Below are 72,089 nucleotides of genomic sequence, written 5' to 3' on the forward strand. Positions count from 1 at the left end.
CATGTCAACACAATCTCAACATGCATCTCCCCATCACATTGCAGAGGGACACACAACACCTTCAGCAGAGCACAGAAGACCACACATCAGTGATGCCGGAGAGGACCACCACACCTTCGACACCGACGCTCTACAACAGCCCATGGACATCCCATGCAACCCACCACCAGGACCAGGACAGCCAAGCTACTTAGAGGAGAACCCAGCCCCTGCAACGGACCACACAGCATGAAGCACCTGCAAGCACGTCTGGCTCACAACACTTCACCGACCCACACATGGCACCCCAATGCCAGGTGTCAGAAAGCCAACAGGAGGTGGCCAAACAGGGGCGGGTTTGGTCCGAACCCATGGAAGGCGAACTAGATCACATACGTGGGTGTCTATTACCCTTCAGGGACCACCTACACCCCACAAAGGAGACCCACACTGCCATAGAGACACATGCAGATGCACATTCCCAGTACAGAACCATGCCCAGGGGCACGCACATATCAGTCACACACCCACATTGGCTCTGTGTACAACGGCCCAGTCCACTCCCCTTACGAACTGAGTGGGTGATGACAAAGCTACATGTCCAAGCTCTAACCCGCTGCCTGCGGTGACATGTCTGCATCCGCTGTACACAGCACAATGTAATGTCGTAGGGCCCAGGGCCCTCATGCATACAACAAGACCACAGGGACACACGCAGATATTATGTTGAAGTGGCTATGGGCAAATGTGCCCAGCCCCTTTATTGGCAGGGCCACAAGTACACTGACGCATGTGCTGGTTATGTGTGGGGTGAGTATAAGCCAGCCCGCACAGAGTGCTTGGTGCTGGCAACAACTTGAATAGTGGACACCAGTGCAATGGAAACAGAAAACACCTGCATAACAGAGTCAACTGCTGAGAAACATGGAGGGAGACGGAGCAAGTACAGAGGTCACCCAACATACAAACAGAAGTGTCTGTGAGTTGAAGTGCACTGAGGTTGGAGCACTAGAGCTGAGCGCACTCATGTGATGAAAATGATAAGGAATGTGTCCATTCGGGATATTCCTGATGCAGATGCAGTGGGGGGTGTTAGACCTGCATCCACTTCCTCATCAACGTCCTAGTTCTCCCACACTGCCTGAGGTGACATTGCTGCGCAACCTCTCCACAGCACAAAACTCGTAACAGTAACGGTCCATGGGTTGCGGTGCACTGAGTCAGTGGCACCTAGCGTGCTGAGCAAGGGATCAGGCTGATGATGGCATCCACCATAGGTCTGAGCAACTCCGTTAGTCTGCCAGTATCACAGTTTGGACTCTGGCAGATGGTGGTTGGAGTTGGCCCTGGCGATGGTGGCATGTGCCTCCTGCGGTGATGCGACCTCTGGCGTGGTCAGGACTCAATTTGATGTGTGAGCCCTTCTGGTCCGCAGCTGAGGCCAGAGGCAGCGGACAGCACAGGGCCACATGAACATGGCGTCGATGACCCCAAGACCACCGTCACAGAGGTCATCCAATATTCATTCAGATAGGGTCCCTGACTTGAGCTGCACAGAGTAAGTGGCCCCGAATGCACAGCGGCCGGCACAAGCACACGGCCACGGGACGGTGACTTGCGATTCACTGAGGTAGGGCCACGCAGACTGAGCGGGTCCTCGTTGAAGGTGAATGTGGCAGAGGGTTGCGGGGGACAGTGGAAGGTGTTCTCCAGGGCATGATGCAGAGGGCAGAAGCTATCCGGAAGCAGCAAATGGAGGAGTGGAAAGCGACAGTCTTGTTGCCACCACCAATTCGGTATCAGCTGCATGAGAATGAAAACTACCCCCTAGTCCATAGACTCAGACGCCACCAATGTATGACCAGAGACTGTCCATGAATGTCGGGGAACAGACTTAGTGGAACCGGGGCTGAGAGGGGATGCAGTCTGCGATATGAACTCCGGCATTGCCAATTCAAGACTCTGTGATCTACTGGACTGCAGTGTAGGCCGGAGGCAGTGGTCAGCAATGGGCCACAACCACGTGTCGTAGGCTCGCGAAACACAGAGTTAGTGACATCAGGGCAGTTGTCGGTAGTGTTCGATCACCTCCGTAACGATGATCCTTTTTTCTTCCCAAATGCAACGTATCATCCTCTTACGCCTCTCCTTGCGTGCAATGATATGTACTCTGCCTTTGAATAATCGATGTTCAGTTGCAATTCTGTGACCTACTCAAGCGCAACGTGGCTGAGAGCAGTAGTACGCGTGGGTCCACAAAATCTTGCGGTTGTGATGCACTACTAAGACCTGTTGGCACCACATCAAAGGGTGTATAGTGACATACACTCAGCCATGATTAATGGGCTCTGCCATGGTGTAATCAAGACTCAGTTCCAAATGTGTGACCTACTTGTCTGCTGTGTATGCCAGTGGAGTACGTCAACGAGAAAGGAGTACTGTGGGTCTGTGTTGCGGAGGCCGTGATGGTCTGAGGAGGCTGCCAAGGTCGCAGGCCTCAGGCTTGGAGATTTTACCGGCACCTGGTGGGCCCTCTTCGACACACACTGGTGTCGGCAGGTGGGCATTGAGGTCTGGGTGTGCAGGGACTGGCAGGACTGGTTCAGGGACCAGCATCCCAGGGTGCAGCAGGCGCACAGGATCGCTGGCAACACCGCTCATGGCGTTGGCCTCGTGGCAGGGTGAGAGGCGCCGCCCTGGCAGAAACGTTGGGTATTCCGGAAGAGGACCACGCCCAGAGCTACGTGCCTTGTATTCACACCCCTACACTGACCTGGCGTACGCCAGGCCAGCCCACTCCACTCATGCTTACGGGGGGGACGTAACAAGCTACATTTCTGTGACCTTCCCTACTGACTGGGGTGACATGGTTGCATCCACTGTCCACTACATTCCAAACACCAGTGGTATGTGTCGACATGGATATGTGTGTGGTCTGCATACTGCAGTCTGGCCAGCACATCCACGCCACACTTGGCATTGTGCACATTCTTATTCATCAGGCCCTTGCCTCCTTCGCACATGCTTAGTCCCCACCTCTTCCGACATTCTGCTATTGTGTGGCCGAGGTGCCATGCCTTTGATGGCTAATGTACATGGCTGGCCCAGGTTCCCAAAGTGAGTTGTGCTGTCGTGTCTGGTGGGTGTGCATGTTGTATGTGAGCTTGTGACGTATGCATTTCCTGTGTTGTGTGTTGCATGATTGTGGAGTTGAGGTGTGTGCATTTGGTATTGGCCAACGAGCAGTGCATTTCGTGGGTGCCATCCTGGTGGCGCAGGTTGATGATGGACTGTTGGAGGGTGTAGGAACCATGCACACTGCCTGGGTGGTTGGCGGTGGCGTTGGCGTAGATTCCACGATGGTCCACTATTGCCTGCACATTGGTGGGATACGTGCGCTTTCTGTTGCGCTTATTGTGTGCAGTGTTGCCAGGGGCCACTAGTAGGACATGTGTGCAGTCAATTGCCCCCTGACATGTGCAGGAAGCCAGCTGTGGCATACACGCCTTGCTTGGTCTCTGGATGTTCCTGCGCAGTGTGTGGGAAGTATAGATAGTGGGGTACCAAACTGATGGTGTCATCCATGACCGTTGTGAGTGACTTGGATTGGCCTGGCTGTGTGACTCCTCCGTCTCAGGCGGATGTTGGTTGGAGGTTTCCAGAGGCCAACAGGTGCAGCACGGCCAGCAGCTTTGTCTGAGGTGGGATATTGGTTGTCCGCTGTGTTGGTACTGTCAGCCTGTGGGCAATGGTGGTCAGGATACGGAGGAGGGTTGTCCCTTTGAGCATGTAGTGGGCAATGACATTTTCTGGTGTTGGGTCTGTGAGGTTTGTGCATTTTCGGAGGGTCGCTGTCTTTGTCTGCGCTGCCTCATTGTTGGTCCGGGGGGGGCAGTGGGTGTCCGGGGGGGTGGTTCTGGGGGTGGTGGCATTGGGTGTTGGGGCCCACTTGGATGTCTGGCCCGCATGTTCAGTGGCTCCATGCCATCTGTTGTTCTTCAGGTGTGGGTCTGGGCTGGGCTCCCTTTTGTGGTGCAGGCTGCCACCCGACTTTACACCAGGTCAGAGCAGGTGTTAATTTCCTGCTGCTAACGCGCATTATCACATGTTTCGTGGTTTTTTCGCCGAGCTGGCTGGTCGTTGAGAATGTTGTGGAGTGGTGTTTTCCCGGCTTATTGCACGGGAACGCCTACTCTGCATCTCCTTAGCGATAGTTGCCGGGGTCACCTGTGGCGATGTTTTTTGCGGCTGCTATTGCTGGTAAACTGGTGTTATGGGCTGTTAACACCAGCTTGTGAATGGGGCGATACATTTATCGTGACTTTGGCTGCAATAAAGTGCTGGTCACTCTGCGATAGCTCCTTGAGAATATGCCCCTAGGAGTGCTGGGGTACACCTTGTTGTATACCCTACTTACATAGGCTTTTTAAACCTCCTGTTAAACAGCACTTTGCCTATCAGGCTGCATACTCCCATCACACGAAAAGGCAATTTTCTGGCCTCTTTTATTAATTAATTTGGTACCACTACTCGGTGACGCTAGAAACATGCTGCCCAAGTCTTAACTATTGGAAACTCCTAGCTCGACTGACTTGAATAGGAACTGCTCGCTTCCATGTTAAGATAAAAAATAAAACATAAACCGCTGGCATAAGATATATGGAAAAGCCGGGACTTTCCGTTTTACAGTTGAGCAGGCATCCGAGCTCCGGCAGCCTGGTAAATATATCCACTTGTTATGACGTAGCTGTTCTCTGTTGTGCCGCCTTTACAGCTGATGGGAGACTCTCACACACCTTCCGCTGGAAATCCATCCATCGGGCATTCACTAGACTCAATGCAAACCAACCTGAAAAGATTGCTGCTTTGCTCTGTAATGGCCCTTTCCTTTGAGAAAAAAACAAATTACATGGTTTAATAGCATTAACGAATTCCCAAGTTTGCGTTATATACCAAACCCCATAGTTTACTGAAAGCATCTGGCACACTAGAGTCGAAGGATATGTCCTCAAGATTCTGAAGGCAGTGGCTTTTGGAGTTGTGACATTTTGGGTTTGAGGAAGGGTTCTGAAAGAAAGGACTGAGACCCTCTTTTGCCAGGGCTACCAGGGGCAGACTGCAGAGGTCCTTGGCTTTTCCCGCCATTGCTCAAATACTGTAGCCAGGAATGTTGCACAGCTCGGATTCAACCAACATGAGCCAAGCATGTCTGAGAATGGTGTTGGAATGGCCCGGGGCACCAGAGGCAGAAACTTTCATGAGGAGGGGACAGGGATGCCATAATCAATTCTTGCAGATTGTGCCAGTTGCTAAGTTTCTATACCTATACCATGTTGTCCCGCACCTGTACCTATCCGTGCGTGAGCCAGGCATGGTGTGAGACTGGCTCAAGTTAAATATCTGGCTCGTGGTCTGCCCATGACAGTGGGGACTGCTCATCAAAAACAGAGCCACCTTCTTTACCAACCTAAAAATTGCTGTGCACAGAACAGATGAGCCCAAATATAAAGACCAAAAGGGTGCTTTTTTCTGCAGCCATAATACATGCACATGAAACTCTACAGCTAAGCTCTGCACTTCCATGTGTCTCATCGAACATATGTAGTAACCAGAGAGCCAACTCGGTGGGATCTTCGACACCTCTTTGATTTGCTGATATGTTTAGTTACTTAACTGAGGTATTGAAGCACTGCTGCATTCCTTCTTCTAATTAAACCAGAGGCATTTCACCACTATGGCATTTCCCAGATGGGCACCATGCTTGGGGATGCTTTCAGAGCAGGCTGGAGCCAGTGACTAACTCATGCCCCCATGCTAGTTGCAACCACCTGTATGGTGGGGCTGGCGGATTTTGGTTTTCTTTCTGGCCCTGGGGTTAGGAAGCCGGGGATATTAACATCAGAAAAAGTGTCCCACATTCTATTAACTTTATAACTTTTTAAAGAAAACCATCTTGCCTCAGATTAATCCAAGATGGGGTCGGTGTTTTAACTTAACAAAGCACACTATGTAGCTTCTGAAACAAAACTGACCAAAAATGCTGTCTTGTGACGCTAAATCAATAATTAATATCAATCAGCGGCTAAAATGCGCAATGTGTAACTTGGAAACCTGAGTTCGAATCCTGCCATCCCTACTTGCCCTATTTGCATGATTTTAGTCTAATTCATTTACTTCCCTGTTTCTCATTTCCCTTGACCGTCACGAGCACCTTCAAATAATTCAGCTCAGGGTAAACCCTACTTACATAGATCAAAGGATGGTAGTAGAGGATACAAGGGGCGCACATCAATGATTAAACAAATGGAGATGGGCTACCATTTACAAATAACAATTAGGTGATTCAAAAGGCAAGGAAAGATAAGACGGTGCCATTCAGGGTAGAAAACCTTGGGTGCAAAGAACACAGGTGACTACAAAGGTGACCTGTGAAATTAGTATACAACAAGGTGTACCCCGGCACTCCTAATGTTTAGAATTCAAATATATGGCATTATTTGGTCAAGACTAATGAGACTAAAGTCTGCTTTAACACAGGAAAACACCACAGATGTACTTATCCAAACATTCATAGTTTTATTCCGTAAATATTCAAAATGAGCTAAAAGCGTTTTTTGCAATATTTGTCAGGACTGAAAACACTAAAGGTTCAGACATATGGTTACAAAGTGAGGTTTCTTAGATTGTGATATCGGAATCCAGTCCTTGTAACAGAACACGAAAACAGCCAACACGTGTTTCGTCACATCCGTGACTTCCTCAAGGCTCTAAAGTGATTGTTATGATACGAGAAGATAGTGGTTCGCCAATAATTTCACATGGTAGATTTGAAAGTTCAGGTTCAAAGTAGATTTTGAAGGTTCAAAATTAAGTCTGGGAAATCTTGGGTAACCTGAACCAATTTGCGTATAATATAGTCAATAAGGTCTTCAAGACGGGAATTCACATCTTGGACCTGAATGGGTTTGATAACAGACGGTGGTGACCAAAACTCGGATTCGCAGGTGGCTTCTGGTGGACTATTATAAACCTGTGTCACAAGCGTTAGTGGCGAACAAATCAATGAGGAGCCATATTTGTAGTAAAGCACAGCTATCTATGACTACAGACGGTTTGTCCTAACAGTGAGGGGCTTATTACAGTTCTTCAAGATAGCTGTGTTTTAGTTAATTTTGTATATTTACGGAATAAATCTATGAATGTTGGGATAAGTAAATCTCAGGTGTTTTCCTGTGTTAAAGCTGACTTTAGTCTCATTAGTCTTCACAAAATAATGTTAAATATTTAAATTCTAAACATTGGGGGGCATATTCTCATGAACGTGTGATAACCATCGCCAAAGTAACTTAACGCAACTCTCAACATCGCAGTCTATCGCGTGAAAATTACGCTGTGTCAACTAGGTATTCAGAACACGGTGGTACCATGCTTTAGTCACCAGATAACGCATCAAATGGCTGTGTTAAAATCAACGCCACACAGCAAAAATGCGAAACACGAATGCAAAAAAGCTGCGATGAGGCCCATCGCATTACAAAAAGCTGCGAAAACCAGCGGCAGGCCTGCAAATCCCACACGTCTGGCGGGAAAATGCACTATAAAAACTACAAAAACTACACACCAGAAACAATCCAAAGTGCGTAGCAACATGGACGCTCCCTGACCGAGCGCAGAGGCCAACACAAACCCCACAGACCACCAGCAAGGTACAACGGGGTCGGGGAAGGCCAGGGAGAAGAGGGAGAGGAAGACGGGGTGCAGTCCACAGCAAAACCAGATCAGCGTCACAGAGGTGACAGAACACTACCATCAAGTGATCCACAATTAGACCATCGGGAATGCAGTCGGAGTGTCGAGGAGGCCAATGGAGGAGGCCAAGAGGTGCTAGTGTGATGTGAAAATCTAAACCAGGCACAAAGCCGCTGCCAACAGAAAGGCAGCAACGGTGACAGAAGGTGGGAGTCCTGCACCACAGGAGGAGCTGGAGGAAATGGAGGCCACAATCAACAGTGTGGAGACGGTGCAAGGAGTCGGGAGTGCGGACACTGCTCGGGAGGACCTGACACAACATCAACAGGGTGAGTAAAGACCAGGGACTGGGGGGACTGGGGGAGATGGGCACAATGGCACACATGCACAACAATGTGTAGCACACAGCACACCCACAATGACCCTGGATCATGTCCCTCATCCCCGTGGCACACTACAGCACACCTACATAGCAATAACAGTACATCTACATTGACGATAATGTGGTACAATGTGCAACCCCGACACTGCAGAACAGAAGACACAACTGGCTCCGCACACGTGCAGAAACTGGCCTACTGCATCTGACAGAGCTGAAAACTGTGTAATGGAAATGTACGTGTACAACCTCACATCCGTCATGTAGTCCAAATGTACACTGTCCCGCATCTAAATCCTGCACCTCCAAAACAGTCACAATGTACATTGTCATACAGTCTGCATGTAAACAAAAACAATGCGCAAAGATACATGTCAACACAATCTCAACATGCATCTCCCCATCACATTGCAGAGGGACACACAACACCTTCAGCAGAGCACAGAAGACCACACATCAGTGATGCCGGAGAGGACCACCACACCTTCGACACCGACGCTCTACAACAGCCCATGGACATCCCATGCAACCCACCACCAGGACCAGGACAGCCAAGCTACTTAGAGGAGAACCCAGCCCCTGCAACGGACCACACAGCATGAAGCACCTGCAAGCACGTCTGGCTCACAACACTTCACCGACCCACACATGGCACCCCAATGCCAGGTGTCAGAAAGCCAACAGGAGGTGGCCAAACAGGGGCGGGTTTGGTCCGAACCCATGGAAGGCGAACTAGATCACATACGTGGGTGTCTATTACCCTTCAGGGACCACCTACACCCCACAAAGGAGACCCACACTGCCATAGAGACACATGCAGATGCACATTCCCAGTACAGAACCATGCCCAGGGGCACGCACATATCAGTCACACACCCACATTGGCTCTGTGTACAACGGCCCAGTCCACTCCCCTTACGAACTGAGTGGGTGATGACAAAGCTACATGTCCAAGCTCTAACCCGCTGCCTGCGGTGACATGTCTGCATCCGCTGTACACAGCACAATGTAATGTCGTAGGGCCCAGGGCCCTCATGCATACAACAAGACCACAGGGACACACGCAGATATTATGTTGAAGTGGCTATGGGCAAATGTGCCCAGCCCCTTTATTGGCAGGGCCACAAGTACACTGACGCATGTGCTGGTTATGTGTGGGGTGAGTATAAGCCAGCCCGCACAGAGTGCTTGGTGCTGGCAACAACTTGAATAGTGGACACCAGTGCAATGGAAACAGAAAACACCTGCATAACAGAGTCAACTGCTGAGAAACATGGAGGGAGACGGAGCAAGTACAGAGGTCACCCAACATACAAACAGAAGTGTCTGTGAGTTGAAGTGCACTGAGGTTGGAGCACTAGAGCTGAGCGCACTCATGTGATGAAAATGATAAGGAATGTGTCCATTCGGGATATTCCTGATGCAGATGCAGTGGGGGGTGTTAGACCTGCATCCACTTCCTCATCAACGTCCTAGTTCTCCCACACTGCCTGAGGTGACATTGCTGCGCAACCTCTCCACAGCACAAAACTTGTAACAGTAACGGTCCATGGGTTGCGGTGCACTGAGTCAGTGGCACCTAGCGTGCTGAGCAAGGGATCAGGCTGATGATGGCATCCACCATAGGTCTGAGCAACTCCGTTAGTCTGCCAGTATCACAGTTTGGACTCTGGCAGATGGTGGTTGGAGTTGGCCCTGGCGATGGTGGCATGTGCCTCCTGCGGTGATGCGACCTCTGGCGTGGTCAGGACTCAATTTGATGTGTGAGCCCTTCTGGTCCGCAGCTGAGGCCAGAGGCAGCGGACAGCACAGGGCCACATGAACATGGCGTCGATGACCCCAAGACCACCGTCACAGAGGTCATCCAATATTCATTCAGATAGGGTCCCTGACTTGAGCTGCACAGAGTAAGTGGCCCCGAATGCACAGCGGCCGGCACAAGCACACGGCCACGGGACGGTGACTTGCGATTCACTGAGGTAGGGCCACGCAGACTGAGCGGGTCCTCGTTGAAGGTGAATGTGGCAGAGGGTTGCGGGGGACAGTGGAAGGTGTTCTCCAGGGCATGATGCAGAGGGCAGAAGCTATCCGGAAGCAGCAAATGGAGGAGTGGAAAGCGACAGTCTTGTTGCCACCACCAATTCGGTATCAGCTGCATGAGAATGAAAACTACCCCCTAGTCCATAGACTCAGACGCCACCAATGTATGACCAGAGACTGTCCACGGATGTCGGGGAACAGACTTAGTGGAACCGGGGCTGAGAGGGGATGCAGTCTGCGATATGAACTCCGGCATTGCCAATTCAAGACTCTGTGATCTACTGGACTGCAGTGTAGGCCGGAGGCAGTGGTCAGCAATGGGCCACAACCACGTGTCGTAGGCTCGCGAAACACAGAGTTAGTGACATCAGGGCAGTTGTCGGTAGTGTTCGATCACCTCCGTAACGATGATCCTTTTTTCTTCCCAAATGCAACGTATCATCCTCTTACGCCTCTCCTTGCGTGCAATGATATGTACTCTGCCTTTGAATAATCGATGTTCAGTTGCAATTCTGTGACCTACTCAAGCGCAACGTGGCTGAGAGCAGTAGTACGCGTGGGTCCACAAAATCTTGCGGTTGTGATGCACTACTAAGACCTGTTGGCACCACATCAAAGGGTGTATAGTGACATACACTCAGCCATGATTAATGGGCTCTGCCATGGTGTAATCAAGACTCAGTTCCAAATGTGTGACCTACTTGTCTGCTGTGTATGCCAGTGGAGTACGTCAACGAGAAAGGAGTACTGTGGGTCTGTGTTGCGGAGGCCGTGATGGTCTGAGGAGGCTGCCAAGGTCGCAGGCCTCAGGCTTGGAGATTTTACCGGCACCTGGTGGGCCCTCTTCGACACACACTGGTGTCGGCAGGTGGGTATTGAGGTCTGGGTGTGCAGGGACTGGCAGGACTGGTTCAGGGACCAGCATCCCAGGGTGCAGCAGGCGCACAGGATCGCTGGCAACACCGCTCATGGCGTTGGCCTCGTGGCAGGGTGAGAGGCGCCGCCCTGGCAGAAACGTTGGGTATTCCGGAAGAGGACCACGCCCAGAGCTACGTGCCTTGTATTCACACCCCTACACTGACCTGGCGTACGCCAGGCCAGCCCACTCCACTCATGCTTACGGGGGGGACGTAACAAGCTACATTTCTGTGACCTTCCCTACTGACTGGGGTGACATGGTTGCATCCACTGTCCACTACATTCCAAACACCAGTGGTATGTGTCGACATGGATATGTGTGTGGTCTGCATACTGCAGTCTGGCCAGCACATCCACGCCACACTTGGCATTGTGCACATTCTTATTCATCAGGCCCTTGCCTCCTTCGCACATGCTTAGTCCCCACCTCTTCCGACATTCTGCTATTGTGTGGCCGAGGTGCCATGCCTTTGATGGCTAATGTACATGGCTGGCCCAGGTTCCCAAAGTGAGTTGTGCTGTCGTGTCTGGTGGGTGTGCATGTTGTATGTGAGCTTGTGACGTATGCATTTCCTGTGTTGTGTGTTGCATGATTGTGGAGTTGAGGTGTGTGCATTTGGTATTGGCCAACGAGCAGTGCATTTCGTGGGTGCCATCCTGGTGGCGCAGGTTGATGATGGACTGTTGGAGGGTGTAGGAACCATGCACACTGCCTGGGTGGTTGGCGGTGGCGTTGGCGTAGATTCCACGATGGTCCACTATTGCCTGCACATTGGTGGGATACGTGCGCTTTCTGTTGCGCTTATTGTGTGCAGTGTTGCCAGGGGCCACTAGTAGGACATGTGTGCAGTCAATTGCCCCCTGACATGTGCAGGAAGCCAGCTGTGGCATACACGCCTTGCTTGGTCTCTGGATGTTCCTGCGCAGTGTGTGGGAAGTATAGCTAGTGGGGTACCAAACTGATGGTGTCATCCATGACCGTTGTGAGTGACTTGGATTGGCCTGGCTGTGTGACTCCTCCGTCTCAGGCGGATGTTGGTTGGAGGTTTCCAGAGGCCAACAGGTGCAGCACGGCCAGCAGCTTTGTCTGAGGTGGGATATTGGTTGTCCGCTGTGTTGGTACTGTCAGCCTGTGGGCAATGGTGGTCAGGATACGGAGGAGGGTTGTCCCTTTGAGCATGTAGTGGGCAATGACATTTTCTGGTGTTGGGTCTGTGAGGTTTGTGCATTTTCGGAGGGTCGCTGTCTTTGTCTGCGCTGCCTCATTGTTGGTCCGGGGGGGGCAGTGGGTGTCCGGGGGGGTGGTTCTGGGGGTGGTGGCATTGGGTGTTGGGGCCCACTTGGATGTCTGGCCCGCATGTTCAGTGGCTCCATGCCATCTGTTGTTCTTCAGGTGTGGGTCTGGGCTGGGCTCCCTTTTGTGGTGCAGGCTGCCACCCGACTTTACACCAGGTCAGAGCAGGTGTTAATTTCCTGCTGCTAACGCGCATTATCACATGTTTCGTGGTTTTTTCGCCGAGCTGGCTGGTCGTTGAGAATGTTGTGGAGTGGTGTTTTCCCGGCTTATTGCACGGGAACGCCTACTCTGCATCTCCTTAGCGATAGTTGCCGGGGTCACCTGTGGCGATGTTTTTTGCGGCTGCTATTGCTGGTAAACTGGTGTTATGGGCTGTTAACACCAGCTTGTGAATGGGGCGATACATTTATCGTGACTTTGGCTGCAATAAAGTGCTGGTCACTCTGCGATAGCTCCTTGAGAATATGCCCCTAGGAGTGCTGGGGTACACCTTGTTGTATACCCTACTTACATAGGCTTTTTAAACCTCCTGTTAAACAGCACTTTGCCTATCAGGCTGCATACTCCCATCACACGAAAAGGCAATTTTCTGGCCTCTTTTATTAATTAATTTGGTACCACTACTCGGTGACGCTCGAAACATGCTGCCCAAGTCTTAACTATTGGAAACTCCTAGCTCGACTGACTTGAATAGGAACTGCTCGCTTCCATGTTAAGATAAAAAATAAAACATAAACCGCTGGCATAAGATATATGGAAAAGCCGGGACTTTCCGTTTTACAGTTGAGCAGGCATCCGAGCTCCGGCAGCCTGGTAAATATATCCACTTGTTATGACGTAGCTGTTCTCCGCTGTGCCGCCTTTACAGCTGATGGGAGACTCTCACACACCTTCCGCTGGAAATCCATCCATCGGGCATTCACTAGACTCAATGCAAACCAACCTGAAAAGATTGCTGCTTTGCTTCATAATTCATAGAGTGACTCTCACTTCTTCCGTGGAACTCAGTGTGGCGTTTACAAAGACACCTGACAGGCCTGTGTCTTTGACAGCCAGATCCTCCCCACTTCCCAGGCCGCCAGCGCTCCCTTGGCTTCTACAGGACGATTGGAATAGGGCCTTTCCGGCGGGTAAGGTCTCCTTTCGTATTGGCAGTGTATCCTCTCCATAGGCGCTAGAAAAAGGACCAGTCTAAGGTTCAGAAGGTGAATGAGCAATAAAGATTAGTTTTTATCTTATTTGATTTCCTATATGTTGAAAGATAGAGGTCGAATATCACCCTATGTTTTCTGACAAGCGGAGTTTGTGTTTTTAACTTTTCTTTCTCTGGCTGCAATTTGAGAGGCTTTTGTAAACTGAACTATGTGACAATCCTGCTGGGGTGCAGGAAGGGTGAAATGATTGGCTGTAGGATGTCAATTTTTTTTTTACACACAGCAACATTTAAATATGTGTGAGCAGTGGACAAATATTTAAAACTATAACAGCAGTCAGGAAACCACAAATGAAGGACTTTTTGGGGGAATTTTGGACTGTGATGGAAACACAAATTTTAATAGGATCAAAATATACCAAAACACTTACTGGTTAATGCCAAGTGATACATTTTCGCTGCAGCACAATTTCTACAAACTGTCATATGTGTGCTGTGTAGTTTTAGCAGTATAATTGTATGTGTTAGCACATTTTTCGAGTATTTAAATGGAAAATGCGCTGTCTCTAAATGACGGTGTGCTATAACACCATTCTTTAGTAATATATTTGTGACAGTGTGCTCTAAAATGCACCACCGGCTACATAGCACACACCCTTACCACTCTCCTGATGAATGAGAGTGGCTCATTTTCTACACATGTTCTATGTATGCTGCTTGGATTGTTCCCAATCCCTATAGCTTCAGTCATGTCACGTTCATGTAAACAAATACCTTAAATTTCCTCTTATGCATTTCTAATAGTTATTGTGCTCTACTACAACAATAAACAATGGATCCACTTATCCTTCTAGGAACACACATAATGTAAAAAAAAAAACGGTTTATGAGAGATAAAAGCAAAAAAAATAAACAATCCAAGTAAAAATTGTTTTTCATTTATTAATGCAATATTAAATTTTTGCTGCCGAAAAATAAACAAGTATCATAATTAACAATGGGCTTACCTTGTATTCCTCAGCACCTGGGATACTTACATTAAAACGCACAAAAATAGTTCTTTCGGATTCATTGTATAGCATTCAATGATTTAAGACAAGAGGTTAGAAATTGCACTTACTTATGAGAAATGAATCATATCAAGAACACATGAGTAGAAAATCTTGATATTCAAACACGTATATTGATATGTTGAAGTGGTATTCAGCAGGGCCAGACTGGAGAACCAACAGCAGCCCTGGCTAAAATACTCAAACCAGCTTTCTCCTTTCATATTCTAGTGCCTTTGCTCTTTTTCCATCCATCCATCCATTTTTTCTCTCTCTCTTTCCCTTCTCTCTGAACGCTTTCTTTCTACTTTCCCCCTGCCGCGCTCTCTTTCTCTCTCTCTCTCTCTCTCACTCTCTGGAAGCGCCCATGTGCCTGCTGTAATTACCTTAGGGTCCAGGGGGGAAGTGACAGACACACCGGGAGTGACTCTGGGCTTTCAAGTCCATCCTCCAAGAGCCTCAGCCTAGTAGCCCGGTGGAATAAAAGGCCTGCCTAGCCCTGTTATTCAGCCTTTGCATTCAGCAATAACAGTAGCAAGGAGCTTCATGCTTAGTGAGAAATTGGTGACGCAGTGCAAATGTGCATGTGAATATATGTATAAAGGTTTTTGTCAACACACTGTCTTCTTTTATATGCCTGGCGACACAGTTTTTAATAGAATCTCTTAATCGGGTTGCCAGCTTAGCCCATATCAATCATAGACTCAACAAGATCATATGGTTAATAAATATTATTTGTAGTTTTTTTTTATGGATGATAGCTAGACCGCCTCCGATTTTGCCAATAAAATTTTTCTTAATGAGGTGAAAATCAGAAGGGATGGCATCATGGTACGTGGGTACAGAAACTTCGCCAAGCAATGTGTTTGTAATGAAGATGAGGTCCTGTGTTTGTTTCAGAGAGCAGGTCAAAGATGTTAAAGCAAATTTTATTGATGCAACTTGCATTGGTAATTAGGCATTTTAATTGTATTACTTTCGTCTTCATGCCAGTAAAAAGGGTGGAGGGCGATAGGATATTTTGATGTGGGTAGTTTTGGGGTGAATTGTGCTTGTAGCTTTTGGAAGTTAGGCAGTCAATCAGAACCCTCGCCCTATCAACCAATCAGAACCCAAACCTTAAGCCCTAGGTCGAATTGAAACCCTAGCCATGGAAGTCAAGCAGAAAGTAGTTGCAAAAACCAATAAAAACCTTATTCTAAGAGTGTGTGACCTTAAACTTAAGGCGCTGTGCAAGGTATGAGGAATGGAGGAAGGCACACCCAGGTGACTCTGGCCCACCCACCCTACCGAAGCTGCAGAGTGGAGTAACTCAGCCAGGCTTCAACCTGGAGCCTCAGACAGTGGGAGCCTCGGACAGTGAGAGCCTCGGACAGCAGCAGGAGCCTTGGACAGTGAGAGTCTTGGACAGGGAGAGCCTCAGACAGCGGCAGGAGCCTCGGACAGTGGGATCCTTGGACAGTGAGTGCCTCAGACACCCGTGGGAGCCTTGGACAATGAGAGCCTTGGACAGTGAGAGCCTCGGACAGCGGTGGGAGTCTCGGACAGTGGGAGCCCCGGACAGCGGTGGGAGCCTCGGACAGTGGTGGGAGCTTCGGACAGTGGGAGCCTCGGGCAGTGAGAGCCTTGGACAGTGGTGGGAGCCTCGGACAGTGAGCGCCTCGGGCAGTGAGAGCCTTGGACAGCGGTGGGAGCCCCGGACAGCGGTGGGAGCCTCGGACAGTGGTGGGAGCTTCGGACAGTGGGAGCCTCGGGCAGTGAGAGCCTTGGACAGTGGTGGGAGCTTCGGACAGTGGGAGCCTCGGGCAGTGAGAGCCTTGGACAGCGGTGGGAGCCTCGGACAGTGAGCGCCTCGGACAGCGTTGGGAGCCTCGGACAGTGGGAGCCTCGGACACTGATGAGAGCCTCGGACAGTAGCGGTTGGTGATTGAAACACAGAAAGAAAGTAAAAAAAGAACATTAAATCTTCTGGGCTGTTAGCGCCAAGACACCATTTGGTATTCGTGCCCTGTATAAATCTTAATAACATAACATAACACGAAATTGGTGTGCAGAAATTGGGAGGACTTGTTCTGGTCACAATCTCCCCAGGCACAGACTGGCCCAACACACATTCCTCAGCTCCTGTTGAATCCTGCAGGCAAGGCCCAGTGCAAAGCCACCAAACAATGGCCTCTGCACACTCAAAAACCCTGCTCCACCACTCCAAACTGAGCGCTACACACACTCTCAAACGCAATTCGATTAACAAAAAATAGACCAGGCAGTCTCCACACATCCAGGCCAAGGCTCAGTCTGCTTTCCCGCCACCACAATCGCATTGAGGGAGGTGGCCGGTTCCAGCCCCAGCAATCTCAGCACAGTGTAGGAAACAAGGAAGGTAACCTACGCAGTCTAGCATTGACTGTTTAAAAACGAAATCAACTTTTCCTTTCTGCACCCATCAACATCACCACCCAAAACGTCTTGCTGTAGAACCATAGGAACAAGGGGTCTATGCAATAGCTGAGCTTGTCACAAAGGAGTTGGAGGGTGGTTAGCTGACGGTATTAGCGCCACACCTCATACTTTTAAGTAACTTAAATAATATGTACGTAAGAAAAGAAGGCCTCGCTTGCTGTTGTGATATAGTCATGAAAGGGAAGTTAATGGCAGCCTTCACTAGTTACCTCCAAATGCTGGACCTGCCTTTAAATTGTTTCCGCTTTGAATGAGGTGTTTGTGCTGCTGTGAAACTAGCAAAGGGCTCCAGATACATTTTGTGTTCTGTCTCCACAAAAGCTGCTTCTGAAAGGCCTTTATAATAACTACTGGTTTCCATTTATCAACTGTGCAACTTCTATTCTCTGACAGTGTCCTCACTCCAGGCCTCAGCGTTAGGATACCTGGCCCAGCGAGCAGGTTTTCAGCCTGATGGTTTTGGGTGAGAACTGTGATCATGCTGTAAAATAAGGAAATTCAAGTCAGGAAACTAACGGGCCTCTCGTGATAATTGAAAAGACTTGGGGCCATACTATCAAGGACGGCGTTAAAATTATCGCCGCTTTAGCGGCAGGAAACTGAATTCCCATAGAAGCCCATGTTCACACCGGAACATGGGCTTCACAAGGGCATATCATCAATCCCATTATCGCCGCTTTGGCGGCAGTTTCCTGCCGCTAAAGCGGCGATAATTTTAACGCCGTCCTTGATAATATGGCCCTTGAGGCCTCATTTATGAGGCTGTTGTGCCATCCTAACATCACTTTTTGTGACCTCCCATGGTGCAGGAGCCTGCTCTATATTTACGAGGCAGCACTAAGCCACTTTTTTTTTGGCTTAATGCTGCCTCGTAAATATGGTCCCCTTTAACACAGTTATCTGCGTGAGGTGTTCCCAGCAACTTCCATGGCATTTCGACACTGCACCAGAAATTGTAAATCTGAGGCAGCGCCAAAAGCGTATCTTTATTTCTCCTTGTTTTTCCTTTTTCTATGCGGCTGCATTCCGCAGCACACATAGGAACAGGAAAAAGCCTTTTGTGATTGTTTTTGTGCAGGAAGGTTTTCCTTCCTGCACAAAAACAATCATGCCCTACACCGAGGCACCCTTGCACCATGTTGCAAAGGTGCCTGCTTTGGCGCACGGCAGCCCATTGTGCACCGGTACAGGGGAAAAGGACAGGAATGCCCCGTATCTCATAGATACTGCGCATTCCTACTCTTTCCTTTTACCGTAGGGCAGCGCAGCAGGGAGGCCCGCGGCGCTGCCGTACGGTAAAACCTCATAAAGGAGGGCCTTGGGTTTAAAATAGCTAATCCAAACGGCACTGTAGGACGGCAGCTTTCCTTTCTCCACCAGTGACACAGAGGAGGGAGAGGGGCAGTGTTAAACCCAAGAACGTTTTAGGAAAAATGGTGCCAAGCTGTGCATTTTCAAAAATTATTTCCAGCTCATTTTGCTAAGAGGCAGTTCTTAAAGGAACAAACATGTACTTTCAGGGTTAGCCAAGCTAGCTTGCTGTGGAGGATGTCAGTCCGAAAAAAAGGTTTTCAAAGAATTGACTCACAACAATGCCTTTCTATCATACAAATGTCCTAAAAAATGGTGAAAAGATGTAGATTATACAAGCAGCTCAATGTACCAGTGTAAGCAATCTGACATGAGCAATCACCATTCCGGAAGATGCATATAACATCAATATTCATGTTTACTTTCTGTGTGCTTTTAATATCCATCCTGTCCCTCCCAAGCAGATACTAAGTAAAATAATATTCCCTAGAGTTTCCATGCATGAGACCAGGTTGAAAAAAAATAGTTAAAAGTTCTCAAAAAAGCAAGCTCTATACATTAGGGCTATCCCTTAAATTAAACAGATGCAAAAGGCTCAGACAATGGGAGCTAGAGGATATCAATTTTTCCTCCAGAAGTAGCAATGATAAATTTTGTCTTAAAAAGCTACATAAATACAGTTTGTGAAATGCATCCATAAGCCCTAAAATGACGAGCATATCAGAAAGTGCCCTCTGACATATGGAATTTACGACAGTAATGTGTCTACAACTTAGCAACAATCCCCTCTCAAATATCAACTATAAACATACTATCAAAATGCAATAATTTCCCCTCAGACAGCAGTTTGCTGCTTTCGTAAAACACACACATTTGTATCCTTAATATGAGCTGTTTTTAATAGTGTAAATAAAATGTTCCACAAATACCAGCTTGTGTTTCTGAAAATACAAACAAGTCCTTCCCAAATATTTGCTCTTCTTTTTAGGTAAACCTTTTATGTAAAAAAACATAATTCCCCAAACAAAAGTGTGTCAATGTCTGTGACCTTTTGTTCTCAATTACCAGCACCTTGAACACCAGCTTGTCATTTTCATGATGCACTGACATGCACTATTGCCTCATATGACCATGTACCACCTTCACAAATCAAGACCGTTTGTCTTGGAAACCCTCAACCACACTGTTATGAGCCCCAATGTACCCCAATAAGGCCTAGGTACTTGCAAAAACGTTTACCTACATTTGTCCTACCCTGCTCTACATAACGGCTCTGGTGCTGACTTTTTATCTAGTTAGGTGCTGAATAAATGTTGTGTGGTTTTCTTCGAAAACTAGCCTAATTTATTATGCATGAGGATTCTTAGAATCACAGCAGGATTACCATCTTCTGCAAATTAACTCTGTACAAGGGTCACCGCTATCGTCATCCTTTGCCGACAGGCCCACAGAACCATGACACATCTATGTAGAACCCCTGAAGCTACCTTTTGTTTGGGTATATAAGTACCACATCTTCGCTGGACAAATCAGAGAAGAAAAACTTCCATGCTGACATGAGAAGCTGAAGTTCCTGCACACAGACACTCTAGCACGTAGTGGTCTGACATCCCTTGCTGGGTGTCCAGCTCGTGACCAAGACGGGGTCCTTCGTTCTCTCACATCAGGTAATGGGGTTGGCTCTTTCCTAAGGGAATTCTTGGCTATACACCTACATACATGCTAGGTACATCTAGTTAGGTTCCTGTATCGTAGGAGTACTCATGATTACTGCCCTGCATCTATATGCCTGTATATATTCACTGTTTTAGCACCATGGGTAGAATTCTACCTTTATTTACTCTGCTGGTGCTTATAACCGTATATATCTGTTTCTGTCTGATGGTTGTCGCAGCACACATATTTTATACTAGAATGACACTGGCTCAATAAATGCTTATTGAAAACATCACCACCGTTTGTTCTGTGCATCTCTCTGAGACAAAATGAGCACAAGTGACTGAGTGAAAAGTACTGTACTGTTTCCACGATCCCGGAGGGGTCAGGGTTGTCATGTTCAATAGTTGCCAGAAACTATTCATTCCGTGGTAACTATGGGGGGGTTTGTAGTGGCACTGTGAGCTAGCTGGTCTATAGACTAACATATCCTTTGTGGGTGTCTGGAATCAGTTTGTACAGCAACCACTTAGTTTATGTTGTCTAGATCCTATATAGATTTGTAGGAACTACTCAACATGGTGCAGACCAAAGTTGGTTGGGTACTTATTTATCAGTAAAATTTGAGTAGTTCAGTCGTGTTTTCTCAGAGACCCCTGCTCACATTTACCCAGAGACGTCTGGAGTGGGGAGGGAAAATTCTGCTTCAGCTGAGTAGGTATACCCTATGTATTGGCTGTAGGTTTATTTAAGCTTGAAGGATTATAGTTCCCCACTTTGTGCAAAACTTTATCTCTTTTTACAATAGAGCTTCCCCCCATAATTTCAGAGGAAAGGGGTACTAGTGGTAGTAGTGGCACTAGTAGGAAGGAAGCTGAGCAAGAAGGTGCAAAACACATTTCAGAAAAATGCAGAAATGCACTTGCTATAAAATTTGAAAATGTTGGTCTGCCAGCGTTAGGCGGAACTATTACCTTTGTGATTGAGGCGCACGAGGCATACAGAACAGAGGTGTTCTATTTGTGGTTCAAATTCCCACCTGCAGATGCACACACAAATACATTTCATTCATACATTCCGGATGAAATACAGGGATGAATACAATCCATACCGAGATATAGAAGTCCCGTTAACGAACCATGAACATATAAATTGGTTTAAAGGCGAACTCCCACATACCAAAGAAAAAGTGAGACTCGGTCCACTCAGCAGAGACAGAGAGACTTGGCCAGTTCTAGCTGCTTATACACCACACCCAGAAATTGAGACATTACCAGCGGCAGACTTACGCCCACTTCACAAAAAAGTAATACAACTTTGCAGAAATATTCCATAGTTTGTAATGCGAACACTCACACTTCAACCTACAAGGGTTACTCAAACAGGTCATAAACAAGGGACTGCAATAAAAACTCACCCCACAAACGCTGAATGCGATTATGGGAAGAATGCCCACAAAATGTGAGCAAATGCCATTCTGGATAGCACAGAAAATAGTGCAGCTCGAGGCAGTGTTTCCACACACAGGCCCGCAAGAGAAACACAGAATGCTGACAATCTGTTTGCCAATGGAGATAGCTCCCCTGATAGAGGATTGTACCACTTGAGGTACAGTTTTCGCTGCCATTTATACCGGAAATCATGGTACCCCCTCAATAGCAGTCATACCAGAGGTATTGAAACAAATACAGAACAAGTACAGGACAGAACCTGCCCTTGACGTAGGGATGAAATTAATAGGTAATTTCGCCCAGGTATTGACAATTATGTTAGCAGACATAAAAGAGGAGGCAGCAGCGGTGGCCATAAGCCAACGCCTGAGGGAATGCACTCCTGCACAACAGGAGTTGGAATTATCTAAAATTATCAAAGTGACCTATGCTTCGCTGGGTAGAGATAATTTGGGGGCTAGACCTGTGAAACCACAATTAATGGGTAATCCTGAAAAGGATAGCTCAAAGCAAGCACCCGATTCTTCTAAAAATAAATGGGATAGTAAACAATAAAAAAAACAAGCAGAATACATCACAATCACGGGGTGGGTCTCCTCAACAGGATCTCTCTGACAGGAAATATAACCTTAGAAACCGTGCCAATTTTAAGAAACCTGACAGGTTTCAGGGCACTGATACATTCTCCTCTCGTTCCTCTCAGGGTTCATCCAAAAACTCGGAGAGGGAAGGATGGTTAATAGGTAGATAAGAAGAGAGAGCCAAGCCAAGAGACACACATCGCACTTCCGACTATATTAGCAAACAAGAAGATAAACCAAAATCAAAACCTCACTTTAAAAAGAAGGTAGCTGGCCTTAAAATGAGAAATGCCCAGGCTACTGAGGATTCAACTTCTGAATGGGGAATGGGCTCTGACAATGCTAGACAGCGCAGCAGAAGTAACAACAGCTCGCCAGAACCTGATGGAATTTCTGGTAAGAGTAGCGTTAAATGAACATATCATGGTGGAAACACCTGATACAAGGGTAAGCGTCCCGCATTAGCTACATGAAATAACACTCCATATGAAGGGGGGCGTACTAAGAAAAGTGAAAGGTCTCTTTTGGGAGAACCTGACTTTTGGATACGATATCCTTATGGATGAAAAAGATTGTCCACTAAGGGCCACATGCATCAAGCTATTTTGCGATCGCAAACAGTGCGAATTGCAAAAATCGCTTGTTTGCAATCGCAAAATAGCCTTAAGTAATGCATCAATAAAATTCTCAGAATCACCCTCATATTTGCAAAAAAAGGCGATTACCTAGTTAGCGATTCGCAAATAGCAGTTCCGTATTAGAGAACCGCTAATTGGTAATTGCAAACCTATGCATGAAAAATTAGCAAATAGCAAATTAGCTGGGAATCACAAATTGCATTTACAAAATAGCACCAAATGAAATCAGGTGGTAATCATTTCAAAAACCTCAAATCAGGTGATAACCATTGGCAAACTATTTAAGCAGGCCCAGAAGGCCTCAGAATGTTTCACAATGGCAGCGTTCTACGTCATGGCATGGAGGATGAGGTTACAAGCAGCAGCACAGAGAAGAAGGAGGATACAGGAGCTCATTTTCAGAGTGCGTGTTACATTGTTGAGGCAGCCAGAGGAAGAGATACATGACAAATATAGGTTGAATGCAGACATGATCTATGATCTCATAACTGAATTAGATCCCCAACTGCAGCATCAGGCTCGCAGGACACATACCATCCCCACTCATGTGCAGGTCCTATGGTCACTGCACCTCCTAGCGTCAAGTAGCTTCCAGCGAGTAATAGCTGCAGCTAGAGGTGTTTCCAAAAGTGCCCTATCGCACTTGTTTCACTCATTTCTTGACGCCATGTTGCAGAGAATACACCACCACATAAGGTTTCCCACAACACCACAGGAATTGCAGCAAACAAAATATGATTTCTATCAGGTAGCCCATTTTCCCCACTTATTTGGTTGCATTGATGGGACGCATGTAGCCATTTGACCGCCCTCAGTGAATGAGAACATTTACAGGAACAGGAAATAATACTATTCATTGAACATACAAGTCATCTGCAATTCCAAACACATCATAATAGACATAGTGGCTAGTTACCCTGGCAGTACATATGATTCCTACACCTTCAGACTCTGTGGCATACACACTCATCTCCTTGGGGGTCAATTTGTCGAAGCATACCTCCTTGATAAACATATGTAATACTGTCTTGCAGATTCTGTGGACATGGTGACAGATAGCAGTGAGTAATCTTTTGCTTTATACCCTGTAGGTGACAGCGCATACGCTGTGCGCTCATTCAAACTGACGCCATACCTGACTCCAAGTACCCCAAGTGAGCAGCGATATAATGAGGCACATAGTTCCAACTGCAAAGTGATTGAGAGGACATTTGGATTTCTTAAAATTAGGTTCCGCTGCCTCCACAAAACTGGTGGTTCATTGCAGTACAGGCCAGATATATGCTGCAAAATTGTGGCCACTTGTGCAGTGTTGCACAACATTGCAACTTCTAGAGGCATATCCCTGGAACTCTCTGACAGTGCGCCTGAGGGAAACAGTCAGCCATGGCAACCACCACAAGCAGCCCGTGGGCCGAGCGCAGCAAAGGGGAGACAGAGACGTGCAGAAATCACACAGCATTTGTTTTAAGGTGGGTAATGATGAGACGACACACTACACGCTGAACTGTTTTATTAAGCAAAATGTGGTAGTGTTAATGCACACATACCATGTGCAAATTTGCATTGTGGTTGAAAAATGTAAACAACATGGCATTGCCATTGAACTTGAATGTCAGCCCAGACAATTTGCATTATACTGGTTACCTCACCAGATTTTAATTTGTCCCTCATTCTACTTCCTGCGGCCACGCACTCCTGTGGGCCTTTCTGTGGGCTCTGCCACATCCCTTGTGGAGCCTTTGGGGGCAGTGGTGCTCCGAGACCTGCGCCTCCTGCATGTGGTCACTGGTGCCAGGAGACTACTCAGGGTAGAGGCCTCCTCACTCTTCCCCCCACCCAGTACATTGTTGCCACCAACTGCAGCCGTCTGTAATTGCTCCACGGCATTGGTGACCGGTATAGGCCCCATGCCACATCCTCACAGCAATGGGTCATCTTCACTTGAATCCCCACAGCATGATGGGACAGCTGAGCTCTGGTTGTGCTCAGGCGATTGATGGCCCTAGTGTACCCATCTAAGCGCACCATCAAGGAATGATGCCTTTTCCTTTGGGACACATGGTCGTCCTGCATCACCCTCCACAACTCATGTATGGCTTGCTGATATTGTAAAAATTGTCATTTGTGGCCCTCTGTCCTTCCACCACTGCAGTGGTGAGCTCCTTCATGCAGTCCCTTATTTCTGCCATGTTTGTGGACAATGAACCGAGATGGGCCTGCATTAAGTGCATGTTCTTACATTGTAGGTGCTCCACCTTTAGCATCTGTACCTCCAGACCACCTCAGACAGCAGACACATCATCCTCTGCAGCGTCCATATGAGCACTTGCCCTGCTCCTCCGGAAATTGACATTTCTGCGCCACATCGGTGTCTTTGGTCTTGGTGTGGGATTATGCCCAGCCTGTGATTTGTCAGGGTCAGGTAGGCTCTCCTCTTCAGTTTCAAAAGCTGGCAGTGGTGGCCCTGGTGTCCTGCGTCTTGTGGATGCAGGTATTGTTGTTGCTGGTGCCACTTGTGTCTCCTCTTCTGACTGTGCCTGAGTATCCTGGGTGTCGTGTCCTTCACTACTGTCAGACTCCTGCGCAGCTGCATCTGTGATGTTAAACAGTGCAAGTTCAGTAATTTTGTTGCACAGGTATGTCACATTGTGCATGGCATTGTTTAATACAGTTATTTCGTTACACACGATGTCTAGTTTATTCACTTGCTTGTTGTACTTTGATGCACTAATTCTGTTTTGATCCCTCCTTGCCTTTCCTATTGTAGGTTTTGTCTGCTAATACCATAATGCATTTGGGTGTTGCAAGTAAAATGTGGACTGGAGTCAAATTTGCTACACTAAGCCTGATCTAATCAGAGGGGAGAATTTTTAGATTTAGGAATGAATGATTATTTGCATGCATCTTACCTTGTGAGGTACAGGCCTGTGCCGAGGTACCTGTGTGATGCCAACTACTGCTTCCGGCTGAAGTGTTGACTTCCCCATGTCCTCCAGGGGTGTGTTGCCAGTTTGGTTTGATGATCCCCCTCCTATCTTCTTGGCATCTGCCAGCCTTGCGGCAACCCTTTCCTTTGCACGGCTCTGCAGGTCATGCCAGTGATTGTGAAGGTCTGCTATGGAGCGCTGTGTGACCCCCCCACAGCATTGATCCTGGATAGGATCCCAAGCCATATCTTCCTTTTCTCTGACTCTGGGACCTAGAGTGACTGCTTGCCAAACAGTTTGTCGTGGCTCTGGACCACTTCCTCAATGAGGACTTCAAGTTCTTTGTCGCTGAATTTCAGCTTCCTCTTGCGCCCTTCTGCATTCTTCTGACTAGCTCCAGGAGCCATGCTGGTGTCCTTGCAAAGGTTCTGGTCTCCCAAATGCTTCCTTCTGCTTTGCTCCTGCAGTCTACCTCCTCCTCTGTCTCTCTCAGTACACAGGTGTGAGCATTTCCTGCATCACTTCCTGATTGTGATGTCATCATGCTGCATCCAATACTCTGATTCGCTATTTGAGAATCGGTAATTGTGGATTCGCTTTTTGCGACTCGGTATTTCGCTATCATTAATAGCGATAGTGAATTTTACCGATATGCACATTTTTAACTAATTTTTTGATGCATGAACTTTTGCAATTACCAAATAGCGATTTCTAAAACATCGCTATATGGTAATCGCAATTTGGGACTTTGATGCATGTGCCCCTAAGTTTGTTATGGACTGCCCAAAAGAAGAAACCGTAATTTTACCTGCATTCTCCGACCTCGTTCCAGAATCATTAAAACATTCCTACGTGCAGGAGTGGGCAGTAGCACTAGCTCCTGCATTATACCACAATCATGTAGGAAGAGATACTGAGTCACCTCATCATGAAATCCTTATAAAAACTATTCCAACTCCACAGAGGCAGTACCTGATAAAACATGACATGAAAAAACAAGTCAGGGAGAGCTTTGATCAACTTGAATATCAAAGTGTGATTGAGAATTGCACCTCCTCCATGAATAATCCTTTGTTTCCTGAGATCAAACCCGACAATTCATACTGTCTAGTTTTAGACTACAGGCATTTGAACACATGCACAAAGACATCCGCAGTACAAAATGCACATAGTGCAGCATTAATTAATAGCATTGTGCGGAAGAAATACCAAGCAACACTAGATATCTCAAATGGATTCTTTTGCCAAAATATAGCACCTGAAAGCAGATATTTGACAGCATTTTCGGCCCTAGGTTCTCAGCCTCAATTCTGTAGACAGCTCCAAGGGTATACGAATAGCCCTGGGTTGTTTTAAGCAAGAGTATCAGAGTTACTTTAAAATTTTGATGAGGAGGCATTGTCCTACATAGATGATATTTATCTGACAGATGATGAACTATTGGATCATTAACAAGGGTGAAAAAGTCTGGGGTTCGCCTCTAAGGGCTATAAATTTAACTTTAAAAAATCAAAAATTGCCCACTTCAATGTCTTATTTTTAGGATATGAGCTCTCAAGTGAAGAGAAAAGCCTAGTGGCTAATTCTTTAGAAAAATGTGCACTGCTCCAACCTTCAAAATCTACAATCCATTTTAGGATTTCTAAATTGTGGCAGAACTTACATTTTGGATTACGCAGAAAAAGTAAACCTTTCTACGACTTAATAAGACCTGATTTTTCAGTTTCACTTTGGACACAGGAACACACAGAAATCCTCCGTTCCATACAAGCTGATATTGATAGCTTCCAAAGATTTACATAAATATGTAAATACTACAAATTTGGTTATCTGTGTAATCACGGGTCAATCTGGGTACCCTTATCTCACCTTCAATGAAGGTGAAACTGTACCCTTTGCATACAAATCACATTTGTACACAAACGCTGAAAAGCGTTTTGCATCAAGTGAAAACATACCGACAGCTGTAGTGAGAGAAAGAGCACTAGCTCAGGGGAACCATATAATTGTCGTAACTTTAGTACCGACCTTAGAGGCTGTTACAAAAGCAAGCATTACAAACGCAAAAGCACTGAATCCATGATAGATACAATGGGCTAAGTCTCTCACTCCAACAGATGTAGACTACAAATTTGATTCTACATTAAAAACACAAGCCTTTCTGCAGTATGAACAAGAATATCCTCTCCCGAATGAAATACTGCCTCTAGATCAGTATGAATATATTGTTTACACTGACGGTTCTGCTCAATCTGCTGTAGGAACTAAACAGCAATACGCTGCATGTGCGTTTATAAAAGGACATATGCAGGATGGCAAGTTCCATCGTAGCAATACGCAGACGCTGTCTCTAGGAGATTGCTCAGCACAGGTAGCAGAACTAAAAGCCCTGATATTGACACTAAAAAATACGGATATGGAATTCCCCACACTAATTGTGTGCGATTCATTTTACTGTGTCCAGTCCTACAATTAATATCTTCCTTATTGGGGCCAGAATGGGTTTAGAGATTCCAAAGGTTGCACAATAAAGCACAAGAGGCTTTGGGAACAAGTGGCAGAGCTGAAAAAAGCCTTTCAACGGGCTCATGTGATTCATATGCTGAGTCATCAGCATGTTGGTGTGCACGTTGAAGGGAATTCATTGGCTGATGAAGCTGCCAAGGCGACAGTGAGAACTGCTGCTGTTGCTGTAATCACTTGTTCTAGCACAGGGCTAGATAGACAGATAATAGTAGCTGTCATCGCTACGTGTAAAAACAGCACATCCTAGCCAAAAGGGTTTCCACTCAAGCACTCCTACAAGTTAGATGCGCAAAATATTCCGTATGCTCAAATTCCAGGAGTAGGGGATAGAATAATACCAAACATTGATTGCAGATTAGGTTGAATTCTAATTGCACACGAGGGTCTGGGTTCAGCACACACAGGTATTACTGCGACAGGTTCATTACTAAAACAAGATTATTGGTGGCCAGGTCTTACCAAGCAGACCAAGGGCTTTTCCTTAAGTGTGAAATCTGTCAACAGATGAAGTGTTCCACCTTAGCACGTCCCCCACAGACACCCCTACTGATATCAGACAGACCCCTCCCATGTGTCTATTTGGACCATGGCTGCCCCCTACAATCTGATGGAGCCTACAAGTACATCTTGGTGACAATGGATTCATGCTCTAGATTCCTGTGAGTTTGGCCTCAGTGCTCGGCTGACACCCAAACTGTTATAAAGGGTTTGTGAGTCTTCACAGGGACATACGCAATTGGCACATTACATTCTGACCATGGCCCTGCGTTTATCTTTCGGGCTTACAAAGAAGCTATGGGAAGTTTGGGTGTGCTCTAGTGGTACTTCTCTCCGTATCATCCCGAGGGTAATTCGATTGTGTAGAGGAAAAACTAGGACTTAAAGTAATCCTTAACAGCAAGGGTATTAAGCTCGGGTGGCAGTTGGGTCAATCACCTATATGGGGTCTAGAGGGAACATAATAACATGCCGAGAAGTTCCCTAGGAGATCGTACTCCACACGAGGTCCTGTTTGGGATGAGAATGTGGGTACCGTACCTCGATTGTGGCAGCACAGTGGCGGATGAAAAAGCATTTGACATCAATGATCGTTTGGCTGTTTTACAGGAACTCAATGAATTCTGGGCATTACAAAGCAACATCCAAGTAAAACGCACTGCCACTGGGAAAGTGAAAGCTGTTACGGCAAGACCTGCTTGAGTCCTGAAGATCAGGGTCCTGGCCAGAGAAAAGATTGTGGACAAAAAATAATTTGGGCCCTATTACAGAGCACCTGTACTTGTCCTGGCTGTCTAAGGAACAAGAACAGTACTTCTTCTGCCTCTTGCTGGCAAAAAAAGAAAAGAGATTTGTCTCAATCGATCTGATCAAACCACACTAAGTGGCTGATACTGAATAGCAGGCCGCATGGGCTCCTGGATAGCCGCTGATCCCCTCTCACTACCATACAGGAAGTTTAGACAGAAAGACTAATAACGTTTGAAGATTCTACTCTACGAAGTAATGGGGTTACCAACAATGGAATGGAACTTGTGCCTGTTGAAATTGAACAGCTACAAAACATAAATGAAACACAGATCTCAATTTGACCTAATACCAACATCTATGTGAATATGTCTCAACACGAGTCATTTGCCAGTTCAACAAACCTGCTGAGCTACCAAAGGTAGATCGAACAGCGTCTGGCTACTTTATCAATTTTGACACCTTTTCTGTGGATCCGAGTAAACCTGAGTCACCGCCAGCTTCTGTTTCCCACAAAGAGAAGATATATGATCTCTACCTTTGGCTGAAAAACACTTACTTTGTTACTCCCTGGCTACAGCTCTGGATTGTAATTGGTTTACTGTGCCTAGTCCTTTGGATAGGTGTAGTGACTGTCTTTTTCCTGCTCCTGAACCATCTCGCAGAACGCTCCGCAGTACACATGTGAACTTGGTCCTTAAACCACATACATCACCTCATCGTGAACAAAGAGACATGCCCTTTGTGAACATTACAGTAGTTCCTGTTCCTGGAGGAATAGTTTGGGATACGGTTTCATATGATGCCTTTGGTCCCACTGAACTTTTGAAAATACCACATTTATTTAACATTTCCTTGAATGATATCATCCCCTCCAGTACTTTATCTGATGATTGGGATTTTGAAACCGTAAATAGTATGCTATCTGTCATTAGAACAATCTGCTGCATTCTCAAATAATGAATTGTATGATGATACATCTGATTTTGACACCATGTATTGTTACCAACACTATGGTCATCATTTCTTGCACAAAGCAAGTATTCCACGTAATGTTTTCACTTACCATCAATGGGAATATTGCCCGACACCACCGAAAGGTAGTTCACAAATGTTTGCACAGAAGTTTGGGTATCTTTCTGGGTTTAACACTTCAGACCCGACATATTATTATAAGATTGCGCCTAGACCTGCAAGAAAAAATATGCTCACCAACACGAAACAGATATACTCTGCTTCCTTTATTTCCCAGCTGTCTTTACAGGGTTTCGACTTTTGGAGGGACACTATAGACATAAATCTGTCTGGAGGACTAAAGATTGGCAAGTTCAGGGAACTGAGCCATTAAATAGAGCATGCTTCATACCACAGTAGATTATCTTCCTGAACAACACAGTGCAACAGACTTCCTGTCTTGGACTAGCCAAGATTAAGGACCAGCCAAGATTAAGGACCTGAACACACCTCGGATTACCTCACTCACACACTTCGAGGGGTGGCAAAATCACACACAACATAGTAAGGATACGCTAGATGGCACTATACATGATGGTTCATACAATGCTTCAGACTCCAATTGGAAGGGAAGGTTGGTTTGGCCTATCAACACAAATAGGTGACAGTCAAGATTCAAGGGTACCACCGAAGGGTTCAGTATCCATAAGCCAGATCAATGCTATGTACAATCAGAACACACGGGGGTCTTAAAAAGTTGGGAAGTTATGCCTAGAGTGGCTGGGAACCTCAACACTGTCCCAGGTAAAACAACACGTGTCCTTACTCTCAGATGACATGGATTTTAGGGATTATTTGTTAGGTCCCCAGAAACCACATTGTAAGCGCTTCTTATACGCTATTTACAACGAAGTATGGAAAATCTCTCAAAAAGAGGCTCCAGAGAGACTACGTGAAATTGATAGGACTAACCTAAAAAAGGCTTTGGCAGTGGTCGACAATGGCATGACCATACTAACATCCAGGATTTATTCACTGGGCAACATTGTGATTTCTGCAATAGATATAGTAGAACAGGATCTGTCTGTTCTTCAACATAGGCAATCACAGTTGCGATCCATTCAATTATTAAGCTGGACGCTACAATCATTGCGCTCTGGTCACATGCCCTGGCAATATATCAATAGTACGCCTTTGTTTTCTGCATATAATCTAACAGAAAGGCAGACAACAATGTCATGAAGAGATGAAAAATATACAATTCTACACATTGAAAAATTTGACCAATTACCTTTCACAATCACCCTCCACAGAATGATTAATACATGGCCATATTACACTGCCAGTCACGAGATTTCAATTTCAATATTGTCTACAGAATCACCAAGTAGGCAGGTATGAAGCGTTGAGTAAGTCATACATGCATGAATATTGGGAATTACCTTACAGATTGAGATGCAGGAATGGGGACACTGAAGTCTTTCTCAGCATTTCAGACTGTGAGAATTTGTTAAGTGGGTCTCAAATTTGTCAAGAAATTTTTCTTCACGGAGCTTGCAACGCTTCAGTTGCAAACCTATCATGTCTCTTAAAAGGATCTCCAGCTGCCATGATTCATCCAGTGTTCAAACTGCAATTGAATGAGAGTTATTTGGTGTTAAATGATCATGGTTGTTGTGGGATGCTGCCAGACATCGCATATCTGGTCACAGTAAGTTCCAGGTTTACTTGTTGTATGCAAGTATTATTTCCACTGACCCACACAGTCAGGGAGGCGCCGCTGTGGCCTTCGTTAAATGTTTCCCTTATACGGTTTGAGTCTCTGAGCAGACTGAAAGCCATACTTTTACAGAAGGATGCAGCCTTAACCTCACCCGAGAGACGTTTGATCTCCAGGTTGCAAGGTCTTCAGCTGAGATACAGGCACTAGTCCGAACTAACTTCCCGCTATTTCGGGGAAATGGTACATTGTATTTTTAACATGTCTGATACTGGTGGGATAGTACACCTATTTAAGAGCATAGGTTCTGGGCCATTAAGAACCTTTCAGATGATCTTCGGAGCTATTCCATCATTTATACGCTCCTTATTGGGAAGCATTTTTGGAGGGCTTCCGCTGGTCCTACTACTTGTGGTGGATATCCAGGTTTTAATTTTCCTGCTACGCAATGCACTTTCCAGTTTGCAAAGAGATGGAAAAAGCACTCCAAGTGCAACGTTGCCGTGAACGCATGGTACTCCATCTGGGCACACCTCGGCTTTGGGAGCTAAGCGAGCATTGGTTCCTATCGTTCAGATCAGTCTGGGTTGACTGCGTCTTGCCTGTACTCTACTACCCTGTACTCCACTACCTATTCTGCGGATACGAATGCGTGTTGGACATATGTCTAACTCTTTCATCAGTTGCGTCTACCGACGTAGATGTACTACTGGACCCATTAAAGACCCACATATTTCAGTATCCTCAGCGTATTTCAATGTTGATGTCGGCATTCTTAGAGACACCATGGGATGCTTCAGCTCCTGTGAGAATGGACACTGGATCTACAAAAGGCTCACAGGTGTCGAGTGCTTCCTCAGTGGCTGCTGTGGGAACCAGAGACGATCACCTTTGCTCAATTGACCTGATCCAAGAGGTGTTACTGGGACTGCCATCTGCGAAGGCAAGCAGCAGCGATGTTGCGTCTCACACCCAGGATACATAAACGTTTGGTTCTCTGTGTGATGGGAACATTTCAGCCTTTTTCCAAAACAAACCCAAATTAGAATCCAACAACACCATTTTTGTTTTATTTTTCTCTTTTGCTCTCACTGAGCGCTATGGCTTTCGGTGTGCTCAGTTGGTCTAACAGTATATTGACTATTTAGAGGACTTTTAGAGCTTTTTTAATTTTACATCATTTTTTAACACTTACCATGTTTTTAGATGTTTTATACTCATATTTTAGCAATGTTTTTTAGGCTTTTAAACAGGCATATTTTAGCTTTTGTTACTTTGTCATCCAGTCGGATGAGGAGTGGGTGTAATGAGCCCCAATGTACCCCAAAATAGACCTAGGTAGTTGCACGACCTTTACCTACATTTGTCCTAGCCTGCTTTGCATAACGGCTCTCTACTTTTACCTAGTTAGGCGCTGAATAAATGTTGTGTGGTTTTCTTAAAAAACTAGCCTAATTTATTATGCATGAGAATTCTTAGTATCACAGCAGGATTACCATCTTCTGCATAATTTCTCTGTACAAGGGTTACCACTATCGTCATCCTTGGCCGACAGGGCCACAGTACCATAACACATCTAGGTAGAACCCCTGAGCGTACCTTTCAGGTATATGTAAGTACCACATCTTTGCTGGGCAAATCAGAGGAGTAAAACATCCATGCTAACACAAGACGCTGAAGTCCCTGGACTCAGACCCTCCAGCACATAGTGATCTGACATCCCTTGTAGGGTGTCCAGCTCGAGACCAAGATGGGCTAATTCGTTCTCTCACATCAGGTAATGGGGTTGGCTCTTTCCTAGTGGGATTCTTGGCTATACACCTACATACATGCCAGGTACATATAGTTAGGTTCTTGCATTGTAGGAGTACTCATGATTGCTGCCATGTATCTGTAATTCTTCATATATTCACTGTTTTAGCACAGTGTAGCATTCTACCTTTTATTTACTCTGCTGGTGCTTATAACCGTATATATCTGTTTCTGTCTAATGGCTTTTGCAGCACACATATTTTATGCTAGAAAGACGCTGGTTCAATAAATGCTTATTGAAAATGTTCCCACAGTTTGTTCTGTGTATCTCTCTGAGACAAAATTAGCACTAGTGACTGAGCGAAAGTACTGTACTGGTTCCACGATCCCTGAGTGGTCAGGGTTGTCATGTTCGATAGTTGGCAAAAACTATTCATTCCTTGGTAAGATTGGGGGCTTTATAGTGGCACTGTGAGCAAACTGATCTACAGACTAACATATCCTTTGGGGGTGTCTGGAATCAGTCTGGACACCAACCCCTTAGTTTATGTTGTCTAAACACGCATATCCTATATAGATTTGTAGGAACTACACAACACATTCACAGACTGTGGTGTATGTAATCTTACCTTAATGTGGTTCAGTGGATAGCGTCATCATCGGGTCTTGTCACTTGAGTCTACCGTTCTACAAGTGACAGAAAAACCTCCATGTGTAAGAAACTTCTGAAAATACTGATGGAAGAATAATGCATTCCCATTCACATGAACTATGCCTGTGATCTACGTTTATTTCATAAATCTTGTTCCATGAAGACATACTCAAAGTAAAAATTGCCTGTCAAATCTTTATATCTGCACCCCTTTTTCAGGCCCAGTCGAGAAAAGCCAGAATTCATTCTCCGATTAATGCAACTCAATCAAACTTCAAACATGCATGGATATCAATGCTCTGAATTGTGTGAAAATATTACATCTGAGGTAAAATTTCTTGGTTTTTGGATTGACCTCATATAGTGCTGGACTAAAGCAGACCATCCATCAAAAATCAGCGGATGCTCCATCTGCCCAAATCGCAATTGCTCCACCTCATTTAGGAATGGCTGTACTACTGTATTTGTAATGTCAGAGCCTTGGCTGTCTCTGCCATCAGGAACCCTTTGCAAACAGTATTTCCACCCTAAGACCTCCTGCTCCATAGCATTGGAAGGACCGCACTATTTAGGCCCTGGCTCCTTATGCAATTTTTTCCTGCATGCAATGGACATACATGTTTTGCTTTTCAGCAAGAAACTTCTACTTTGAGGTTTTCTTTAAAATAACCATAAACTCCTAATTTCCAGGCATAGAAATTTTTGTCAACATTTTTTCTGATGTTTTGGCAAGAACACTTAGTGAAACTTCTTTAGCGACCCAATGGGAATATTGGGGGCTAGCCTTTGCTGGGCTAGCAGAGGAAGGACATTTGCCTCCCCCCAGTGGCTTGGTCGCCAGCTCCCTATATAATAAAATACGCCAGTAGTCTACATGCACGTTGTTAGAAATGGGGATCTTTAGTTGACAGTGGTTTGCACCCTGTCCAGGGGGATCCTTCCTTCTAGTCAGGGTAAGGACTTTTACACTTTTAAAATGACCCCTGCTCATTCCCTTGGTAGCTTGGCACGAGTAGTCAGGCTTATCTCAATTGCACATAACACACAGTAACACAGTAAAAACACTACAAACTGACACCACAGTAGTTTTAGAAAAATAGTGAATATTTATCTGTATAAAACAAAAACAAAATGACAAAAATTCAACATACAGTAATCAAGATACAAATATTGCAAAAATCGACTGAAAATACAGTTCTTTGAAGGTGATAGCTCCATCCAGGGCTATCATGGTGATGTGAACAACAAATACAATAGTTCAGGCCGACCTGCAAACAGTACCTTGGAAATGCAGAGTGTTGGGGACCTTGCAATGAGCCCTGAAGATGGCTTTGGCTGCAATGCAAAGCAGGACGATGCACCGTGCTGTGTCTACAGGTCACATTGCAGGCAGTAGCTCGTGGTGGCGTCCAGAGGCATCAGTGAGACTGGGGCTGTGGTGTGAAGCAGGGTGATGCTTTGTGCGGCACCCACAGGTCGCAATGCAAGCAGTGTTGTCAGTTGACGAAGCTGGCGTAGATGGCGCTGACGTTGGTGGACTACAGCTGCAGTGTGGAACGGGGCAATGCTTTGTGTACCTCACGAGCGGTGTCCACAGGCCCCAGTGCTGGCAGCAACATCAATGTTATTCTAGTGCTGCGTCATTGGTGATACCAGGGCAGCAAAGTGTGGTGCCTACAGGTCACGGTGCAAGCAGCGGCTCTGAGACAGCATCAGGCAGCGACGTTGGGGAGACCAGTGCTGTGGTGCAAAGCGGGGTGATGCCCTTTGCGTTGCTTTCAGGTCACTGAGCTGGCAGCGATGTCGTTGATGGCATTGTGGTGGTTTCTCTTCTGTTGCAGCACAAAGGACACAGTTTCCAGTCCTGTTGGCAGATGATCCTGAAGTCTTTGATGTTCCGGAGACTTCCAAATGGAGCCAAGCTCTACTTCAAGCCCTTGGAGAAACTCAGGCAATAAACTGCAGAAAGTTCAGTCCAGCCATTTCAGTGCCCAAGACAGAAGCAGCAACTGCAGGCCTACCCAACCCAACAAAGCAACACACAGTAAAGGGGCAGTAGTCCTCCTGGCAGCTCTTCATCTCTTCTTCTTGGCAGGTCCCTTAGTCCAAAAGAGTTATAATGTTCTGGGGTTTTAGTTCTAATATTTATACCCCTTTTTCCCTTTGAAGTCTTTGTTCAGAAAGTCTCTCTCGCTCAGCAAAACCAGTTTTGTCCGTGGTCCAGCCGCACTACAGGGGGTGGATACAGCATTGTGCAGGGCAGCCACAGCCTATTCCGCTGTTAGTAACAACTGCTCCTCCCACTCTAGCCCAGGATGGCTCATCAGCATATGCACGGTACACCTCAGCTCCCTTTGTGTGTGTGTCTAGAGTGAATGCACAAACAAGCCCCTGTCACTCTAAAACCAGACGTTGATTCCACAGGCAGGCAGAGGCACAAAGAATGGTAAAGCAAGAAAATGCCCACTTTCTAAAAGTGGCATTTTGATACACCCAATTTAAAAACCACCTGTACTAAAAGATGTGCTGTTAAATTCTGAGCCCAGGGAATCTAAACTCCATTTCTATATCTTTTCCCAATTGAAAGTTACACTTGTAAAATGTTACAAGGCAACTTCAATGATCACCTATGGAAAAAACAGCCTTTCAATAGTGAAACATGAAATGTGTAGTATTTTCCTATCAGGACATGTAAAACATAGCAGCACATGTCCTACCTTTCACATACACCTTACCCTGACCATGGGGCTACCTTGGGACAGCATAAGGGGTGACTTTTATGTAATAAAAGGGAAGGGTTAGGCCTGGCAAGTGGGTGCACTTGTCAGGTAAGCATGGCAGGTATAAGACACCTTGGAAAGGCTACTTGTATGGATGGCACAATCAGTACTGCAGGCCCACTTACAGGCTCTGGGCACACGCAGTGCACTTTACTAGGGACTAACCAGTAAATCAAATATGCCAATCATGTGAAACCAATCATAACAAAATTTACAGGAGGAGCACTTGCACCTTTAACACTGAATAGGAGTCAAAAGTGCGCAGAGACACTGTTCTGCTCGATTTTCCCGGCCTTCTTGTGAGGAACAATAATGTAATGTGACTTCAGTCTCTTATCATTCAAGTCTAAGGGTTAGAGTAGTGAATGGAGCCTATTTACTAGGCACTTCGACATGATTCTGTGCTCTTCCCCATAGATCAGGGCTTGCACTCATAGCCTAGGGGATAGATTCGTTAGTATTAGGGATAACCTGTCCTGTAGTGAGGGTATTTCACGGAGCTGTGCTGAATTCAGGCCTGGTAGGCCTCAAACGGGAGAGACTCCATCTTTCTTTCTGCTCCGGCAGCTTGGGATGCTTCTAGGTCAAACGTAATGTTTTAGTTATGAGGTGTTATTCGCTTGGAGAGAACCGGTTCAGGCCGGCCCTTATCGAAGGATTGTATTTTTCTTCATGCCGAAGACACTACATCAGGCCGGCCGGCTGGGAACGTGTCCTTGGTACGGGGAGGTACAAGAATTTGGTGGGCGGCAGGTTACGGGCCGGAATTTTCCATGAGGAAACGCACCTCTATATTAGTGAAAGTCTGAGGCAGTTACATGTTCAGTCCGTAGGCGGCATCTAGCCGTTAGCAGTAAAGCTACTACTTATTCCAGGGAAGACAGACGCCATCTTAAAGGCGGAGAAGAACCGAGAGACAGATGCTTTCCTAGCAGAATAGCCAGAGAGGAGAGAGTAGCCGATAAGGAAGAGGTCCCAGTGACTCGGAGAAGGGTGATTCCAGGCGAGCCGAGGCACAGACGAGAAGGGAACCTAGATGACCACTGAGTGCAGGCTACATACTACTAAGGTGATGTCGACCCTTTCTTATTAGAGTGTACAACTTAATCTTTCACTTTTCTTTGCAGGTTATGTGTTATATCGTAATGTTATGTGATTGTGTATGTAATGAGTAATAAAGTATCCAGTTTGTAGTGAACCGACATGTGCTGCGTGTTCTTGTATAAGAGGGTAGCCTATTCTTCTAGTCAGCTGCGGCTACATGAACAGATGTTAACCCTGATCAGGTAAGTGGTAACTGAATAAGGGAAAGAGGAGCCCCTCGAACCTGAGAACAGGCTATGCTTGAACTGGCAATCCTTGTGTGATCTGATGAATAGTGAGACTGATTCCCTTTTTGTATGTTATGGTGATCATAGGATGAACTGTCGCATGAGACTGCCGTCTAGGTAGAGAGGTCTGGATTCGTAGGGGATCGCGAGGCCGCCACTTGTGATACTGTCGTATGGGCAGAGAGGTCTGGATTCGTAGGGGATCGCGAGGCCGCCGATTGTGCTGAGACTGCCGTCTGGGTAGAGAGGTCTGGGTTCGTATGGGACCGCGAGGCCGCCACTTGTGATACTGTCGTATGGGCAGAGAGGTCTGGATCCGGATGGGATCGCGAGGCCGCCACTTGTGATACTGTCGTATGGGCAGAGAGGTCTGGATCCGTATGGGATCGCGAGGCCGCCGATTGTGCTGAGACTGCCGTCTGGGTAGAGAGGTCTGGGTTCGTATGGGACCGCGAGGCCGCCACTTGTGATACTGTCGTATGGGCAGAGAGGTCTGGATCCGTATGGGATCGCGAGGCCGCCGATTGTGCTGAGACTGCCGTCTGGGTAGAGAGGTCTGGGTTCGTATGGGACCGCGAGGCCGCCACTTGTGATACTGTCGTATGGGCAGAGAGGTCTGGATCCGTAGGGGATCGCGAGGCCGCCGATTGTAAGGTCTTGGTATACATAGTAGGAATCCCCTGTCCTTAGGTGGTAGATATATGTGGTTACAGGATTGTAAATAGGTTCTAGGGAGGGGGTAACGTTCTGGCTGGGTTAGTGAGGCTCTGATGAGCGGGTTCTATCTGATCCGAAAACCCAAGCAGAACATTTGGCGTCACGAACCGTTTACGAAACCTGTGTGCGTTGTGGTTGTATCGTGTTTGCCTTCGGCGCGTGCGTGGTTTTGTCTGTATATTATTTGTCTCTACCTGCGTGTAGTTTTCTTTTCTCTTTCTTCTTTTTCTTTTTCTCTTTTTCTTTCTTTTCCGAGATGTTTTCTAGAAAGTCGAAATCTACTTTTAAGTTGCCCGTTGATATTCCCGGCTGGGATTCAACGCCTTATGAAGCCTTAGCCCGTGAGTGGGCTGATTCTACTGGTTTGAGTGAGAATTGGAATTCTTTTTTGGAGCTGGCGGAGCCGGCTAATGTGATTACTTGTTTACAGAAGGCGCCGGTATCTAAGGGTGATGAGCTTCCCGTTTTGGGACGCAGAGGTTGGATTGTTCTGTCTGCGTACAGAATTCTGCATGAGAGGTTGTTGAAGTTACAGAACTTGCATAAGGATTTGGAATCGAACTTTGTTGAGATTCAGAATGCTCATACTTTGTTGTGGTGTCAAAATAAGTTGCTTGCTGATAAACTTGAGACGTACCAAACTATTGCCGAGAGGGCGGCTGTGCGAATTGCTCGTTATAAATACAAGAATCGGCGTGGTCGGGTTTCGACGCGAAAGGTGCGTCTGGTCGTGGCGAAAGCCGGACTGGATTGGAATCCTGATGAATGGGATGGTAATATCTGGAACTCGAGTGATTCTCCTTCCTCGGGTGAGGAGTCTGCCAAGCGCGAGTCCTCTCGCTCCGGCCGTGATTGTAGGTCTGCTTCTTGCGCCTCTGATGGTGCACCCCGTGATTGCGCTCGTCCTTCGCGCGGGGTCGATGCTTCTTCCACTGATTGTTCCTCTACGTGTACTGGTCGAGCTCCTCGTGATGCTCGTCCCGCGGTTTCGGTGCATCCAGTTTTTCGGCGGAAGGTGCAGCAGGCTCCCGGTGCTCCGAATGGTATTGCTTTAGACTCTTTGGAGGATTTTACTCAACAAGAAATTAGTGATATTTTGCAGCGATTTCGGCAGCGAGCTGGTGAGACCTTACTCACATGGATGGTGCGCCTTTATGAACAGGGCGCTGCTGGCATTATGTTGGATGCTGGCGATTGTTTAAAGTTTTGTTCCTTGAGTTCGGATTCTACTGTACAGGATCATTTTCGTAACTTTAATGGTGGTGGTCAAATTTCTTTGCTTCAATTGGCGACTGAGGGTTGTAATCAAAAATATCCTACTGAGTCTGACTGGCCTATGAATGACAAACCGTGGTATACTTTGCGCGATGCTGCGCAACGTCTCAAAGAGGAGGTGATGAAAACGGCAATTTTTCTGAATACTGCTGACAGGTTGCTTGATGGTTTCTTGACATCTTCTGTGCGGAATCGTATTATTCGTTCTTCCCCTGTTGCTTATAAGCAGGTCATGATGACTTTATTGATTAATCAGACTGGTAACATGTTATCTGTGGTGCTGGAATCGGTGCGCCAACTCGGTGAGTTGGGTGAGTGGTTTAAACCTGAACGGCAGTCCCGGCCTGACACTCGTACTCCTGGTGACAATAAACTTACTAGACGTGATATGTTTTTTGGTCTTATGGCCGATGGTGTGCGGAAGGAGGACATTGATGGTGAGACTACTTCTCGTTTGTGGGAAATGTTTCGCAAACGTGGCTTGGATCGAAAGGAGGGTGCCCGGCGTGTTCGGACAACTGAGTGTGATCGTGGTTTTTCTGACGGTAGCGGTGATGACGACCGCCGTGGGCGCTCTGATCGTCGTGATGATCGACGTTATGTACGTGATTTGTCCCCCCGTCGTGAGAGAGACAGGGAGAGAGAGGGGGAAAGAGAGAGGGGGAGAGATGATTATGTTAACAGCAGACGTAGAGATGATAGGGATCAATCCCCTGAGTTGAGAAGGAGAGAGGATCGACACATATTGGCCGATCGAAACCCGCAGTACAATGCAGAGAACAGTAATCCATTTCGTAATGGAGATGGATATGAACAGGAGGTATCGATACCTAGGAAACGTGAGAGTCTTTATCCTGATTTATCCTGGTACACAGAACACAGTAAAAAGGACTAGGAAATAGGTCAAGCTCCAGTACACAGATGGGCTCACAGAGATAATAGACCCTATGTAGATATTGATATTTATTGGAGACATCGTAATATCCAAAGGGCCCGAGCATTGGTAGATACAGGAGCGGAGGCCACTCTTATTCATGGAAAATCAAAGAAGTTTAAAGGTCAGCCTTTTACAATTACCGGATTAGGTGGAAAGGAAACTCCCGCAGTTCAAACCTTACTTGAAATGAGAATAGGTAGAATTCCTAGAAAAGAATTCTCTGTATTAGTGGTGCCACTCTTAGAATTCATAATTGGAATTGATATTTTGAAAGGAATGACTTTGCACTTAGATGATGGATGTTACCAATTTGGAACTAAACATTATATATCGTCCAGGCCTGTACGGGTTGGTCGTTTAAGAATGCCCCCCATAAAAGTTCCCCAGGTGACAAAAGTGGTTCGTCAGAAGCAGTATCGTATTCCAGGTGGTCATGAAGAGATTAGTACCACTATTCAGGAGTTGGTGGATGCAGGAGTTATAACCCCAGTTACTTCTGCTTGGAATAATCCTGTTTGGCCTGTACGTAAGAGTGATAATTCTTGGCGCATGACTGTTGATTATCGAGAATTGAATAGACACACACCCTCTTTGACTGTTGCAGTACCGGATGTTATTACCCTAATTGAAAGAATCCAAAAACATCCAGGTACATGGTATGCGTCCATTGATATTGCTAATGCTTTCTTTTCGATTCCGATTGCCCCTGAGTGTCAGGAACAATTCAGTTTTACGTGGAACGGGCATCAGATGACGTTTAGAAGTCTTCCCCAGGGCTATGTGCATAGTCCTACGATATGTCACCGGCTGGTGGCAGAGCATCTGGCTGAGGTACCGGTTCATCCGAAAATTCAGATATGTCACTATATTGATGATATTTTGATCCAAGGCGAATCACAAGAGGAAGTTCAGACCCAATTGGATAGAGTCATTGAGTGCTTGCGTGAGAAAGGTTGGGAAATCAACCCGGATAAATTACAAGGTCCGTCCCAGGCTGTGAAATTTTTGGGTATTAATTGGCATGAAGGGCACCGAGAAGTGATCCCTCAGGTTAAACAGAAAATTCTTGATTTTGCAGTTCCGAGGAATAGGAAAGAAGCCCAAAGCTTCATTGGTTTATTTGGTTTTTGGCGCCAGCATATTCCTCATTTGAGTCAAATATTGGCCCCTTTGTACCAGGTCACTCGTAAAAAGAATGCATTTGAATGGGGTAAACCACAGCAAGATGCGTTCAGTCTGGCAAAAGAAGCAATTCAGCATGCTCTGGATTTATGGCCTGTATGTGATGGTGATGTGGATTTGAATGTGTATGTACAAGGCCTTTATGCGAATTGGAGTTTGTGGCAGAAACAAGGCAAGAGTAGAGTACCGTTAGGTTTCTGGACCAAAAAGTTACCTGATGCTGGTGAGCGTTATACACCTTTTGAGAAACAGTTACTTGCATGTTTTTGGGCTCTGGTGGATACCGAGCAATTGACTTTGGGACATGATATAGTTTTGCGACCTGAGATTCCTATCATGCAGTGGGTTATGAGTTCGCCGAAAACTCACCGAATTGGACACGCTCAAGAGGCGAGTGTGATTAAATGGAAATGGTATATACAAGACAGGGCACGTGTGGGACAAAAAGGAGTTGCATCTTTGCATGAGCAGGTGGCACGGGCGCCATCAACTGAGACTGAGAGTGAATGTTCCGTACCTTTAGTACAGGAGTCTCCTGTTAAGTGGGGTAAACCTTTTGATGATTTGTCCGCAGAGGACAGAAACCATGTCTGGTTTACGGATGGTTCAGCAAGGTTCATAGGGACGAAACGGCATTGGAAGGCAGTGTCCTATAATCCGATCACACAAAAATTGCTGAGTACAACTGGTGAGGGTAAGAGCAGTCAATTTGCTGAACTCTATGCTGTTTATCAAGTTCTGAAACAAGAGTTACCTGGCACATGTCATATTTTCACCGATTCTTGGTCTACTGCCAATGGATTGGCAGTTTGGTTACCGACTTGGCATTCCCATAGTTGGAAAATCCATTCAAAAGAACTGTGGGGAAAAGAATTATGGCAGGAGATTTGGGAAATGCTCCCACAGAGTACTGTTACAATCTTCCATGTGGATGCTCATACCCCGATAGACTCTCTTGACAAATTCTTTCATAATATTGCAGATGAGAAATCTAAAATTGCTGAGGCAGTGGTGGACACGCAAGATTCTGATATTGCGGGATTGGCGAAATGGGCCCACCAGAAAGCAGGACACTTTGGAGAGAAAGCCACTAGCAGGTGGGCTGCTGATCGAGGAATTTATATTCCCCTAGATGTAATCAAAAATGTTATTCTACATTGTCCCATTTGTCAGCATATCAGGCAGCGCAAAGTGCCCCAAATTGTTAAAGGTCATTTACATCGCGGGAAATTACCCGCTCAAATTTGGCAGATTGATTACATTGGTCCACTTCCTATGAGTAGGAATTGTCAATATGTTTGCACCATTGTTGATACATACAGTGGCCTGTTGGTGGCCCTTCCCTGTAAGCAAGCTACCCAATTGAATACTATTAAAACATTGGAATTGATTATGATGTATTATGGTGTGCCATTCCAAATTCAATCTGATAATGCATCCCATTTTCGTGGAAGATTGGTACAGGAATTCTGTGTGGAAAACAATATTGAATGGGTGTTTCATATACCATATTATCCACAGGCCTCGGGTCTTGTGGAGAGGTTGAATGGCCTGCTGAAAGACCAATTGCGCAAATTAACAGATGACAAGTATAAGAATTGGCGAGACTTTTTGCCTCAAGCGTTATTGATTTTAAATAACCGTCCTTTTCTAAATGCTGAATCCCCACTTATGCGTTTGTTTCCTCCGAATGTTGATGCTAAGCCCAATGAGATCAGAGAGACTGTGATGTACTGGGAGATTACTCCCGGAGCTTTGGCTCCATGTAGAGCGACCCCAGGGTCGGCAGGTTTAGACTTGCATGCCATGAATGACACCGTTATAAAAAGTAAGGATCGAGTCATCATTGAAACCGGTGTTGGTGTTCATATACCAACTGGAAATTTCGGATTAATCGCCCCTAGATCGGGGCTGGCTGTAAAAGGCATTCAGGTGCTTGGAGGAATCATTGACAGTGATTATCATGGAGAGATTAAGGTGCTCCTGCTGAATAGCAGTGAGGTTGACTTACTGATACATCAAACTGACCGAGTGGCTCAATTGCTAATAATGCCTGTCTTCAGTGGTGAGATGACAAAAGGCACTGCCCCAACGTTGCTAACTGTACGAGGCCAGAAAGGTTTTGGCTCCACAGATAATCCTGGGGCCAGAGTTTGGGTGCAGTCGCCTAAGAATCCCCCTGAACAAGCAGAAGTCATTGCAACCGGTCAAGACAACACCATTTTAGTTATGAGACCAGGGAAAGATAGCTGGGAAGCAGTCCCGGCTGACAAATGTTACTTACGAGAATGAATAATGCCTGTATTTGATTCTTTTTCAGATCATTCTTTGGACTGTTGCTGCAGGATGTGTCGGCGTTGGACTCCTTTTGGGCTGGTACGACGAGAGAGGAGGGATCCCATCAAACCGGGCTGAGTTGAGAACCCGAGTGTCGCGTTCCTTCGCTGCGTGGGATTCGTCGCCGAACTTTTGGATTACATTGGCCAAGCAAGTGACTAAAGCCCCTCATTTCTGCTTGACACCGATGAGATCGGTGACGGATATACTAGCGACTTGTTTAGTTGCTGTCCCTGCTTCATTGGAGACTTTGACTCATATTTTTAATATATCAAATGCTCGCCCCAATGTTCTTCTGGGCGATTTCGCTGCCCATGAGTATTGCCCCTTGTGTACTGTACTGTCAGACCCGATACCGCCCGTCCAGTCCCAAATAGTTACCTATAATATCACACAGGGTGATTTATGTTTTTTCCTTACTTGTGATCCTAGGGCGATTTCTGAATGTATGCGTTTAAAATTGAAAGGTGCCACTTCATTAACCGCTCATGAACGAACTTTGTGCCTTCAAAGGACACCGAAAACATGTACTTCTGTTCAGAATAACATGACTTGCAAGAGTATGGTAGTTACCCCCAGTCACTATCGCACGATGTTACTACCTGCCGGATGGCTTTTCTCATGTGGTAATACTTCCTGGCCATATATCCCCGCAAATATTTCTGGAGGCCCTTGTGACATTACTAGACTGAGCTTACTAATGTTCTCATCACATCCGAATGCCAACTCTTGTGTGATTCGAGATACAGTGAGGTTACAGGAGGATTGTGACTCATCTTTGCATTTATATTCCAAGTCTGAATACCTTAGCCTGGCTATTTCAATTGTTGGTGTTCCTGCTTTGGCAGTTTATAATGCCAAATCTATTGGGAAAATGGCCTGCTGGATGGTAAAATCCATCAATCATACTTCTACATTCCTGTCTGACATGCTATTAGACGCCCAGGGTGAACGTAGGGCTATCTTGCAAAATCGAGCGGCCATTGATTATCTTTTGCTTAAACATGGACACGATTGTTCTGATTTTGAGGGTCTTTGTTGTTTTAACTTGTCGGATCATACAAAATCCATTCAAGCTCACATTGATAAATTACATGACTTGACAGAAGAAGTTAGAAAACACATTGACCAGGGATGGTTTGACTGGCTCTTTAATTGGTTACCTGATTTGCATTTGTTACGTCAAATATTAGGAGGTATTCTGATTGCTATCGGCATTTTGATTTCTATCTGTTGCTTTATTCAGTGTATTCCTTCACTACTTCAATTCTGCACACCTGGTACTAGACATAGATCAGTTAGTCTTGTTTCATATTATTCTTCCACAGATATTAGTTCTGTTTAATGAATGTATAATAGACTGAAGTCAAGGGTGAAATGTTCTGCTCGATTTTCCCGGCCTTCTTGTGAGGAACAATAATGTAATGTGACTTCAGTCTCTTATCATTCAAGTCTAAGGGTTAGAGTAGTGAATGGAGCCTATTTACTAGGCACTTCGACATGATTCTGTGCTCTTCCCCATAGATCAGGGCTTGCACACATAGCCTAGGGGATAGATTCGTTAGTATTAGGGATAACCTGTCCTGTAGTGAGGGTATTTCACGGAGCTGTGCTGAATTCAGGCCTGGTAGGCCTCAAACGGGAGAGACTCCATCTTTCTTTCTGCTCCGGCAGCTTGGGATGCTTCTAGGTCAAACGTAATGTTTTAGTTATGAGGTGTTATTCGCTTGGAGAGAACCGGTTCAGGCCGGCCCTTATCGAAGGATTGTATTTTTCTTCATGCCGAAGACACTACATCAGGCCGGCCGGCTGGGAACGTGTCCTTGGTACGGGGAGGTACAAGAATTTGGTGGGCGGCAGGTTACGGGCCGGAATTTTCCATGAGGAAACGCACCTCTATATTAGTGAAAGTCTGAGGCAGTTACATGTTCAGTCCGTAGGCGGCATCTAGCCGTTAGCAGTAAAGCTACTACTTATTCCAGGGAAGACAGACGCCATCTTAAAGGCGGAGAAGAACCGAGAGACAGATGCTTTCCTAGCAGAATAGCCAGAGAGGAGAGAGTAGCCGATAAGGAAGAGGTCCCAGTGACTCGGAGAAGGGTGATTCCAGGCGAGCCGAGGCACAGACGAGAAGGGAACCTAGATGACCACTGAGTGCAGGCTACATACTACTAAGGTGATGTCGACCCTTTCTTATTAGAGTGTACAACTTAATCTTTCACTTTTCTTTGCAGGTTATGTGTTATATCGTAATGTTATGTGATTGTGTATGTAATGAGTAATAAAGTATCCATTTTGTAGTGAACCGACATGTGCTGCGTGTTCTTGTATAAGAGGGTAGCCTATTCTTCTAGTCAGCTGCGGCTACATGAACAGATGTTAACCCTGATCAGGTAAGTGGTAACTGAATAAGGGAAAGAAGAGCCCCTCGAACCTGAGAACAGGCTATGCTTGAACTGGCAATCCTTGTGTGATCTGATGAATAGTGAGACTGATTCCCTTTTTGTATGTTATGGTGATCATAGGATGAACTGTCGTATGAGACTGCCGTCTAGGTAGAGAGGTCTGGATTCGTAGGGGATCGCGAGGCCGCCACTTGTGATACTGTCGTATGGGCAGAGAGGTCTGGATTCGTAGGGGATCGCGAGGCCGCCGATTGTGCTGAGACTGCCGTCTGGGTAGAGAGGTCTGGGTTCGTATGGGACCGCGAGGCCGCCACTTGTGATACTGTCGTATGGGCAGAGAGGTCTGGATCCGGATGGGATCGCGAGGCCGCCACTTGTGATACTGTCGTATGGGCAGAGAGGTCTGGATCCGTATGGGATCGCGAGGCCGCCGATTGTGCTGAGACTGCCGTCTGGGTAGAGAGGTCTGGGTTCGTATGGGACCGCGAGGCCGCCACTTGTGATACTGTCGTATGGGCAGAGAGGTCTGGATCCGTATGGGATCGCGAGGCCGCCGATTGTGCTGAGACTGCCGTCTGGGTAGAGAGGTCTGGGTTCGTATGGGACCGCGAGGCCGCCACTTGTGATACTGTCGTATGGGCAGAGAGGTCTGGATCCGTAGGGGATCGCGAGGCCGCCGATTGTAAGGTCTTGGTATACATAGTAGGAATCCCCTGTCCTTAGGTGGTAGATATATGTGGTTGCAGGATTGTAAATAGGTTCTAGGGAGGGGGTAACGTTCTGGCTGGGTTAGTTAGGCTCTGATGAGCGGGTTCTATCTGATCCGAAAACCCAAGCAGAACAGACACTAAACCAGCAAAAACAAAGTCCAGCATACCATAAAAAAACAGGAGGTCAGAAAACAAAAAGACAGGTGAAACATGCCAAAAGATGCCAGGTCTAACAATCGTTCTATGTACACTCTCGCTCATATCCTAGGGAGGGGGTGCCTACAAAGAGAACAAAATCCCATTTCCATATTGCTCTCACCACTCAGGAAAAACATATCCTAAAATACACGTTTTCAAAAGCTTTTGAAATATTTTCTAGGAGGAGAATAGCTATGATCTCCTTGCACTGGTAAAGTATATTTGTCCTATTGGTGTTGAATCTCAGCCTGTCACAGGCTGCTTCAAGGAGTCAGTTGCAGAGAAAGGTCAGCAGCGCCTGTGGTTATGAGAAATATCAGGTGCCTCATTATTCTGAGCCTAGCTGTATCCCATGCTGTTACCTGTCTGAAGCAGCAGGGAGTCTCACAGCTGGACCACCAGTGTCATGAATCATTAGATGAATGGACATGTTTACACCGGCCCTTTCGCTCTGGTACCTTTAACTTATAAAAGGAACAGGACTTCACTTCACTGATGCAGAGTTATTAAAGGGATCAAAAGATGGCCTAGCTGCAAAAAGCGAGATACATTGAGTAACTCTGTTTTCTTTTTTTATTTAAAAAAATAACATAATAGGCACTTTATGCACTAGTTCCAATTCTGTAGAAACGTATGTAGTGCTGAGTGCCGTAAATGGTAAATGTAAATGTTTCTGCACTAAAACATTAGAAAAACACAGACTTAAAGTACTAAATCATGACCAAAAGATAAGCAAACTAGCTCCCATTATGCACTCTGTCCTTACAAGATGGTGTAAGCCTGGTTCAGTCCATCGCTATTTTAAGTTTAGGATCTTAAAATAAAGCAGCTCATGTTGGTAGCTCATAAAGACAGCCTTTTTCTGGGCACAACAGTCCCATATCCTTCCATCTCAATATCCAAATCTGTTTCCCAGCTGCTAAGTGCCAGCTGGATCAAGAAAAGAAAGGTGTCTGATGACCAGGGGCAACATGTATCAAAAATCCATTTTGGATTCCTTAAATAGCGGATTGTGGGTAATCGCTATTGAAGAAATGCAAAATAGTATGTAAGAAAATAGCGCTTACCAAATTCCTTAAGATTCACAATCGCAATTAGATATTCGCTATTAGGTAATATTACTCCATTCGTTCCTAAAGGCCAATAGGTGCTTATGGGTTTGCATTAGCTAATTTGCGATTACTTAATTGGTAATCACAAATGAAGTAATGCAATACCAAGGGAGCCCGGGGGCCTAAGGGCCCCCTGAAGCACCCCGCCTCCCAAAATGTGCACATATAAAACGTACACTTGCCCTAGGGCCATGTGTGTGCTACATGGCACTTTGAAAAAGGCATTTTTGTGCATTTTCCAAAATTTGAACTTGGTTAAAATGGACTTGGAGTCGATGGTAACAAGGTTTCCTAAATGCACAGTTTGCATTTAGAAAATACTTAGCATGTGCTAAGGGAATCGCAAATTGTGATTCCCTATTTGTAGTCACACTTTTAGTTAATCGCAATTTTTGCGACTACTTAGAATTGCAATTACAAAGTCTTTCATCCATCTTGAAAGGCCATTTTGCATTCGCAAACGGGCGAATATACTAATTTGCACTGTTTGTAAATGCAAAATTGTTTGATACTTGTGACCCCAGGTGTAAGTTAGACATCCACTCCCAGTTGCTCCCTTAGTGTATGATTTGTGTCAGTGGGTCAAAGCTTGGTGGTTTGCATGGAATGTGGCGAAAACCGCTTGCACCGTTTGCCGCAGTCAAAAGTGCACCAACATATCCAAGGCTGTGAAAGCTTGCATATTCTTGAAATATTCTAGAGATAAAAGCATATCATCCTAAAATATCCCACTCTGTCTTTTTACCTTGGTGTTAGCACCTCTATCATAGCAGTCTCCTGCACTGAGGATAACTGAGGGTTTCAACAGGATTATGGTGGGGCAACTGAGCCTGACCTGCCCATCTGCTTGCTTACCAATTCACCTGATGTCTACACCAGACCATCTGTATTAAGTACCGACACGCGAGCACCATCCAAGTGAGTTGCCTCCTCCATTTCAGCTGTGCCTTTACAGCAGTATCTGGAGGTCCGCCTCTGACAGGACTGCACCACTGGTTTTAGACACGTGACCTTTTGAAGATATAGCTGGACTGTGTGCCATCCTTGTTTGAGACAATTCTTCAATGTCATTGTACATACTGCCTGGGAGCTGGCCCAGTGATATGGTGAGCTTGTTTTTGGTGTTGTCTATACATCTTTTAAGAGGACAGTACTTCGTTTTAGAATATGCCTCATTACACAGTTGGGGCATAACACAGGCCCCCGCATCCCCCGCGGTGCGGGGGGTCCCCCGAGCTGCAGGGGGCCCCCTCAGCACAGTACTTATGCCTGAGCGCTCCGGAATAAATCTGGAGTGGGGGCCCCTCCGTGTATATTGCAGGGGGGCCCCTTGAACTTTTGTTACGCCACTGTACACAGTAACTAATTTAATCAATTATTTACAATTAGGAGCAAAACGTTTAACATTGTCAAGTGTATTTATGGACCAGTTTATGGACTTTATGCGCCAGTAGTGCTCTCTTCCTAATGTGCAAATCATCTCATAAAAATATTTTCCCACCGACTGATCCAGTTACCCATCCCCTTTCAATGTTAACCTAGTATCACACTCTGACAGACAGGTTTGTATTAGGCTGTTTATATTTGGCAAAATTGTAAATTGTAAAATGTTTGGACTGACCTCTGAGAGAGGCAATGTAAAGTCTGTACTCCGATAATTTTGAAAACCTCAAGACTGTAATTTGTTATATCATATCGGAAAATATCTAGTATACAAAAACTACTGTTTGTGGACATCCAGCTGAATAGATAGAGAACGTCTCATATGTGGGTCTACCGACCCCACCGTTCCATGTTACTGAGTTTATTGGCATATCTTGCAAACTTGCTTGTAAAGTCAATGTAGGGAATGATTTGAGAACTTTTAGTGTTGAATTGTTAATAATAACCAGCAGTATGCCCAAAATATGGTAGCAGCAGTGATAGAGCGCCATGTGATTCTGAGATTTGTAGGGGTGCATCAAATTCACCGTTAGTCGGCACCCGCATATAATCGATGTATGTTTAGAAGCGTCATAGAAATGTATTTGCTATAACCATATAACATAGAAGTGTTAGACATGTAATAACGTTTTGCGAAGTTTAACGTTGCAAGTTATCGGGAATGTATTTAGAATAATGTAGATGATTAGGTTTCACAATCAATGTAATGGATTAAATGTGTGCCACGTTAGAATTAAAAAGTAGGTTGCTTATTTACGAGATGATTATGTTGAATTAATGCTTAGAATGTGGTTTCATAATGCGTTTAAATTTGTAAGGCCTAACTGCATATGTAGAAGAGAAGGCCTGTTCATTTCTTATTTTAGCTATATTTTACAGGCTGACAGGGACTTCTTGGTTAAGGCTTGAGTTACCGTGAAATGTAAAACTTCAAGATGCGAAGAGCTTTCCTTTTCGTTCCCATGTTTCTGTTGCAGGTGCAAGGACATTTAGCTCGTTAGTGAGAATAAGTCTTTGTTTTAGGAGTTGAGATACGGCGAGGACCCTACAGGGGAGTGCATTGGAATGTGCAACTGTAACTCTTAGTATGGAAGGTGCTTGGGACCCAAGGTCAAGCTAACGGACGATGGAAGATGGACAGCTCTGGATGGAAATTTACCGGAGGAAGACCTGACTGAAGAGGTGTGCCGAAGGGCGTGTTCTGCGATTTTGGAGTTTTGTATTAGGGACAGTGTCCCGTGGGTTGAGCAGATGAGGTTTAGGCGGGAAGCTAGAAGGAGCATCATAGATCGAGCTCTCACTAAGTGAAGACTTCTTAGGAAGTTTCACTCCTGACACCTTTTCCATGATTCTCTGGTCTAGGAGGGAATGCTAAGTAGGGATGGCACCTTAGAATAGAGTAGGGATAGAAATGTTTTGACTAATGATTCCGAAAATTGATATCAGTATAACGATTCTTTATTTGATGCTTTTAGAATCTATAATTCTTTTTATTATTAGTCGAATGCGAATCCTTCGTAGGTTAGCTTTTGTGTTAGTGCCCATTTATCTTTTGTACCTTGTATTGAGGTGCCTTTATGTTCAGATGTTCTTGCTCATAATAAAATCTCGAAAACTCTAGATTCTGAGTCCTCTGTCCTTTAATGATGTCAAATTGCAGTAGTTATATTCTGATAATTGTGTTTACTCCCTCTACGCTATTTGGCAAGTAAAAAGATCCTGGCGACCTGAGAGGTTCTTGTAGATAATTGGTTAGACAAGAATTGGGCCTTATCAGTTGGTAGCAGAGACGGATGGTTATTTCCGATAGCGAGGGAAGATTTAGATTAGGATAAGTGATCCTGGAGGCTAAGTGATGGTGAATCATCAGATGGTGAGCAGCAGACGACGGTGGCTGATGGACATCGACGGAGAGTAGCAGTGCGGCAGAAAGCAGCAGTTCGAGGAGTCAGTATGAATAGGGTGAGATGTTGTAGATTGCGGTGTTGATTTGTTGTGTGATGTCTTGCGGAGTTTGTGTGAATGTTGAGTGATTGTGAGATCAGGCTGTGAGCGCACGCAGCCCGGGAAAGTCTTAGGCTCGACGAGTAGCTTAAGCGATTGGGTGTAGAAGACACCCGCGGTAGATTTTATTGACCACCCGAAGGAGATCGTGAGGCGCCATCGATCACCTGGACCGAGATAGGGGGAGCGAATGTATGAATGTATGGCAAACCGACGCTGGTCGTGGGTTGTTGTATGTGGATTTGAGTATTTGTAACCTATCAGAGGCGATCTGTCTGGCCGGACGGGGACGGACAGTTGCCAACCGAGGTCGACAACTTCGAGAGACTGTGGACGTACAGTCAGAGAAGTAATTTGTTTGGGACAAACGGTTATTTCAGCGTATGAATGGGACGAATGCAAGGGTGAGACGTGAGTTGTGAAGGAGAGGAATTGCTGCGAGTGCGAAAAGTGATGTCAGAGGGTGTCGCGCTGCGATAGGTCGTTGGTGTGAGTCGCGTTGTCATTGGTGGATTGATACCAGGCAGTAAACGGCAAAATTGTGAGCATTCAGAATTTGGTCATTATGAAATGCTTTAAAGTTTTCCGAGAATTGTGTAGAGGTGACAAACATGTGGTTACTCGTGGGGGAGAAGAAGCCCCTCCCGAGGATACTCCGGCACATTACATGGCAAGAAACGTGGGATTGCATACTATAATTTGGCTTGAAAATTGGCATAAGATGACCCAAGGCGAAGGAGAATTAGCTTTCCCGAGATATGGTTCATTCAGGTTGGAAGTGTTGTACCAGTTGAAGTCTGTGATGGCGGCTTTACGACCTTTGCCAAGGCCAACACAATTTGAAGCATTGCATGCGTGGATTAGAGCAGCGCATGATAGGAAAAGAGATAGAAACCAGGAAAGGATGAAAAAGTCGATTAAGGCGTTCCAGGATGCCAGATGGGATGCAGAAGAGAAAAGATGGAGAGTACAGGCAATAGAAGGACACAGGTTGAATCCCTTACTAGTAAAGAGTGATAATTCAAAGGAAAAGAGAGCAGATGATGAGGATGACAGTGATACTGATGATAGCCTATTAGAGAGGTTATTATCTGAGAAACCACCTCCATACAACCCAGATGCCCCGGAAGGGAGGTCAGCTCAGATGGAAGGGACTGGGGGAGTACCAACCCAGTCAGATGTGAGAGTAGAAGGAAAGATCTCGACAGGAGTTGAGGGTACGAGGAATCAATCTGTAGCTAGCGCAGAGGTTGGGAGAGGTGCGAGGTTACCGGATGCTCCAAAGGTACCGGTCACTATTGGACCTATTGTTTCTGTTTACGACCCAGATCAAGAGAAGGTTGGAAGCTCAGTACAGTCAGCTGTAGGAGTGAGGAGTGTGACCGAGGGAAGTGGGTCAGTGAGTGGAATGGAGCAGACTCCGAAGCCTATAGAATGGAGTACGCCATTGCCAGCCACAGCAGACTCCTCTAGGGGACAGGGAGAGCCGAGACCAGTGAGACCGAGGTCTTTGGCCGAGTCATGATCAGATTTGCAAATGTGGACACCAGAAGTGAGAAACCAGAACCAGAGTGTGTTAACAGCAGAAAGTGAATGAGGCACAATAGTGAATCGTCCTGTTCCTATGAGTATGTCAGAAGACAGTAGGTCACAGGAACGAGAATGTGAGTACAATGAAAGGGATGGTGTAGGTTGTAGAGAAGTACTGAAGGGAGCCCTGAAAGGGAGAATGTTAGATGTTGTAAGATTGAAGGCAGAGGTGGATGAGATAATAAGTGGAAATTTACCTCTTGAAAGAATCTTAATGTACGAACAAGATGAATTACTCTTTGTAGCAAAGGATGTGACTCACAAAGCACGAACCGCTCATGAGAAATTGTTGGAATTGGCCAAGCGGTATGATGTGGATTTGTCTAAAACTAAATAATTGCAAGAAAGTCATAGGTTGCAGTACAGTAATCAGGAACTAGAAGGGAAAAGAGTCATGGGATTGAGAACCCATATCAAAGATTTAATCATAGCAATACTTCCCGATTGGGGGGAATTCATAGATGGTCATGATATCTGTTTTTTCCAGGAAACTTGGGCATTGAAGCCCTACCACCGTGTAGGGTTCGCCACCTTTTGGGAATCAGCAGTAAGGCCAAATGGGGGAAGGCCTTCTGGAGGGATGACTATTTGGGTACGATCTCATCTGGGATGTGCACTTAGGAGAATTAACACTGACACACCGGATATCATGTGCCTAGTTATGTCTACACTGGAAAATCAGGTACTGACCCTTATAAATATATATTCCCGTCCTGTGTGTTATGGCAAGGAGTCCACCACCTTGAGCAGTTTGGATGCCTTTTTGAGTATGACTAGCAAAGCCGACTCTCTCATAATCGGTGAGGACTTCAATTGCCATTACGAACCCCTGAACGGGTTAATTTCTCCTGTATCTCAGGAAGAGGACCAGGTGTGGGCTATACCGCCCTCCAATACCTACCCCACGAAGGCTTGGACGCCATTGGTGCTTCAACTTACCCAACTTACACTTACTTTTTCATTAAGGGCTTGCAATGGTAGGTTTCCTGCAGACAATCCAGCTAATCCAACATTCGAAAGAAACGGCCAAACCTCCATTATTGATTATTTGATGCTTAGCATGGGATTATGGCCAAGGATCCTGGATTTTAAAGTCATTAAACGTAGTGAAAGTGACCACAACCCCATTGTTGTTACCTTGGAGGGGTTTATAAATCACCACCTTCCCTCCACTGATTCATTTAGTGTAGTCCCCTTGATTGTAACTGATGGTTTGGGAAGAGTTAAATGGGAGAAGATTGCCCTATCTGACAGGAAAGTTGGTGCATTGTACTCTGAAATTTATCCTCTCTTGGAGAAAGTAATGGGAGCGCAAACCTCACTAGAGGCATACTCTGATTTAGAGCGGATCGGAGCAATACATATAGAATTATGCGCCACCCTTGAGACTCACTTTAGCCAGGCTATCAAGAGGAATGTACAATCCAAAAGGGAGAATGCTACTTGGTTTGACAAATCTTGTAGGGAAGCAAAGTCCCTGCTTTTATTAACTCTTAGAAATGGCTCTAAGATAAACATAAAAGAAGCAAGGGCACGCTTTAAGAAAACTACCACCGATGCAAAAAAAGAGTGGGAAATTAGCATATGGGAGGAAATTTCTCATGCACTAAAGAATAGGGATCAAAAAACCTTTTGGAACTTAGTTAAATCCGGGAAGTCTGGTTCGTCCCGAGCGTTCCAACCCAACCTAGGGGCGGAAATATGGCGTACATACTTCCAAGAACTTTATGTTTCGAAAACCTCACAATTGGACACTCACCCCCACCTTTTGAGTCCTTGCCCAACCCCAACCCAGGCCTTACCCCCGATGTGTACACTCAATGAGGTTAGAGTTGCCCTTACTAAAATTCTTCCTAACAAAGCCCCAGGTTTAGATAGAATTCCCGGCGACCTTTTTAAAAGTGAACCTGATATTTGGGCTCCATACTTATTTGGTCTCTTCAACGCAATACTACTAGGGATGCCGCTACCACCAACATGGGCCGGAGCCGAGATCATACCGATACACAAAAAGGGATCTCCACTCGATCCGGCTAATTACAGGCCCATTAGCCTAATAGATGTTGCCCAGAAGATCTTTGCCCGCATCCTCCTGGCAAGACTACAAACCTGGATGGAGGAATCTAAAATCTTGACTCCTCTCCAGGCGGGATTTAGAGCTAGGATGTCTACTGTGGACCAATTGTTTAGATTGCAAATGATCCATTGGAAAAGCATAATCCTAGAAGGGGGCAGCCTTTACCTTACGTTTGTCGATCTAAAATCTGCTTTCGACATGGTTGACCGCAGCCAACTTTGGGAGTTGCTAAAGGGGATGGGTGTCCCTCTCTACCTCTGCGACCTATTTGAACGTCTCCATAAGGACACCTTCGCCAGAGTCAGATTTGGACTCCATGGAGAACTGACGGAACCATTCAAGGTAGAAAAGGGAGTCAGACAGGGCTGCGTTTTAGCCCCAACTCTCTTTGCCCTCTTCTTGAATGGACTGATTGAAGACATTTTGGCCCTAAACGATATAGACGCCCCCAAGCTCGCAGGCAGGAAAATTCCCGCACTTATGTTTGCGGATGATACGCTGCTTTTGTCTAGATCACCCATGGGTATGGTTAGAGTCCTGGATGGCTTTGCCTCCTTTTGCAAGAAAAGGAATCTAATCATCAACGTGAATAAGACCAAATACATGGTGTTCCATGCAGAAACCACCAATCGTCCAATACTAAAACTGGACGGCCTGCAACTGGAACGGGTGAATACTTTTGATTATCTGGGTTTGACCCTTAATAACAAAATGACTTGGGCCACCCAGATCTCCAAAGTAAATTTAAAACTTGTCCAGATATCAGGGGGGATTTTAAAGATGTTTAAGAATAGTCATCTAAAATTAATTAGCCCTCTGGTAGAGATCTACAAATCTCAGGCTAGGGGGGTGGCAGCATATGGTGCTGAACTATGGGGCTATAATCCAGTTTTGATTTTAACCAAATCAGAAAATCGTTTTTTTAGACATTTGTTTGCATTACCGACAAGCACTCCTATTCAGCCACTTAGGATGGACTTGGGTATCCAACCAATTGCGAACATGGTCTCCTCCAGACCTGTAATGTACTGGCGACGATTATGGAGCACTCCCGAACTTGATAACTTTCAGGAGGAACTGAAGTCCATTCTATTGCTACCTAGGGCAGGCACTATTCCCTGGTTAGCCTATGTTAAAAAATTTCTTAGGGAGATTGGGAGAGAAGACCTATGGCTCTTACCTGAGGCCACTTGCTCCTCTCTCCCAAAAAGAGCATTGGCAAAAATCCTGGAGGAATACAAGCTGACTCAGATCATACGATCGGCTAATACTCCAAACTTGACCTCGGTTTTTCTCGAGGCCAAGCTTGGGTATCGATTTGAGCCCGCAATAGATCTGATTCACCCGGTAATTGCCCAAAAATTATACCTACAATTTAGATACGGGTCTCTTCCCCTCCATTCAAGAACTAACAAATGGGCTGGCTCAATCACACAATCCTGTCCTGGGTGCGGTGCCATTGATGAAACCGAGGTTCATACAATAATCTTCTGTCTGGCATATAAAATCCCACGTAGAAAATGGATAATCCAGCTAGCTAAGAACTTAGGGGTTTCGAATCATAGAGATCTTTTCAGGTTGTTAAAATACGATTCGACCCCCGTTTATGTTATTGCGATCTCCAAATTTCTTTTTTCTATGTGGCTAATCAGAAGGCAATTACTACCTCATTAAGGTAATTTTATTGAAATCATTCTCCTTTCTTTTTAATCTGTTTTTACTCTTATGTATTAGTGGATTAAGGACTGTACTTATATTCAGCACCATGGTTTTATTCTTGATTAATTCTTTCCTGTTGTAAATACTATTTTATGAACTTTTATGGCTTGAAGCCGAAATAAAGTTTTTTTGACTTGACATAGCAATGCGTCCATGGATCATGCTTGACAAGTGGGAGGAAAGATGGTCCAAGAAGAAAAGCTCTAAGAAAACAATAGGAGAGACACCACCTCCGGGTGGAGGGAGGACGGAGATAGGGAATTACCCTTTACGAGAAGTGCAGAATGGAGGATATGTACATGTACCTTGGAGTAGGGGTGATTTGGCTGCCTTCACAAATGATTTTCCCCGACTTAGGGAGAAACCTGTGGAGTGGTATAAGCAAGTCGATCGCTTTGTCAAAATTTCAAAGGTATTGTGGATTGATCTGAACACCTTATTTGACATTGTGGTTCCGAGTGATTTGTGGTCGGCATGTAAAATTGCTGTTGAGTGGCCGACTTCGGAGCCTGACAGGGACCCGATTTCGAATGGTCCGTCGCCTATAGTGATGAAAAAGTTCGAACAAGTGATTACTTGGTTGAAGTCGAAAATCTCACCTCAGGACATCGATTGGGTGAAGATAGATAGGACAGTGCAAGAGCCTAAGGAGACTGTGCATGAGTTTTATGAGAGACTTTTGCAGGCTTTTAAACAGTACAGTGGTCTAGATGTGTTGGATACGAAAGACATGGGACAGTTTGTTTCTAAGTTTGTGTTCGGATTGAGGCCAGAGGTTAGTCTCATGATACAGCAGCATTTGATTTGTTGGCAGAACAAGCCTGTAGATGAGATTTTACGGTATGCTAGATACTGTAGTGATGAGATAGAATCCAAGCACAGGAAGTTGAAAGATAAACTGATGCTTGTGCAGACGCAAACAGCCCAGGGACAGCCTAATGGGGGAACGTTGGGAAGGAAACAGGGAAACAATCAAGGAGGAATTCAGAATGCTCAGGGTCAGGGAAGGCCAAAGTCAATAGACCCTAAGACAGGAATGGATGTGGCGACATTGAAAAAGACTACAGCCTGTCATCTTTGTCACCAGATTGGACACTAGAGACGCGAGTGTCCTTTGAACCCGTTGAACCAGATACAGCAGGAAGGAGAGATAGTCCAGGTTCCTGTGGCGGACGTGGTCCCTACAGTGACTCGACCTAAGATGGTCAAAGGGGGGACGGGTGTTCCGCAGATGCAGGTTTCGCAACCACCCAAGATACAGAATATACAACAGGGAGCTCTGACATATTTGCAGATGCCCATGTTTGAAGGGAGTGAGGAAAACGATCTAGACCCGCTGGCACGACCATGCTCGAGAGGAGAAGAGGATTGTGCGCTTGGAGCGGTCTTAGAGGTAGATCAGAGGGGACCCTTTGTGGAAGCAGATATTGACGGTCACCCTACGACCTTTTTGGTTGATACGGGTGCTACTCGGTCGACTGTAAGATCTGCAGTGGTCCCAGACCTACCCCTTTCTGGACAATCAATCCAAGTCATTGGCGTGGCAAATAAGAAACTGACTAGTCCATTGACGGAGCCAATCCCAGTCAAGATAGGGAATTTCAGCGATCAACACCAGTTTGTGGTGTGTGATTCTAGTCCAGTTTGCCTGTTAGGTAGAGATCTATTGTGCAAGCTTAACTGCACTATCTATTGTACCCAGAAGGGAGTGGAAGTACAGACAAGGGATGACGATGCGACCTTTAAGGTTGCAAATCAGCGTGTGTGTGTGGAAATGTACCCAGCATTGACGGTGGAGGAACTTCCAATTGATCTGAGGGACTCAGTGTCAATTGACGTATGGGACCTCAGTGGAGGGGAGATCGGATTAGTCAAGGGAGTAGACCCAGTGAAAATCCAGATTAAGCCAAATGTAGAGTTCCCGAGGATGCCCCAATATAAGTTGTCACCTGAAACTATTGCAGGGATTAAACCTGTAATTGAGTCCATGATCAAGCAGGGAATTCTGAGGGAGATCATGGGTAGCCCATGCAATTCGCCTATTATGGGACTACAGAAGCCTAGTGGGAAATTCAGGATTGCACAAGACTTGCGAAAAATCAATGAGATAGTCGTTCCATGTTGTCCAGTGGTACCGAATCCGTCCGTGATCCTGTTTCAGATCCCATGTGAAGCTGAATGGTTCACAGTGATTGACTTGTGTCAAGCATTTTTCTCGATTCCTCTGCATGAGGAGAGCCAATTTCTTTTTGCTTTTCGGCTGGAAAATCGTGTGTTAACGTGGTGTCGTATCCCACAGGGGTATACAGAGAGCCCGTCTATCTTTAATCAGATCTTGAAGAAAAATCTCGAAGGTCTTGTGTTGCCACAGAACTCTGTTCTAGTGCAGTACATTGACGATCTGCTTGTTGCGTCAGAAACTGAAGACGCTTGCAGGATCAATACCGTTGCTCTGTTGAATTATTTGGCGGAGAATGGGCATAAAGTGTCTCCGAACAAATTGCAGTACTGTTTGAGTGAAGTACAGTATTTGGGTCACAGAATTGAGAAAGGCAAGAGAAAGGTGTCACCAGATCGCATTGAGGCTATTCTGAAAATGCCTGTTCCCACTACTCAGAGAGAAGTCCGAATGTTCTTGGGAATGGTTGGTTATTGTCGTCAATGGATCCCAAACTTTTCCTTTGAAGCGAAGCCTTTACAGCGGCTGACGCGTAAGGATGTGAGCGATCCGGTACCATGGGACGAAGACTGTTTAAGGTCATTTTTGAGGCTGAGAGAAGCTTTGTGTTGCGCTCTAGCTTTGGGAATGCCTGATTACAATAAGGCATTTGCCTTATTCTGCTGCGAAAGGGAAGGTTGTGCATTGGCGGTTCTAACTCAGACTCATGGAAGTGTCCGTAGACCAGTTGCCTACTTTTCAGCTACTTTAGATCCAGTAGCTTCTATGTTGCCCGGATGTCTCAAATCCGTTGCCGCAACGGGTGTCAGTATCAAAAGATGTGAGAGCATTGTCATGGGTCATCCGCTTACTGTTTATGTACCACATTCTGTTGAACTGTTGATGACCAGGACGAAAACACAGCACCTCACGAATAATAGGTTGACACGTTATGAACAAGTCATCCTTGCTGCAGATAACGTGACGCTGAAGAGGTGTTCTGTTTTAAATCCTGCCACACTGTTGCCTATTCCAAATGTAGACGATGAAGACTGTGAGGACCATGATTGTCTTGATGTGACTGAATTGTGCACCAAACCGAGACCTGACATTGTCGATGAGCCGCTTCCAGTCTCGGATGAAATTTTCTTTGTGGACGGTTCATGCTTAAGAGACAGTGCTGGTCGACTGAAAGCAGTGTTTGCTGTATGTACCCTCACTGGAGTGGTTGAAGCCGCTTATTTAGAAGGAGTATACTCCGCACAAGTGGCTGAACTTATTGCTTTGACCCGTGCCTGTTTGGCTGCTGACAAGATTCGTATAACGATTTATACCGATAGTCAGTATGGGTTTGGTGTCATTCATGACTTCGGACAGCTATAGTCACAGAGAGGGTTTATGACATCTTCCGGTTCACCCATTAGAAATGGGGACAATGTGAGGCAATTGTTGGAAGCATTGCAAAGTCCAGAGGAAATCGCAGTTGTTAAGTGTTCTGCACACTCCAAGGGGAATGACTTTGTGTCATTAGGTAATAAATATGCAGATGAAGTTGATCGATTTTGTGCAGAACAGTGATGCACATTCACTGAAAGGCATGTTGAGGGAAGCCAAGAAAGAACCGATTTCAACGTGATATTAGCCATGGCTGATACATGGGAAGAACTGAAACGGTTGCAGGATGAAGTTTCCGATCAAGAACGGGATAGTTGGGTGCGAGCTGGATGTGAGAAGGGAGATGTGGATGTATGGATTTCGAATGATGGAAGAGCTGTGTTACCGGAATGTCTGTTGAATTCTATGGCAAGATTGATACATGGTGCTGTACATCTTGGCAGAGATGCGAAGGTGCGAGTGTTTCGTCAAACGTGGTACAGTCCGAAGTTTCGTGCAGTAGCTGAGGCTGTGTGTCAGAGATGTGTTACATGTCAACAAATGAATGTAGGGAAAAGGACGGCTGTGACGCTGAGTCATATTGGGAGGTCAGGTGGGCCTTTCAACAGAATGCAGTTGGACTTCATTGAGATGCCATGGTGCAATGGGTTGAGGTACATATTAGTTGTAGTATGTGTCTTTTCTAGATGGGTGGAGGCTTACCCAACACGTAGGTGCGACACACTCACCGTAGCCAAGTTACTACTGAGAGAGCTTATCCCGAGGTTCGGTTTCCCGACCTCTTTTGAGTCAGACAGAGGAACGCATTTTCATAGTGAGATCATGAAATTGCTTTGTGCTGCCCTGCATGTAGACCAAAGGTTGCATTGCAGTTATCGACCAGAGGCTTCTGGGATTGTGGAACAAGTTAATGGGACTTTGAAAGCCCGGATGGCAAAAATGTGTTCTTCGACACCTTTGAAATGGCCAGACGCATTACCCTTAGTTCTCATGAGTCTCCGTAGTGTGCCTGATAGGAGGACTGGATTGTCGCCTCATGAGATCCTCATGGGGAGAGCGATGCGTTTGCCGGCAATACCTGCCACTGCTTTGATTAACATCACTGAAGATTTGATTCTCGACTACTGTAAAGGCCTGGCTGACGTAGTCCGTTCTGTGTCTCAGCAGGTGCAAGCAGCAGCTGTTCCAGCCGCAAGTGACCTGTGCCACGACTGGTGCCCAGGGGATTGGGTACTTGTGCGTAAACACGTGAGGAAGAGTTGCCTGGATGCTCGTTGGCATGGGCCGTACCAGATAATCCTGGTTACGAATACAGCAGTGAAGTGTGGGGGATTGCCGAACTGGGTGCATGCCTCCCATACCCGCAGAGTTCCAGCACCCTTGGAAGATACAGCACCTCTCGTGAATGAAAATCCAGCTGAGGTGGCAGAGCCATCTGAGAGGGCAAGTCAAGCTGCGAGGGTTGATGACGCAGTTGGTGGTGCACTAGACCAAGCTGAAAGGGGATGCGCAAGTCGAAGTCCCGAATTTGACTCAGACGAAGAAAGTGTTGCTGTGGGTGGAGTAGAGGCAAATTCTGCTGAAGAAGGAAGTGGTGCACAGGGTACTCAAAGGGAGAGCAGAAGTGCCACAGAAGCAGAAAGGGTTTGGCCCGTGAGTCAGAGACAGGTAAACTTGCGAGTGGCACCAGGAAGAGATCTTGCCCCAGTTTCCGAAACGTCTGAATCGGAGCTGAGTGACGAAGAGCAAGCTCAAGGTGGTCTGAGAAAGTCGAGGAGAGCAAGAGTGCCGTGTCGAAGGTACGCCTCACCAGAGTGGGCATACGCTGTGACTGATGCCAGGCATACCGAGCACGGGGAGGCTGAGATCCTTGACACTGGTCAGCAGTTCTCCGAATCTGAAGATAGAAGTGTTGCTGAAAATCCCAGGATTGGAGATCGATGGGATATTGACCCTCAATATTCCGAGTCCAGCTTCTGAGTAAAGTTCGTGAACTGATTTTGGAAACCTTAGTCTTTCCGACTTTTGTTGTTATACCAGCACCTCAGGAGTTGATGACACTTTGAATTGAAATCTTGCAGGGGGCCTAGAGCTGTTGGGACCGAATATTGTTCTGGACTGTTGGTGAACTTTTGTTGTATATAAGTCTGAAAGAAGGTAACCTATGCCGGAGTGGAAGAAGAATACATTTAGGGATTTTCCATTGGAGAAAACGAAAGAGGGCTAGGGAAGTCTTTTTCTGGACTGTGTAAATAAGGAACTGAAAATTGTTAGGGGTTTTCCAGCTTCAAAGTGGTGACTGAACTGAGTTGACAAGAAATTTTGGATGAGAAAGAGACTTTTACCTGTTGTCATTGAACTGAACTCTGAGAACTATACGAAGATGGCAGAAGCTGGAAATACTCACCGTAGGGCTAAACTAGTGATAGGTACACTTCTAGGGGTAGTGATAGCTGTTATAGTTGCGATAGTTGTAGCCTCATATATAGTGTCACATGAGCAGGAGGGGGAGGTACAGGGGACACCTACACCTACCACTTCCAGCCAAAAAGGGGTTACTATAGGAGCTCAAAGAGCTTTGACACTTGAAGAGAGTCGTAGACTTCATGTATACCTGTCTAGAGGTGATTTCAAGCTTAATGCTTATGCGAAGCTGTTGTATGAGTATGTTGACGCGATGGATGCGAAGGATTGCTATGTGTGTATGCAGTTGCCTTCTTCTGTAGACGAGGGTATTAGATACCATCACCTTCCACTAACATATGGGATTTCTTGCAGCTTATTGCTTAGCCTGTTCTATGAGAGGAGACAGTTCGAGTATTTCTTTTCTAACTATGATGCAGTACTTCCTGAAGTTCCGGCATATAAGCACTTGAATAAGTATGATTATTATAAGTCAGAAGATAGACTTCTGACTTATTTCATACCAACCACGAGTTTAAATACAGCTTATGCTCATCGACATAATTTGACGTGCTTATTGTCGGAAACTGAAAAGAAGTTTATTGGTCAGATTGAGGATAGATACAGAAAACTAACCCAGACACAAAACACAGGAGAGAGTCCAGTAGATTGGACTGAGGAGGAGAGATTACACAGATCCAATGGAAGCTATGGACCTATAGCATTAGATCAAGTACAGAAGGGGACTTTGTGCGTAAGATGTCCTCAGACCTATTATGAGAAGGTTCCAGTGGGACATAGTACGAGTGACCATACCTTTACTATGGAAGATTCTGCTAAGAACTTTTTGCAGGGTCCGGTGCAAGTGATTCCAACGGTGTATTTTGTATGCGGAAAGAATGCTTACGTGAGATTGCCTGTGAATTGGAATGGTACATGCTACTTGGCTATCATTTTTCAGAAGATTTACCATACAGAAGATTTAAATTTGTTAGAGACAGGACATCATTCTAAAGTGCGACGAGCTGCGAGTGCAGGAGCAGTGATTGGTGATATCTTTGGAGCAATGATACCCGGTTTGGGCGTGGTCTTGAATGACATGAAAATAAGAAAGCTGGCGACTGTGGTTGATGAATTGTCAATGAACACGGCGAGGTCATTGCTGTTGGTTGATGGAGAGATGTTATCAATAAGAACGATGGTTTTGCAAAATCGTCTTGCTTTAGACGTGTTATTGGCAAAAGAGGGTGGAGTCTGTAAATTGTTGAAGGTCCAGGAATGCTATACGTATATTCCAGACAATAGCTAGAATCTGGAGAAATATATAGACAACATTACCACGATTCACCAGGAGATTGCAGAGTTGACTGAAGAGAATGTGTGGAAAAAGATTGGTAAAGGATTTGGTCGTATTGGAAGTTGGTTTACAAACTTGGGAGAAGTTTGTGGGGACTTATTAGAGCCTGTAAATGGTACAGGAGAAATAAGGTTGAGAGGGCTCTCAGAGCGAATGAGAGAAGAATGGCGAGACTGCAGGACAGTCAATATCAGAACCTTAAAAGGATGGAGGGGTTCCGACAGAGTAGAATGGCAACAAGCACTGTTTAGGTCGGTTCTTTCTACAAAGGGAATGAAGTTGTGGTGGTGTGATGACAATTTTCATCAAAGGGGGGAACTGATAGAGTGCCATGTGATTCTGAGATTTTTAGGGGTGCATCATATTCACCGTTAGTCGGCACCCGCATATAATCTATGTATGTTTAGAAGCGTCATTGAAATGTATTTGCTATAACCATTTAACATAGAAGTGTTAGACATGTAATAACGTTTTGCGAAGTTTAACGTTGCAAGTTATTGGGAATGTATTTAGAATAATGTAGATGATTAGGTTTCACAATCAATTTAATGGATTAAATGTGTGCCACGTTAGAATTAAAAAGTAGGTTGCTTATTTACGAGATGATTATGTTGAATTAATGCTTAGAATGTGGTTTCATAATGCGTTTAAATTTGTAAGGCCTAACTGCATATGTAGAAGAGAAGGCCTGTTCATTTCTTATTTTAGCTATATTTTACAGGCTGACAGGGATTTCTTGGTTAAGGCTTGAGTTGCCATGAAATTTAAAACTTCAAGATGCGAAGAGCTTTCCTTTTCGTTACCATGTTTCTGTTGCAGGTGCAAGGACATTTAGCTCGTTAGTGAGAATAAGTCTTTGTTTTAGGAGTTGAGATATGGCGAGGAGCCTACAGGGGAGTGCATTGGAATGTGCAACTGTAACTCTTAGTATGGAAGGTGCCTGGGACCCATGGTCAAGCTAACGGACGATGGAAGATGGACAGCTCTGGATGGAAATTTACCGGAGGAAGACCTGGCTGAAGAGGTGTGCCGAAGGGCGTGTTCTGCGATTTTGGAGTTTTGTATTAGGGACAGTCTCCCGTGGGTTGAGCAGATGAGGTTTAGGCGGTAAATTAGAAGGAGCATCATAGATCAAGCTCTCACTAAGTGAAGACTTCTTAGGAAGTTTCACTCCTGACACCTTTTCCATGATTCTCTGGTCTAGGAGGGAATGCTGAGTAGGGATGGCACTTTAGAATAGAGTAGGGACAGAAATGTTTTGACTAATGATTCCGAAAATTGATATCAGTATAACGATTCTTTATTTGATGCTTTTAGAATCTGTAATTCTTTTTATTTTTAGTCGAATTAGAATCCTTCGTAGGTTAGCTTTTGTGTTAGTGCCCATTTATCTTTTGTGCCTTGTATTGAGGTGCCTTTATGTTCAGATGTTCTTGCTCATAATAAAATCTCGAAAACTCTAGATTCTGAGTCCCCTGTCCTTTAATGATGTCAAATTGCGGTAGTTATATTCTGATAATTGTGTTTACTCCCTCTACGCTATTTGGCAAGTGAAAAGATCCTGGCGACCTGAGAGGGTTCTTGTAGATAATTGGTTAGACAAGAATTGGGCCTTATCAGCAGCAAACTGTTTTATCGCAATACAGATATTTAATTTCTGCAGAATCGATGCCTCATCACACAGTTTGTTCGAATTCAGAGCATTTAATATGAGAGAAAGTTGCCCCTGATGCCAGTTATAGTCAATGCTGTAAAAAGTGATCTTCCCCTACTTATGAGAGAGAGTGGGTAGACATTGCTATACCTTGTTGTTTGGAATTACATAGGAATTGATTAGTGCAGAGTTCAATTTAAACATGAAGCCATATAGGACCGACCCTGGAATATTAGTGAAACAGCTCTTTAGGCAATATGTCCATTTTTATTAGACTGACACTAGCTATAAATTAGACCACAGCTGGGAGCGGATATTGCTTGTTTATCTTGAATAATTTAAACCTGGATATGACCCCCAAATCATAATATGGTTTCTGGTATGTGTTTTTAATTTTAGAATATATTTAAGTTATTGGTCTGAAATGGATCAGATAAGGATAATATATGTGTTTCATTCAGGTCTGCACCAAGGGCCTGATTTAGAGGAGCATGGTATTATAGGATCTTCTGTAAAACCAGAACATTTGCCGGTTGTGCATTCGGCAGCATCTCCGCCCTATTCTGAATTATACAAATGGTGGAGGTCCCAATGATGAAAACATCTCTGGCTCCACAGTCCAGTTAACTAATGTTGGGAAGTATGACATTCAACTGGCCAATCTAGGGTATTTCACCCACCACCATGTCTATTAGAGTTACCTTTGTGTGGAAGACTTCCATTGAATGAGTGGTGAACTTAATAAATCTGCTAGTTTAATTCCTTAACTGCTGGGTTACATCCCCAACGTTTTAGGAAGTCTGACAGTGCAACCCCTCACTGAGAGTACATCTCGAGTGCCAATATTTGATGGCATAAATGTTAACATTAGGAATGAACATTAACTGATTTTTCTTTTTGGGTTTTATCCAAAATTGGCTCTTTCCATGGTGCATACAGATTTTCTGGTGCACACATCTCCACTGCTTTGGCAGAAATTTCGAAATCCAGCAGATTTTCTTCCGCTTTCTTGAGGGAGGTGTATAATTTGTCACAACTGTAAGATGAATCATAGCCAGCCAAGTTTTAGAGTGGGATTTTTAACCCTAATACATTGACAAAGATTTTAATCAAGCTTAATAACTGACCAAACCCCATGTTCAAATCCCTAAATAAAACATGACAATTATCTGCTGCTGATTATCTGATGCTGCCAGCATACCCACCCACAAATGTGCCTGAGCTTGGTGTATTGATAGTGAGTAGTGCAAGCTGGACTGGGTGTATAATTAGACTAGTGCTAGGCTTGCCCACTTTAAAAGGTGTCTGTGCCCATGGGAACAAGACTCGCCCAGAAGCAGGAGTGATCCTAGTAAGTAATACCAAATACATGGCAAAAACACAAAGCTTAATAAGTCCTTTCTTTCTGTCACTCAGGTCCCCTACACACACAAGGCCATGCTCTCTGTGGAGTATGGGCATGTGAATATATTGCCCTTGCATCAGATTGTATGCTTTGCCATGCTAACACTGTAAGGCTCTTTTCTGATGAAACTCTAATTTTCTGTCAGCTCATTTGACAGCATTAGAGTACATTGGAGGTGCCCCATTATTTTTCTTATGATATGTGGCACCAGAGCACTAGGATATGTTTGTTAGAGGTTAAACCCACCTTTGGTTGAACATGGCTTCTGGATCGGAAGAGCAAGAAATACATTTTAAACACAGCATAGTAGTATCAGATGTGGTATTTTATTTGCATTTCAAAAGAGAACTATATTTGCAAGAGATAAAATAAAGGATAGGATCATATTATTGGTCTTCCCTCCTCAAAACCAGGAATAGTACAGAGCTGGAAAGAAGTCCTGCCACTGTGACCTGGAAGGAGAAAACTGCCTTGCTTATGTAGGAGTGGTTGAGGGGAAACATCTATTACAACTCAGTCATTACATCACACTGCTTTTACAACGCAACTGTTACAACGCAACTGCCTTTACATTGCATGCCATTAAAATGCATGCCATTACAGCGCATTTCACTACAACGCGCACCATTACAACGCATACCATTACAATGCATGCCATTACAATGCATTATAAGGTAAGTAATGGAGATTTTTTAGTTTTAGGGTGGGTATGGGTTTTGCGGTGGATGGGAATAATAATTTTTACCCCTACACTACCCAACACTTTCCCTACTGTTGCACTCACTGGAGTGGAAATAGTAATTTTTACCCCTACAACATCCAACACTTACCCTACTGTTGCACTCACTGGAGTGGGAATAGTAATTTTGACCCCTACACTATTCAACACCTACCCTACTGTTGCCCTAAAAGTATTATGCATTGTAATGGTATGCGTTGTAATGGTATGCGTTGTAAAGGAATGCGTTGTAATGATAGTTTTTAAAAAATGCGTTGTAATGGCATGCGTTGTAAAGTCATGCGATGTAAGGGTAGTTGCTATGTAAAAATTGCATTGTAAAAGCATGCGTTGCAATTGTTTGCTTTGTAACGTCATATATTTGTGGTTGAGGCCCTTAACGAGTAGATCCAGAAACCAGGCCTCGCAAAGTGAAGCTTGGTGGAGGTTGACTTGATAAAGTAGGCCTCCCAATGGTCACAAGGTCACTGTAACCCAATTGGCCAGATCCAATCAAAACCCCCTGTGCATCAAGAGGGCTGAAGACCACAATGTGCAATCCAGGACTGTGCTTGATTTGAGATTGCACTTGCCATTATGTCTCACACCATTCCTGACTTTGTGGCACCTTTCACGCGTGAGAGAGTTTCCTCCTTCTTTAGCCTGGTGTATTAGTGTATTTTCTTGGCCGTGGCTGGTCAATCTGATTCCCCAACGTGCAAACCTTTTACGTCACCTTTACATATACAGAGATATTGCGGCTAAACCGTAACATTAAATCCCAGTTCCTAAGTCCTGACTGGTGAAGTGATGGATTCAGTTGGTGTCCCAGGTCTTGTTGGTACATCAATATCTGAATCACCAACAGCCAGGCTTGAGACAGATAACATGTGGGGCTCTTGTGGCACATTCATTGCATATCAGAGAGAACTGAGTAACTGAGTCTCATAGTAGAACAATGACTTTGGAAATAAATGTCTGAACTGGGCTCACCAAGACTCTTCCAAGTTCCTCACACACTGGCTCCTGGGATCTCTGGTAGCTTCATGAACTAGACATCGAGACCTTGTGAACTAGTTCTTGGCATCTTTAAAACACCACTTTGACATTTGTGTGACCTTTCTTAGTTTTTGAAAGTTGGCTTTTTTGGGTGTGTTTAATTGTTACTATTTTGAGGATTATTAGCCACCTAGGTTCAAATAACGCTGAAGAATTGTGAGAAAAGCAATACAGCAGACCTTGGTGCTTATTTTTACACCTCAACTCCAGTCAGAAAGAAAACGCATACAGACAACTGCCTGTGCTACCTTCCAGAGCCCAGAAGGGTGTTGCACCTTTTTATAGTATTATAAGCATCTGCAATGCAATAGGTCTCAAAATACATTGTCATTTACAATGCCAATAGCTTAAACTCTCGCAAATGCGAGACCTATTGCATTGCAAATGCGTTCGTGCTATAATTTCTTTTTTTTTTAAATGTTAGGAGAGAGCGTGTCCTGCCTGCAACAGCAGGCAGGACAAAGCTGTTTGAGAAAATAGTGCTCGGCGGCTATATTTAAAGCCTAGGTAGTAACAACATGCGTAACAGGGGTGTCCTCATGGGAGGTTACAAAATGAGACCAGGCTTTACTAAGGAGGGACTACTAAGCCTATTGACCAATGAACAGCCACAGTTTACAGTTGATAATGACACAAGCCAATGAAAAATATGAGTGGAGAGTGGCCAGAGTCTCAAGTCCCTGCCTGCAGAGCTGGACATGCGCTGCCAGGGCTCGACCTAAAAATGCCAAAAATGACTAATTGTTTTCCAATTTATCTTGAAATTAGTTGGATTGTTGCAGGGTTGCTTCCTAATGCGTAGAGGTTAAATGAAAATCTCCAGTTCTTCTGACGTGTTATCTGTATCTAATGGGAGAGGAAGACATGAGTCTTCGACGTTAACTTCGTCTTTAATTTTATGACATACTCTTTAATTTGTCTTCAGAGATAAGGAGTGGTGTTACTTTCGAGCAAACTAATTTACTTTTTCCTTCCCTTCCGGGTCACCGCAGGTTTCCCTCTTCATCTGTGGATGCCACCTTCAAAGGCCACCTGAAGCAGGAGCTCTCCCTGTTGCAGCTGTGGCTGTAAAAGTAATCTGTGGGAATCAGTTTTGACATTGTGCCAGCCGGACACTAAAACAATTATTGAACCGTTAAGAAAGTCAGTAATAAAGATGAAAATGTGTGCAATCCTCTTCGTTTCCTCTTTCTTATTTACACTTTGCTTTATTTTTTGTTCAAATTCTTCAGTTTAACAAGCAAAGGTGACAGCCAACAGGTGTTTCATCAACTTAGACTTTTTCAAGGCTGAAAAATGTAATATTTGTATTTTTAATTACAAAAATTTATAACATTTAAGTGCACCTCTGCCTTAAGGTAAATACGTAACACACCCCGTGCTGCCTATGACCATAGTGAGGATTGATGGCATTTTACCAATAAATGGAAAACAGACCAGACAGTGATGTCACTAAATGTTCTTTACTATTTTCAAATGCGCAATAAGAAAAGGGAAAATAGAAAGTTCAAATAATCTCAGTCTTGGGAGCCAGCTTCAGCAGGTGAGATCAAGAGTGGCGTAGCAAGGTCAGGTGGTAACCCCGGCTTGACAAAATGGCAAAACTATGTGTTTAAAACACATATTTTTGCCATTTTGTCACCCCCCTCAGTGAGGACACCTGGGGGGCCCGCACCCACAGCA

This window comes from Triturus cristatus, chromosome 10 (assembly GCF_964204655.1).
Source record: "Triturus cristatus chromosome 10, aTriCri1.1, whole genome shotgun sequence".
Taxonomy (NCBI): Eukaryota; Metazoa; Chordata; class Amphibia; order Caudata; family Salamandridae; genus Triturus; species Triturus cristatus.